This window comes from Gouania willdenowi, unplaced genomic scaffold (assembly GCF_900634775.1).
Source record: "Gouania willdenowi unplaced genomic scaffold, fGouWil2.1 scaffold_332_arrow_ctg1, whole genome shotgun sequence".
Taxonomy (NCBI): Eukaryota; Metazoa; Chordata; class Actinopteri; order Blenniiformes; family Gobiesocidae; genus Gouania; species Gouania willdenowi.
The window spans coordinates 249,151-321,239 of record NW_021145094.1 but is presented as its reverse complement, the minus strand read 5'-3'; the positions used below and the strand labels follow the sequence as shown (position 1 = coordinate 321,239).

The 72,089-nt window shown below is 42.0% G+C and overlaps 1 long non-coding RNA gene across 1 annotated transcript; it reads left to right on the top strand.

Moving 5' to 3' along the window:
* The first annotated feature begins 34,195 nt into the window (after window positions 1–34,195).
* Window positions 34,196–41,452, top strand: LOC114459650 (uncharacterized). Its single transcript, XR_003673440.1, has 3 exons — window positions 34,196–34,266; window positions 36,945–36,951; window positions 41,441–41,452. It is a non-coding gene; the product is annotated as an uncharacterized LOC114459650 (long non-coding RNA).
* The last annotated feature ends 30,637 nt before the right edge of the window (window positions 41,453–72,089 follow it).

The window sequence follows — 72,089 nt, the reverse complement described above, 5'->3', positions numbered from 1 at the left end:
TTGGTGCTACAGAGGTGAGTGAGTGGAGGAGGGGGAGGGGTTTGGTCAGCATGTGTGTGTGTTGAGTTTCACTCAGGGACAAAGCGGGAGAGAGGGGGTGGGGTTTAGATAGACAGGAGAAAAAGGCAAACTGGCTCTACAGAAGAACCTTTTAGTGTTACGTGAATTATATCAATATTACGATATAGTCCTACGCTATATCTCAAAGAAATATATTGATATTTATTAAAACTCAATATATCGCCCAGCCCTAATGTGGTGCTCTTTTCTGAAGACATGGGGGGGTGTACAGCATAGACATACATGCTGATGACTTAACTGGCCTATGGTAGTTTTGTATGAAGTAAAGATTGACAGTGACTCCAGATATATTTGTTAAATGTTTTAGTGACTTTATCCACAGTTATATGATGTTTTTTTTTAATTCAAAATGACTTATTCTGAATGAAATCATTCAGAGTTAGTGTTCTGCTTCTGCTACACATGCAGCTCTGTACATGTGTGTAACCATGGGGACCGTTGTCTGGTCTGCGTAGGTGTGAACTGCACCACGGGGGGTAACGGCCTGATGGTCCTGCTGGAAGTGGTGGTCCAAACAATAAATCACTGATATTTGGTCTGTTTTAATCTCTTTCTCACTCACTTGGTTCTCTCTATGTTCCTCGTGTTGATTTCGTCAAAACAAAGCAGCATCTTTAATGTTTCCCTTACGTGTGAGTAAAATTACCACAATTTACTGACACTGGCTGTAAAGAGCAACTTCTTATCTTTCATAAACTGATGGTATTTCTCTGATAGAACAAATATGAGCAGAGTTATGGTTATTTAAATTATTGTGTTGTGTTCAGGGGCCCTGGGAAACCCAGTCCGTTCATATAATCCAGCCGTGAAAAGAGCACGTGTCTGGGTAAATGTGGACGTATAGTTACACTAGCAACAGAAGATATGAAATTAACAGCATGTACTGTCAACAACAAACCCAGAGTTTCTTAATGATGACGTAATGTCATACGTGTGTCATAAATGAACGTGATGACGTGTTTGTCTGTGGGAACCGAGTTGAGCTGGTGATCACGTCTGTTCTACCGTACCAGAAAAGGGACGGGGAGGGGGGAGGGGGGATTCCTGCTGTGAGCTTGGAACGACCTGAGCTGGCAGTATGAGTACACCCTTAGAGTATCCTCCATGAGAGGAGGTTGTGGATCTGACCTGGTCAAGTGTCTTTGATTTGCACACATTAAGAGTTATTTCTGCTCAAAGACCTTTAGTACCATTTGTTCTGCTAACAATGTTTCCTCTGAACTCCTCTAGGTCTGTTAGGTCAGCATTAAATGAGAATCCTCACATGAGCAGAGTAATAGAAGTCATGAACACCATTTTGACTAGTCAGTGTAATTACAGATATCTGTAAACAGTTTGGACTAGTCAAGTGGATAGATGAATATTTCTAGATCCTTCACGTTCATTCTGTCTCTTCCATCCTTCAGGTGGAGCTGATTCCATGCTGATGGTGAATGGAGGTGTCTGAAGGAGGATTGTGGAACCACTCAGCCGTGACAGCAAACATGGACTCCTCAGAAAAGGTGAGAAATGAGTGGATTAAAGTCTTTCAGCAAACGTGGAACAAAACCAGTGAATGTGGAACCAGTGAAGGACACCTTTAAAGCTGAACATCAGCTGGACTTCTGGTGGAACATGTGACCTCCAACTGCTCAATGACACAGACAGGAAGTACAACAACAGATCAGCCATAACATGATGAGCCCTGATAAGAAATGTCATCTTTTACACATATTCTTTAAGGGTCAATGACTTTGTTCCTTTCTCACTCATTTATCCTCCCTTACATCAATAATAATAGTGCTGGGAGATTTTAACATCAATCATCCTTTTACCAGAGATTTTAGATAGTTTTGGTCTTCAGCAACATACAGTATCAACCCTCCCACCCACTCAAAGGTCATATTGTTGATTTCCTCTGCTGCTATGGTGTCACCCCTCTACTGTAAAACTGATGAACTCCCCATAACTGATCACTTTCTCCTCTCATTCAGTGCTGCTCTCACCATTACTACCACTAAGCTCCCATTCCGTAACATTAAAAATATACATTTGAACACCTTCACCTCCAGTATTGACCACCACCTGGACATAAACACATGTTCCACCACTGATGAACTGGTTATACATTACAACACTACAGGCTCTGTTAAAATCCATGTCTGTTTCATTCTCCACTCCTGCCTCCTGGTTCACACACCATCTCCAGCTCATGAAAGCCAGAGGTCACCAATTAGAGCGCCTCCATAAAACCACCTCACTATTCACAAAGACACTCATTACTAAAAGTAAATCTGAATATGACTCCAGTTTAATCAGTTCAAATAAAGATAACTCCATGTTTTCTCTCCTTAATAAACTCACCTGCCCTCCTGACTCACTGCCACCTCATTTCTACTCCATCCTGTGAAACTTTAATGTCATGTCTCTCCTTAAAAATCCAGAACATTCATCACCACCTCAGTCAGAACTCTCCTCTCCCTATCCCACCAGAATCCTTCCCATTTACTCATTCCTTTTCCACTTTCCAACTCAATCTGTGCATCATTCCTTCATCATTATGTAACAAAAACATGAAAAACAAAAAAACACTCATTATTTGATTTTTGTTTCCAAAACCAAAATGAAAAAATGGAAAAACGTCTTGTTTTTCTAATTCAAGCTCTTTTGCTTCGGTACAGAAAACGAAAAACGAACACCTTCATTCATTTTCTCCATTAGCGATTTGACAAAGTACGTGACCCGGAAGTGTACTCCCATCCGACGCTAACGGCTATGCTAACGGCAGTGTAACATGACATGATCACTGCTTCCAACTGTGCATCAGAAACGTGTCCTTCTGGCTTTAGCTGGTGTTGAACACAGAACCTCCTCACAGACATTTAGGAGGATTTAGAGACTCATAAGTGTTGCAGAGCTAAAGATATCTCAGAATGTGAAACGCTTCACTTAGCGTAGGATGAGAGGACACTTCTAGGTCACTTACTTTGGCAAATCGCTAATGGAGAAAACAAATAATAATAATCGTTTTTCGTTTTCTGTACCGAAGCAAAAGAGCTTGAGTTTGAAAAACAAGGCGTTTTCCGTTTTTTCATTTTTGCTTTTGGAAACAAATATCAAATAATGAGTGTTTTTTGTCTTTGTTTTTCATGTTTTTGTTACATAATGAAAAACGAATGATACACGGATTCAACTCCCCCCTCCCTCTGAAATCTCAGACCTCCTCCATCAGTCCAAACCATCCTACTGTCAGTTGGACCCTCTCCCCACATTCCTGGTCAAAGCCTCCCTCCCCTCTCTGATTCCCATCATATCTACCATCATCATCACTGGAACTGTTCCCTCATCCTCCGCTGCAATAACTCCCATCCTCAAAAAACCCAGTGCTGATCCTTCTAATCTCTATAACTTCTGTCACATCTCAAATCTCCCTTTCATCAGTAAAAATCTCAAAACAACTTCACTCTCACCTATCCCATAATAACCTCTATGAACAGTTCCAGTTTGGTCCCCCCCCCCTCCATAGCACTGAAACAGCACTCACTATAAATGTATATTTGTATTTATTTTAATCTCCATTAGCTGTAACAAGTGGAGTCCATCCAGCATGCTGCTCACAAAACAATATTTACACCAGTTTTCACCACCAAGTGATACAGTTAAACCCCTCCCACTCCACATTAGGAAGGTTAGTTATCATTATAATTCTGGGTAAATCCATTAAAGAAGCTGTATGTCTGTCTTCCACATTGAGCCATGACAGTATATTATACATCTAGTTTACAGTAGTTCTCAGTGAGCACTGAAGTGCACAACGAGCTGCTCTGTTTGGAAGTGTTTGTAGAACTTTTAGATTTGTTACAGCAGCACATGACCACATGTCTGAGCAGTAGTGTGTGACAATACAAGTGTTTTTATAACATCTGCAGTCATACTGGAAGATTACATATGACATCATCTTTTAACCATTGAGAGGCCCCTCCCCTTTCTACTGGCCACCATACTAATATGTTTAGACCAAGATAATTCATTGTCAATTTTAATACCAAGAAGTCTGGTCTGTCGCAACTTGTAGTGGGTTCGATACAAAAAATGATAAGGCTTAGTCAGACTCGTGTTTGGGTGAAGTTATTGTGCAGGTCCACCCAAAAAGTGCAAAAAAGATGACTTTGCCAACACCAAATCCAAGTGCAATTCTTTGTACAATATTTACAATATTTACAGCCTGCTTCATCTTTTCCCAGGAGTTGGTACCTTCCATGTACTCAGCTCCCCTTCAAGCACACACACTCCTCCTGTAGTGCTGAAGGCCTCTTATATAACCTGAGGCCCCGCCCCCAACACAATGAAAAGAAAGAAAACCAACAGTCTCTCTACACACAGAAACCAAATCACAAGATACGTAATTTAAAAAAATTACAAAAAGAACAACAACAATATATTTACTAAAGACTCAAAATTCCCCAAAAGAGAAAATAAAATAATTCTGTACTGAAACCATGACGTCACTCATGCGTGCCCTGCATATCACGCAATATAATGCGGAAGACGTACTGTATTCACTCAGGTTGGCTGGGTGAGTGTATGAATGAGTGGTGTATACCGAAGAAATGTTTGCAACTCGGAGAAAACTATGGATGGAAAAGGATTTGAGCAGCGGCCAAGTGTGCACCCATTGCGGCTGCGGTGGCTGATGAAAAGACACCCGAAGACCGTGGTAAACGGATGGAGCGGTAAGGAAAAGCTGGTCTGAGTGAGTGTGCATGTATATGTGTGTGTTAGCGTCATGCCCCCCCCCCCCCCCGCACTAGCTGACGGGGCTACTCCGTCACACCTTCCTCCCTCTCCCCAAGGTTGCCAAGGTTGGGCAACCTGGAAAGGTAGTCCGCCACAACGTTGGTTATGCCCTTGCGATGGCGGACCTCGAACTTGAAAGGCTGTAAGGACAGATACCATCTTGTCAGCCTACTGTTGTGGTCCTTCATGCTGTGAATCCAGGTGAATGCGCGGTGATCCGTTTCAAGGACAAACTCTCGCCCAAGGAGATAGTAGCGGAGACTCTCGAGTGCCCATTTGATGGACAGACCCTCTTTTTCTACCACCGAGTACTTGCCCTCTAGAGGCAAAAGCTTCCTGCTCAGGTAGAGAATGGGCCGCTCCTCTCCTGGATCACCTTGAGCCAGAACCGCACCAAGGCCAACTGCAGAAGCGTCAACCTGCACTAAGAAACCCTTGGTGAAATCTGGACTTTGGAGGACTGGAGACGAACACAAGCACTCCTTCAAAGTCCGAAAAGCTGTTTCGCATTGTTCTGTCCAGACCATCGGATTCCTTTGTTCTTTAGCAGTTAGTGTGGTGAGTGGAGAAGCAATGGTGGCGAACTGTGGAACGAAGCGTCTGTACCACCCAGCAAGACCCAAGAAAGCCCTCACCTCCTTCTTTGTTCTCGGTCTGGGACAGTTTTGCAGTGCCTCCACCTTGTCGACTTGGGGTCGCACCTGACCTTGACCCAGTTGATAACCCAGGTAGCGCACCTCTTCTCGGGCCCACTCACATTTCTTCAGATTGAGCTTAAGCCCTGCAGCCTGGATCTTCCCCAAGACTTTCGTCAGAGAGACCAAATGCTCATCCCATGTCCGACTGTAGATCACAACGTCATCCAAGTACGCCGCACTACACTCTTTGCACCCTTGCAGCACCTTGTCCATGAGCCGTTGGAAAGTGGCGGGTGCTCCATGTAGACCAAACGGCATGACGGTAAACTGGAAGAGCCCTACTGGAGTACGAAAGGCAGTATAAGGTCGGCTGGCCAAATCCAAAGGCACCTGCCAATACCCTTTGCACCGGTTGAGAGTAGTGATGAAGGTCGCTGACCCAATTCGTTCCAACAGCTCGTCAATCCTGGGCATGGGGTAGGCATCGAACTGATTCGTAGTGTACCATCCTTCTTATACACTATCACGACTGGACTGCACCATTCAGAGTTGGATGGCTCGATGACTCCGAGCTGCAGCATCGTCTCTATCTCAACCTTCAGCTGCTCCACCAACTTCTGAGGGATGCGATAGGGCCGATGGCGACATGGATGAGAGTCCTTCAGTCGGATAGTGTGCTCAATCAACAAAGTCCTTCCTGGCTTGGCAGAGAACAGAGAGGGTAAATCATAAAACAGCTGCCGGAGCTGGGTACCCAGGTCAGCAGTGAAAACTTGTGAAAACATCTTATTAAAGGCTTCTACTGCATCATCTAGATTATTAGTCATCAATACATCATCCCAACAAACAGACATCCTCAATAAAACTACCTTCAGTAAAGTGTTTGTATGACCTTTTAACAATTATTTTATGTCCACCTTTTGGAACTCTGGTTTTCCTCACCACAGCTATGAGGTTATGATCACTACAGCCTACTGGAACAGATATAACTGTGGTGCAAAGATCACCAGTTAGTGAAGATATGGTCAATCAAAGTAGATGTTTTAGTTCCATCAGTTCTACAACATATCTGAGTTGGTTTGGTCACAAGCTGTGTTACACCACATGCATCAGTAATGGATTAAAGTCTATTCTTATTACTGCAGTGAATTGAAGTCTATATTAAAGTCTCCTACAATATAGACTTCATTTTGACAATCACATACATTGTCTATCATGGTACATAAATCATCCAAGTAAGCAGAATTTACATTGGGTGGACGGTAACAACAACAAACCAGTAACAGCTTTAAATATGGAATGTGGACTTGAAGCCAAAAAGCTTCAATACCAGGTAACGTTATATCATTCTTATTTTTACTGGTATTTGCTCCTGTATATAGAGAGAAACTCCACCACCCCTTGCATTTCTGTCTTTCCTATATATGCTGTACCCTTGTATATATAATGAGGAGTCTTCAAAGGTAGAATCCAGTCTCAGAGATCCCTAGTATATGTAAATTACCTTCTGATAGAATATTTGAAATATCAATTACTTTATTTCTCAGATTACAAATATTTAAATGTGTCAGTTTAAGTCCCTTCTTAGGTAGCTTCGTAAAAATCACCATTCTCAATTATTGTTGATAATGCTATTTATTATTTGAACCACTATGATGCTGTAATCTCTACCTTTACATTCATGGTAACTTGGTCCCAACTCATAAAACATTACATATGATAAACTCATACACATGCACTCACACCCCCAGAGTCTGTAACCATTGTGAAACTAGTGCAATAACGTTCTCCTTATAGTCCTGCTGAACACAAATATTCCTTAGGCCATCATTATAATAGACTTCAATACGTTCACTCTTGTTCATTTCATAATACAAACATCCATCATTCACTGTCCTCTGTCATGCGGTCACGTGACACACTCACCCAATCACAGCGTTCCTCAGTTCGTCACGTGACCGGCAGTGTGGAGCCAAAACATTAGTTCTCTTGTAATCACCAGTGTCTTACTTTGGAGGATTATTATCAATTATTGGGACACAATGAATGAAAATGGGAACGATAGGATCGCTGACAATGTGACTATGTTACAATGTTCTCATCATCGATCTGAACAACTTGAGCCTGCATCGTATTTCTAAAGGATTCTTCATTCTCCTGACGCTCGAGGAACTCCTCCAACTTCACAGCATCCTGAAATAACTCGTGCTCATGGCTTTGGGACACTTTTATAGTGGCCGGATAAAGCAGGAAAGCCTGGTAACCCACTTGCTGAGTCTTTTCTATGACAGGATAGCAGGATTTGCAACGGGCCCGGGTTACAATGCTGTAGTCAGACGTGCTGACGTGGTGACGTATCGTGGTGACGTATCGATCATTTCCTGTTTACACTCTACCGCTGTTTGCAGCGCTCTACTACTGTGTTCTGCTAACTCTAATCAAACTTGTTGTCATTGATATTTTAGCCTTGAAAACACTTGTTTTAATTTTTTACCGTACAGTTAAACGTACGAAGGTTAAGTAAAAAGCAATCTCGCCTCTTATAGGCAGTACAATCTCCTTTAAACTTCCTTTTGTCCTTAGCTTAGCTTAGCTTAGCTTAAATTTAGCACCTATGGCTTCTCTCTCCTCCCCTCCGCTCTCCTGCCCGGTGTGTCAGATGTTTAGTTACTCCTCGTCCTCCTTTAGGGACAATGGTAGTTGCATAAAGTGTAGCGTACTGTTAGATATGGAGGCGAGGATCAACAATCTGGAGAAGCGGTTCCGCACCCCTGATACCAAAACCGAAGCTAGCAAGCAGGACCTAGCCGGTGCGGACCGTGCTAGCTCTAGCTTAGCCTCCCCCCCGGCCAGCAATGAGTGGGTTACTGTCCGTGGTAAGCATAGTCGAAGGTCAAAAAGCCGCTCGGGACACCACCATGTTCACGTCTCAAACAGGTTCTCCCCCCTCTGTGAGGACAACACACTCACCGGGGAACAAACTCTGATAATTGGCGACTCCATAGTGAGAAACGTGAAGCTAGCGAAGTCAGCGGGCATTGTGAGGTGCATCCCAGGGGCCAGAGCGGGCGACATAGAATCAAATCTAAAGTTGCTGGCAAAGAGTAACCGTAAGTTTGATAGGATAGTCCTCCATGTCCGCACTAATGACTCCCGACGTCGCCAGTCGGAAGCAACCAAAGTGAACATTGAATCAGTTTGTGCTTATGCTAAAACAATGTCGGACTCCGTAATTTTCTCTGGTCCCTTACCAAATCTGACCAGTGATGACATGTATAGCCTATAGCATGTCATCATTTAACCGCTGGCTATCGAGGTGGTGTCCAGAAAACGAGGTGGGCTTCATTGATAATTGGAGATCCTTCTGGGGAAAACCGAACCTGATAGGAAGAGATGGAATCCATCCTACTTTGGAGGGAGCATCTCTACTATCAGAAAACATGGCACATTTATGACATCTCATGAATGAGACCATGTTACAGAGGGGGAGTCCTCCACGCCCCTCTGCGTTTCCCTCCCATTGCTATCAGGATAGCTGTGTTCATCGCCATGACAACTGTTGTGATGGTGATGAATATTATTTTATGGAGACGGTGTCTGTCCCCCGACCCATATTTCACAATGATTTTAACATAAAATCAAATAAAAGAGCTATCAATTATAAAAATCTGAAAAAAATTAAAATCTCAAATCTAGAAACACCAAAACATAAAAGCATTAGATGTGCTCTATTAAATATTAGATCACTGAGATCCAAATCTCTACTAGTAAATGACCTTATCTCAGAAAATAACTTTGATTTATTCTGTTTAACTGAAACATGGCTGTATCAAGATGAATATGTTAGTTTAAATGAAGCCACTCCTCCCAGTCATTTAAATACTCATATGCCACGAGACATAGGCCGTGGAGGTGGTGTAGCAGCTATTTATCATTCCTCTCTCCTAATCTATCCTAAACCAAAGGCCAACTACACTTCCTTTGAAAGCCTGGTTCTAAATTTATCTCATACCAAATCAAAAACCTGCCAGCCAGTCTTATTTGTGATAATTTACCGTCCTCAAGGCCCTTATTCTGAATTTCTATCAGAATTCTCTGAGTTTATATCAAACTTAGTCCTCAGTTCTGATAAAATACTGATAGTAGGAGATTTTAATATCCATGTGGACAAAGATAGTGATAGCCTGAGCTCAGCCTTTATGTCCCTAATAGACTCAGTTGGCTTTTTTCAAACTATTAATGAAGCTACTCATCGTTTAAATCATACTCTTGATCTTGTTCTAACATATGGCCTTGATATTAATGAACTAAAAGTCTACCCTGAAAATCCTCTGCTATCAGATCACTTTTTAATATCTTTTAACATTATCCTAGAGGATCTCGCACTGTGCAATAAAATAGTTAGGAGTAGAAATCTGTCCAATAGTGCTGTGGCTAAATTTAAAGAGGCCATTCCTGCTGCCTTAAACTCAGTGCACCATCCAATAAATAACTATGATATTAATTATAACCCCTCTCAACTGGATCTGCTTGTCGATAGCTCTGCTAGTCTACTAAAATCCACCTTGGACTCAATTGCCCCATTGAGGGAAAAAACTATTAAACGTCAGAGGAAAGCTCCGTGGTTTAGCTCTGAAACTCACACACTCAAACAGACAACCCGTAAATTAGAGAGAATGTGGCGCTCCAATAAAACAGAGGAGTCACGAATACTCTGGCAAGAAAGCCATAGTAAATACATGACAGCCTTACGACATAGTCGATCTACATACTACTCCTCACTAATTGAAGAAAATAAAAATAATCCGAGGTACCTTTTCAGCACTGTAGCCAGGCTAACACAAAGTCAGAGCTCTATTGAGCCCATGATTCCTCTAGCCCTCAGCTGTGAGGACTTTATGACATTTTTTAACCATAAAATTCATAAGATTAGAGATAAAATTAGCCACTCCCTGCCTTCACCTGGGCCTGCTGTACCATTAAATGTAAATAGGCCTAACCTAAACTGTTTCACACATATAGGACTTCAGGAACTTAACTCTATTATTTCATCCTCCAAACCATCGACCTGCCTTTCAGATCCGATCCCAACTAAGCTGTTTAAAGAAGTTATTCCCCTGGTCTGCCCATCTTTGTTGGAGACAATAAATATATCCCTATCAATAGGCTACGTGCCACAGTCCTTTAAAGTAGCTGTAATCAAACCCCTTCTCAAAAAACCTACTCTTGATTCCAGCACTTTAGCAAACTACAGGCCTATATCTAATCTTCCTTTTATTTCAAAGATTCTTGAGAAAGTTGTGGCGGCTCAGCTCTGTGAATTTCTTCAAAACAACAGCCTGTTCGAGGACTTCCAGTCAGGCTTTAGAGCTCAACACAGCACAGAGACTGCTTTAGTTAAAGTAACTAATGATCTACTCTGGGCTTCAGATGAAGGACGACTCTCAGTGCTGGTTTTATTAGATCTTAGTGCAGCTTTTGACACTATAGATCACTATATTCTACTAGAGAGATTAGAGAAATTACTTGGAATCACAGGGACTGCCCTAAACTGGTTTAAGTCCTACCTATCTGATAGGTACCAGTTTGTACACGTGAATAATAAGTCTTCTGTGTACACTAAAGTAAGCTACGGGGTTCCTCAGGGCTCTGTGCTAGGTCCAATCCTCTTCTGTATCTATATGATCCCCCTTGTCAATGTTATGAGAAAATACTCTGTTAACTTTCACTGCTATGCTGATGATACCCAACTGTATGTATCAATGAAGTCAGGTGAGACAAATCAGCTATCTAAACTTGAGGCCTGTCTAAAGGACATTAGGGCCTGGATGGACCAAAATTTTCTACTTCTCAACTCAGACAAGACTGAGGTCATTGTACTGGGCCCGCGACACCTTAGAGAAACCTATGCTAGCCTAACTGCCCTAGATGGCATTACTCTGGCACAAAGCACAACTGTTAGAAACCTTGGGGTTCTATTTGATCAGGACTTATCCTTCAACTCTCACATAAAACAAACTTCAAGAACTGCCTTCTTTCATCTCCGTAACATTGCTAAAATCAGATCTATCCTGTCTCAGGGCGACGCCGAAAAACTAGTCCATGCTTTTGTTACCTCTAGACTGGATTATTGTAACTCTCTTTTAGCAGGCTGCCCGAGCAAGTCGCTTAAGACACTTCAGCTGGTTCAAAATGCTGCAGCACGTGTACTGACTAAAACTAGGAGAAGAGATCACATTACTCCTGTATTAGCCTCTCTGCATTGGCTTCCCATAAAATATAGAATAGAATTCAAGATTCTTCTTCTCACTTATAAAGCCCTAAATGGACAGGCACCAGTCTATCTCAAGGAGCTTGTAGTGCCATACAATCCCCCCAGAACACTACGCTCTCAAAATGCTGGACTACTCGTTGTTCTATTCATCTCTAAAAGTAGTATAGGAGGAAGAGCTTTCAGTTATCAGGCCCCACTTCTCTGGAACCATCTACCAACCACGGTTCGGGGGGCAGACACCCTCTCTACCTTTAAGGTTAGGCTCAAAACATTCCTCTTTGATAAAGCTTTTAGTTAGGAACCAGCTCATAGCTCATAATTAAGATGCAATAGGCATAGACTGCCGGGGGGGGGGGGGGGGGGGGGGGGGGTCTGGCATGCTCGGTTGGAGAGAGGTTGGAGAGGGCGTTAAGAGAGAGGTCATTTAGGTTAGAGAGGGACCGGAGAGGGTCCCATTCCTCTTTCAAACACTCCCTCTATGTCTGCTTACTCCCTTGTGTGTTTGCTCCTGTACTCCTTCTGGCTTTTGTCTTGCAGGTCCGTGGGATCCTCAGTGTGGAGTTACAGAGACTCAGCGGCTCTGTCTCCACCCTTTTCTCTGCACACACCCAACACAGCATAACGTGGATGGCTGTTCATCATAGGAATGGGATCCACACAAGGTTCCTGCTGCTTAACAGAAGGTTTTCCTTGCCGCCATGATGAATTCATGTTGGGTGTGGGATACATATGTATGTGTATATACGTATATATGCATATGTGTGTATCCATAAAATGAAGAGTCCGTCCTTAAGACTGCTCTACTGTAAAGTGCCTTGAGATACCATTGGTTATGATTTGGCGCTATACAAATAAAGATTGATTGATTGATTGAAGTGGACCTCCTTTCCTTCCATCACCAGCGGTGAGTCCCTCACAGCTTTCAAAATCCTTCTCTTAGGAACATGAAATCATGACCCTTGGTTTTGTGGCCCTGCTCCGGAGAGCTCCAATATGGTGCGCTCTCATGATCTCCGGTAGCGCATCTTTCAGCGTGGTGAACCGCGGGAGCTGGACAGTGATATATTGTAAAGCATTAGAGTCTCCATTGTTATCACAGTTTTGGACAAGGCTTTAGACGTCTGCTCTACTCATGCCGTGCGCGCCAACAGGTTAGCATTAGCTTCCCTGAGCGCCTTCGTTTCTTCTTTGAGCGATGAGAAATCAACATGAAGTGAATCCAAGCGTTGCTCCAAACGAGCAAATGCTTCTTCTGATTTTGCCTTAGCGAAATGTTTCTCAAGTGCCGTTTCAATAAGCAGAGTCAAGCTTTCTGAAGACGCCATGGTCTCTGCTTTGGTCTCCAGTGGTGGATTTCCTCTAGTTCCATGCAGCATATATAATGTCCAATGATCCACCATAAGCAGTCAAATGAAATACATTTTACTGCAGGTTGAAGTCAGCTCATCCACTAAGAGTAAATACATGGACTACTTGTGTGTTAGGCTTATGCAGGAGGAGAGATCAACGCAGCTACCCCCGAGCATCCATCTTACTCCACTGCTCCAAATCACCAACAACCTCCTCATGGCAGCTGATTCTGGACTCCTCACCATCCTCATCATCCTTGACCTTTTAAATCAAACCCTCCCCCGTCACTACAGGTGTGCCCCAGGGCTCAGTTCTGGGGCCCCTTCTCTTCATTAATTACCTCCTCCCCCTTGGCAATATCATCCATAAATTTGGCACTCATTTTCACTGATACCCGGATGACACCCAGCTCTACCTCACCAGTAAACCATCTTCTATCCCCCCTTCCCCCCCTTCCCTTACTGACTGTATCACAGAAGTTAAATCATGGTTAAATCATAATTTACTAAAACTCAACAGTGATAAAACAGAGGTTCTCCTCATTGGTACAAAATCAATACTCTCCAAATCCAATAGTTTCTGCATCCAAACCAACAATTCCTCCGTCCCCCCCCCCCACAGGTTAAGAGTCTGGGTGTCATCCTCCACAGCACTCTATCTTACAAATCCCACATTAATAATATCAGCATATTTCCACCTCCGTAACACCAATGGCCTCCACCCCTCCCCCACTCCTCACACTGCTGCTATCCTTGTCCCAGTAAATCTCTCCATAAACTCCCGTTAGTCCAGAACTCAGCTCCCCACATCATCACCAAACCCCCTCTATCTCCACATCACTGCTGTTCTCCATCAGCTCCACTGGCTTCACTTTCAGTTCCTCATTCACTTCAAGATCCTTGTGCTAACTTTTAAAACCATCCACCACACTTATTATTATTATTATTATTATTATTATTATTATTTTAACTGAGCTTATCTCATACAGAACACTAGTCTGACTCTTATTGTGAAAAGACTTATTTCTGAGCTCATAGTGCAGAGTTTATTTAGACATCAAAGAAACAGCTACAGTTACAAGTATCATCTAGCAACACAATCAGAAGGCGCTCATCAGTTAGACAGGTTACCATTTAAAGCACAACTTATCTGTTTGATCCTTTTCAACAAACCAATCTGAGCTTCTTCTCATATTTTCTCCTCATTATTTAATAAGATGTAAATAATCTTCATTTGATCAGAGACAAGTGCTAATGTCCATCCTGCCACTGAGCTGTGGAGGCAGTGATGCTTTGGTCAATGTTCTGCTGGTAAACTTTGGTTCCTGACGTCCATGTGGATGTTCTATTGAAGTTGATCTCCTACTGAAGCCTAATGCTATGTCTGATCCATCTTTAACAGCCACTGTTCTTTCTAGGAACACATTTAGAAACAAATGTTTGTTTGGTTCCTTCTCTGTGTTTAATCTCTAACTGTTCTACAGGACTCTGGAAGCCAGAACAAAGTGACACCTCAACGTTCTCAGGACCACAAAGCTCAGCCACAACAAAGAAACAAATCTAAGAGAAAAACTTCAGAGCAAAGAGTTCAACAGCAGAGCCAAGCTGGAGTTAAAGCTAAACATACATGTGACCAGTGTGGGAAGGCCTTTAGCTTTAAATCAAAGCTCACTGAACATCAAAGAATCCATTCTGGAGAAAAACCGTTTAGCTGTGATCAGTGTGGAAAAGCTTTTGCTCAGAAAGAGAACCTGAAGACCCATCAGCTTGTTCACAGTGGAGAGAAACCACACACGTGTGATGAATGTGGAAAAACTTTTAGTCAATCTGGACACCTCAGACAACATGTCCTCATTCATCGTGGAATCAAAGCTCACAGATGTGAACAGTGTGGAAAGACTTTTACACTAAGATCATATTTAACGAGGCACATGCAGACTCACTCCAGATCAGAGTTGTATCACTGTGACCACTGTGGGAAAATATATAAACACAAACGTTTCCTCATCATCCACCTGAGATCTCACACTGGACATGAAGTGTGTCCCTGTGACCAGTGTGACAAAGTTTTTACAACATATCAAAAGTTAAAACTTCACCAAACCAGCCACTCATCAGAAAGACCTCATAAATGTGACACATGTGGAAAATCTTACAAGAGGAAAATTAACCTTAATCTCCACCAACGAGTTCATGAGAAGAATGATTTCAGATGTGATGAGTGTGGGAAGACCTTCAGCACTTCATCTGTTCTCCACTCACATCTCTGTGTGGATGGAGACATGGAGCAGGAATCATCTTCAGATCCCAGCGACACACGGATGGTGACGACACCTTCTGGTTCCAGTGTTGGACTGAAGAACCCAGAGATCAGGCTGCACAGGATTCCAACATAAACCTGCTGTCAGCTGGAAAATGGACACCAACAGTTCAGGAAGTTGTTGATCTTTGAAGGTGTGGTCTGAAAGAAAAGATCAATACAATGATCAGTTGGAAAGGAAGCAGGAAGAAGTTTCCCTTTGTTCACTTTCTATACAGGATATACATTCTATAGCTTCTGTATTCATACATGATGTATATGAAGAATGATTCACATTATTATTATTATTATTATTATTATTATTATACACTAATGACAGATTCTATATCAGGGCTGTCAAACTAGTTTTAGTTGATGGTTCAAATACAGACCAGTTTGGGGTCCAAAGGGCTGCAGTTTATAGAAAAACCAGCCTTAGTTTATGAGTGACTTTGCTTTAATTTTCCAAAATGTTGTGGATTAATTTAGGAAAAATTGCATAAGTCGAGTTGACTAAAATATAAAGCAAGTAATCAGCTCACTTCCTATTGGATCACTTAATAGCTTTTCCCGCCTTCCACAGAACAAAAGTCGTTATTTTTTTTCTTGTGACCTTCACCAGCCCTCCCTAAGGAAGGGTAAGAAACACTTTATTTCAGGGAGGATATAAAAAGGGAGAGCAGTGTTACACCTGGGTGAGAGGGAAGGGAGCAGGGAGGAGAGATTCAAGGTAGGAAATGTAAAGTGTGGGAAGAGTTGATTATTGTAAAGTGAGAGTGAGATGTGTAGTTGTAGTTGTGTACATTTTGTTTATTATGTTGTGTAATCAAACCAGTCTGGTGACCAGTGTGAAGCTTAGGTATAATGGTGGTGTCTGTGGACAGAGATGTAGGGAACCAAACCACATCAAGCCTAAAGACCCTCTTCCTAGCAGGAATTAACCAAGGAGCCTGTTTCTTTATCACAAACTGTTTACACAATAACTGCCCCCGCAACTTTGAGGTGCATAGCTAACCCCACTATGCAGCCTTTGAACCCAATACCGTAGCCGAAAAGACTCACCCAACTCTTTGAAATATTCAGTACGAACTCTTTTTACGACTCCACACGGGGGAAGAACATCCGTCTTCTCCCTCCTTTACAAACAGATACTTTTGGGATGCTGTAAGATCACAGAACTGTCCCACTGACCCCTGACCCCCTGTGGTGAGATGTCACAGAAGGACACTTTCCAGGCTCCTTCTCTGAGATGTGTCCCAGTGAAGAAGGGAGAACAAAGAAATTGTATTATGTATGAAAAGTTACAAACTAAAACATTATTGTAATGGTTTCTGCAGAAATTGAAATTGCAAATATTGTCTGTCCTATTCCACTCTTTTCAGATAGATTTATACCCACAGAATGCTATTTTAAATGTTCCATCATTTAAAAAGTGCTTAAAATACCAGAAAACATCACAAAAGTTAGTTTGAGGTATCTACTGTAAATAGTATATATATAGTAAAGAAGAGGCATAACATGATTTTTGACATTTATGTTTATGAGTAATTACAAGTAAAATTCATTAACCGGTTCCTAAAGTGATCCTAGGCTATTTTCCAGTCGTGTTTGGTATCAAACTCTTTCGTAATACATATTTCGAGATATGATGTTGAAAAGATTATTTGAATATGCTGAACTCATTATTATGGTTTATGTGTAAATCTAGGAATCATCCCTCCTGTTTGTCTTTGTCTCACATAAACACACACACCAGACACACCCACAGACATCCAGCTGAGATGCTGGCAACTTTAAACCAATCAACAAAGTTTCCTTCTTGGGAGGCAAGTCCCAAAGATAAGCTTTTAAAAGGAAGAAAGCTGCTCCTAACTACAGTTTTGGGACGCTGGCGTTTCATGCTCAACGCGTTTCCCTTCCCCATCTTTTCATTTATTTCATTTTATTTTTAGTTGAAACAGTTAGATTTTTGGAATCTAACCCAGCTGTGAAGGCCAGAACCGCCTGGATCGGCTGAAGGGGCTGTACTCTGTTGAAACGCAACAGAACTCAACGGTGGCACAACCTACTGCATTTCTTCAAACAGCACCTCCAGGTCCAACCCTGACATCATCTTCAAGGTACCTGAATGAACTTTCATCAGCAAACTTCATCCACAATAGATCACATGCATACTTCCATAACTACACACTAACACACACTCACAACATGGTCCACACACAGTTCATCTCATTCATGTTTGTTCGTCTCCCCTTTGTCTGTCCTCCTCTCTTTGTTTTATTAGCTCTCTTTATGATTTTATTCTTTGATTTTATGATCTTATTATTTGAATATGTATCCTGCATTTTTATTCAATATTTAGTAGACTAGCTTTCTCCTAGAATAGTGATTTCACTTTATTACATATAATCCTCACTTTTATTAGCCTAGAAATGCATTTTATCATGATTTAATTATCCCATTTCAATTGATATTTTGACTGTGTTAATTGTTGACTTTTGAATAAAAGGTTAAACATAATCTTTGATTCCTCTGATTCATTAAAGCTGTGATGATGGTGTAGATTTGCTGGTAGAATTCACTTTTCGCTGGTTTCACATTGATGAGTTTAGTCTAAAAACTTAGACATATTTCTCCTGTTAAAATTTGAAGTAATATGAATAATCATAATTAATATTCTTAGTTATATAACCCATTAATGATAACTCATCCTCCTACAGAGAGAAGGAGTGAGTGGTAAAACCTAAAACAGGTATTTAGGATCAACTTGTCTAAAGTTAAGCCCAGTACCAGTTTTATCTAGTCTAAGACATGTCTGTGTATCATAGACCAGTGTATGTGTAAGAACCACTACTGTAAACCTAAGCTAATGATAAACACTAGAGCAGACATATGCTCATCTATAAACAGTCACATTTACAGACCTTAGAGTCACTGTTAGCTTAACCAATAAACACCTTTATAATAAGTGCTGACTAGGCACTGGGAGTGAGGCCCAAGGCCAACACAGGCTGACTGGATAATAATGTATCATGTTTTTCTGCAGTCAGTGTCTTCTCCTCGTCCTTCTCTCTCTGCTCTGTCTCAGGTGTTGTGGGGGGGGGGGGGGTGGTATGAGTCGCCGTCTGCAGAAACTTCCTGGTGATAAGAGATGAGGCAACCTTGGCTGTAGCCTTGGCTAGCTGGGTAGCCGATAGGGAGATAATCAATGTGTTTTATATATAGACTGTCCATTATAAAATAAAATAAAAAAAAGAGGAAAGATTCTAAAGACGTGGACAAGAAACTGCAGGATTTATATCACACCACTGGGAGAAGAGAACGGAAAACCAATCTTCATCAAAACGATGGAAGACCTGGGAACATATGAAGGATCCACCTAAACAACAACATTACTGATGGTAATCACGGACATGGACCCAGATCTATATAAACACTGGAAACAAAACTCAGACTGTGATTATTTTACTGACACTGAATTCAATGTGAAAACCAAGAGTTAAAAAGGTCTGTCATTTATTCATTTCAATTGCTAGGTGGTGGGGTGATTAAGGATTACATTACTGCCTTGCTTATGAACTAAGACATGGTGGTGTGTTTATACAAGAAAGGGTTAAATATAGCAGTGGAAAACACAACACTGCCAAGGGAGCTGACAACAGCTGGAATGGCCTTGATGTGGAGACAAAACAAGATGAACTTTTTCTTGAACTGGAGGCTGATACGAGCAGCAATGGAGAGGAGGAGGAATAAAAAAAAAAAAAAAAAGAAGGCACTGACTACAGATGAGAATAAATCCTACACAAAAAAAGGACTGTTCAGAACAACTTAAGAATGTTTGACCAGAGAGACATGTAAACCCATGTAAATTTTCGATGTACAAAACAGGGGACGGGACCTGAATAAGCAAACTGCTTCTCTCATCTCCTTTTTCGGCATGTACAAAAAAAAAAAAAATGAATGTAACCAAGTGAATGTAACCATGTCGGAAATAAACTGAATAAATAAATAAATAAATAAATTATCCAGTAGCCTTCTGTCCTGGGTCTCGCTGTAATCTGTGGCCTAACTAAGTCCAGTGTCCAACTTCTCCAAGTTATCAATAGCACGTAGACGATCTGATATCGTTCAACACGTGAGTGTTCAGAGCTCTGCTAGTTGAACTAATAGTTATGAGAATTTTCATTCTGATCTGAGAAAAACTGTAACAGTGCGAATTTATAATAACGGTTTCACAGTTTACCCTGGGAAATATTAAAGTAACCCTGGAAAGTTAAAGTAATGAAATTAATAAAACTTTACCAAAATAAAAATGATGGACTATGAATCTTCTATTGAGAGAATTTGTTAAGTTATAAACCACCTTTCTGGCAGAATTGTGTGTGCGTGCAGTTTACCCTCCTTTGAACAGGCGTGATGACGACATCTCCTTCTGTGTAACCAGCAGTGTGTGGGAAAAAGCTTTTCTGAGGATGTTTTCCACTCATTCACTGTACAGGCCTGTGGGATACTGTCGGCCTGGATGGCTTCTGGTTCTTCTTCTCACACGGCACCACTCCTGGACGTCCATGGGTAGTTTAACCAACAAGTTCTCAAATCAAAGATGCTAGAGGTCGTTAAAGGTTACTCATGGGAAGCTATAAAAAATGACTGGCTCTAAAAATGGGGAAAATAAGCTGCTTGGCTCATTTAAAAAATGGAGATAAAACTTAAAGTTAGTCACTGACTGTTAGTCTGTGACTTCCACACAAGTTCAAATCATTTCTCAAAAATTCTGCATCACTAAACTGAAAAACTTCTGACTGTTGAAGTCAGAAGAGAGTGTTGAGAGAGCGTAAGAGAGCTTGAGAAAGAGCAAGTGATAAGAGGGAGCGAGGCCTTTTATAAACATGGTTATCTGATTGGTTAAAACACATGTGCAGTGCAGAAGTGAGTGAAACCTGATTGGTTGGTAGAAAGAACCTTTCCTGTAAAGAAGACAAGATGGTGGGGCTATGTCCACATGTGCTTCTTAAACAAAGAGTCATAAAACTAGATAGGGTGTTACCATGTTAGGTCTAAAATGGAGGATGGGTGTGTGTCAACTGCATGAACCCTTGAAAAATGACTTTCAATTGATTATCCCTTAAATGACTGATTTGAATTATTTCTAGCTTTAATCATAACAAAAGAGGACAAAACACTTTGATCAACGATCATGGAATATGAAGTTATAAACATTTACCTTGAAAGTTGATTACATTAGTGATTAAACATGTCAGATGGAGGCACACGATGAGTCTCTTTCCTGTAGAAAAATGGTTAAAATCAGGGTCACATGTGTGGAATTAGTTTAAATCACAGTTCTGACTTTAAAGCATCAGATGGTGTTTTAAGTTGTATTGTTTATTTTTATTTCTTCCATTTCCAACTTATGTTGGAAAGATGTCTCTGATGTAGGGTGTCAGGTTACATCCCTGTTATCTCTGTGGAATACGTCTGTTCTTTGGGGAGGATGATGGGAGTGTCAGCGAGGGGTCTGCAGGAAGAAGGGCTGGGATTTAAACACATTTTCTTTGGCTTCTTTTTTCATCGTCTGTTTTTGAGTCAGAAAAGTTTGAACAAATTCCAAATGTGTGACAGTGTTTTTACCACCTTTTGCACATCAACAAGGGTCTCCTACAATACTGTATATAGATCATTTAATGAAATAAAATCTGATGTTTCTACTTTTTAATTTGACTATACTGTGCAGTAATAATACATTTTATGTACAAAAATCTGTGTACCCTTAATTCTTTAGTTGTTCTGTTTTAAAACCAAAATAACAAATAAACAATGTGGTTATTTAGTTTTACTGACTTAAAACCAGAACAGAATTCAATGTTCTGTTTAAAATGAAATCTTGTGTGATATTTAGATCATTCAGAGAAACTACAGCACAATGTGATAAACCAGAGGTGGTGTAATGAAACTACTGGTGGACTGTGTGTTGATGGATTTTATCAGCTAAAAAATATCCACAGACTGCATGAAAACAGGAGCAGAAAACTGCTGAAATACATCCTAAAGTGTGTAAGGACCGCATAGGTCCCTTCATGAGTGTCACCCAGCAGGGGTGAGCCAAACCCTTTAAAATGTCATTTATTGTGCAGAACCTGGTCACAGAGGATATAAAATCATTTAATTATGGTCATATTTTTTCCTAGTACTGTTGTATTATTGGAGCTGTATGAAAGTAATTGTGAATGAGAGATGCCACCCCATATGAGGTGAACAGGTCGTGTGCGTGGACGCACATAGTGTTGTGACGTCACACGCCGACTTAACACTGCCCAGAGCTGCGTTACCGTGGAGCTAACCTCTTTGTGGATTGTACCCTTGGTGGTTCCTCGATCATCCACTGACAGGTGGAAAACGCTTCACGGAGCTGCTGGGATCGTCTGGTCCAACTTCGGATGCACGGGAGGGCAGCCGCTTGGTGTTTGTGAGTAACCGGGCTGCCTATGGCCACGTAGCCAGCTACCTGTTGCTACAAGTGTGTTTATTTTACCCCTTAGGACCGAGCCTACGGTGGGAACAAGGCTTCGGGGTTTGGACTTCAGGGTGCATGGACTTTTTATGGACTGATAAACTATAGTTTTCCTCGCGCCATAGGGCATAGTTTTGTGTTTGTTTGTTTGTTTGATTGTTTGTACGTGGGTTTACGCTCAAGCGTTTGAGTAGGATGTGCTTTAAACTGCCTGAAATACAAGGCTAATACCTAAAGCCAAAGCTATTTTTATGTGTTGGTGTGTGTGTTGGCATTCATCTCTGCTGGTAGACCGATCCGTCCGTTACCTGAAAGTGCGTTGTAGCCTTATTGCCTTGGAAAAAACAGGTGAATCGGTACAGAGTGGTGGCCCGCAACACCATAAACAGTTGGATACAGTTCAAGAAGTCCTTTCTCGAAGCTTTCCTGCCCTCGGACTATCAGTCAGAAATCGAGGAACAGCTCCGAGCAAATGTCCAGGCCCCAAACCAATGTCTGAGAGATTTTGCATGCGACCATTGGGCCCTCTGCTTGAAGTGGAGACCGGACATGTCGGAGGGAGATATTGTGAATCGTATTCTCAGTGCATGCGCTCCAAGGCTGGCTAGCGGGCTATGAGGGACAGTGACCACGGTGGAGCAGCTGATCAAGGTGGGCTCGCTCATTGAAAAGGACTGGAGCAACACCAGAGACTACTGGAGCCGTGTTCAACAGACCTACCCCCCTAAAAAGACTGGGAAGAAATCAGACCATGGCCCGGGTCAGAATGCTGGGGCGGACCTCGCCACGGCTATGGGCGAGCAGTCCCTATTGGTAGTGCCAATCAGTATCCGTGGGTCAGGATGCACCTACTCTCTGATGAGCCACACCTTATGGAAGGCTGTGAGAAAGGAAGGAGAGATTCTATCCCCGAGTGAAATCCCAAGGTTCGTTATGGCTGATGGACAGGAGAACAAACCTAGTGGAAAGGCTACCCTGCTCCTCACCCTGAACAAATTCCACGGTACGCTCGCAGCCCATGTGCTAGCTGATGGCCACCTGTGTATGCCTTTGCTGCTCGGTCTCGACTTCATGACCATGTCTCAGATCACCCTGAGACCCCACCTCAGGAGGTACACCATGCAAGGAGGGAGGGAATACACATTCCTCCCTAAGTCAAGAATGAATCTTCAGTGGAATCACAAAGCCCCTTCAGTGCACTTCTATGCGGCTGTGACAACTCTCAAGGTCGACCAACCTGTCATTCCCCTCCTAGATTCCCAGCCTGAGGCAGTGCGGCCACTGCTGCAGAAGTGGCCAACTGTTTGGACTGAGACCACTGGGGCCACCAAGGTGATAAAGCACAAAATAGTAGCAGCAGATGAGATGCCAGTGCGACGGAGGGCTTATAGGGGTCCCGAGAGAAACAAAATGTCATTGAGGAGCAGATTCAGAAGATGCTCGAGAACAATGTAATTGAACCATCTACCTCCCCCTGGGCTTCTCCTGTGGTCATCACACCGAGGAAGGATGGTACCCCACGGTTCTGTGTGGACTATAGAGCCCTAAATGCCAAGACACAGCATGATGCCTATCCTATGCCCCTAATACACGAGATCTTGGAATCCCTGCAAGGCGCCCAGCATTTCAGCTCTTTAGATCTCCAGAGCGGATACTGGCAGGTGGCTATGGATGAAGAGAGTAAACTAAAGACTGCAATGACCACTCACCTCGGCCTGTTCCAGTTCAAGGTCATGCCCTTCGGTCTACGCAATGCCGGGGCCACGTTCAAGCGTCTGATGGAGATCGTTTTGGGTGACCTCAGGGGAAAGATCTGTTTCGTATACATCGACGACATAATTGTGTTCTCAAAGACCCAAGAACAACATCTGCACGACCTCGAAGCTGTGTTTACCAAGCTTCACCAAGCAAACCTGACGCTGAATGTAAAAAAGTGTCACCTGCTCCAAAGCCAGCTCACTTTCCTGGGACATCTTGTGTCGGGCAAAGGAGTAGAGGTCGATCCAGCGAAGATCTCAGCCATAACAGATTATCCCCCTCCAACCGACCTGAAAAGCCTCCAGAGGTTCCTTGGGATGGTCGGCTGGTATCACAAGTTTATCCCCAAACCGGCGGACATCACCGCTCCCCTGAACCATCTAAAAAAGAAAGATATACCTTGGAAGTGGTCCTCGGCCTGCCATGCTGCCTTCAACCATCTCAAATTCCTATTGCAATCACCTCCAGTCCTCGCACAGCCACGACTTCACCACGGTTTCCAGGTTCACTGCGACGCAAGCGATGAGGGGCTGGGAGCTGTGCTAATGCAAAGTATTGATGGGGAGGAGCGACCCATAGCTTATGCCTCCAGAGCTCTCCAAGGTGCTGAAGTGCGCTATTCCACAGCTGAAAAGGAATGCCTAGCTATGGTGTGGGCTGTAGAAAAGTGGAAACATTTCCTCGAAGGGACCACTTTCGACGTGTACACCGACCACAGCGCCCTGGCTTGAGCGTTCAACTGCCCTAAAACATTGTCGCGATTGACACGATGGACCCTGCGCCTCCAGGCATTTTCCTTTCGGGTGCACTACAAAAAGGGTTGCTGTATTATCGTGCCTGACGCCTTGTCACGCGCTCCCCAAGGTTCTGAAGGGCAAGTCCTCTTAGCCGTTCCCAAGACTTACTGGGCTGACCTACCAAGATCACTCCAAGAAATAGCTGATGCTCAAAAGTTGGACCCAACCTGTCAAGAGCTCGGTCCCTCCACTGACCAACGCAGTCCGGGCCATATTCATTGTCAACTCCAGCAGGATGTGTGGTACAGGGGGGTACCATCCAAACATGGGGGTTACAACTACCAGCTAGTGGTGCCTGCTGCGCTGGCGCCACAATTCCTGGCGTATTACCATGACAGTCCCTTCGGAGGACATCTTGGTAGGATGAAAACGCTGTTGAAGGTTCTTCAGGTGGCTTGGTGGCCCACGGTCCAAAGGGATGTCTGGAATTACGTCCGCATCTGCAGTACATGCCAGCAGTACAAAAGTCCCAATGAGAAACCAGCTGGACTCCTCCAATCATCGGAGGTGAAAGTCCCAGGAGAAATGATCGGGGTGGACTTCATGGGACCATTCCCCCTCAGCAAAGATCGAAACTCCATACTGATGGTAGTGGTGGACTACTACAGCAGATGGGTTAAAGCGTTTGCCATGAAAGATGCAAAGACACCCAAGGTCTGCAAGATCCTCAAGAATGAGATTTTCACATGCTGGGGAATTCCCAAGTTCATGGTGTCTGTAAGGACCGCATAGGTCCCTTCATGAGTGTCACCCAGCAGGGGTGAGCCAAACCCTTTAAAATGTCATTTATTGTGCAGAACCTGGTCACAGAGGATATAAAATCATTTAATTATGGTCATATTTTTTCTTAGTACTGTTGTATTATTGGAGCTGTATGAAAGTAATTGTGAATGAGAGATGCCACCCCATATGAGGTGAACAGGTCGTGTGCGCGGACGCACATAGTGTTGTGACGTCACACGCCGACTTGACACTGCCCAGAGCTGCGTTAGCGTGGAGCTAACCTCTTTGTGGATTGTATCGTTGGTGATTCCTTCTTCTCGTTGTCTCCAACCTTCTCCGTATGTTTCCTTTATTCTTGCTGTGCTAAGAAGTAAAAACATCAGTGTGGTATCCTCCATTGTCTGTCTCTGCCAGCTTGTGGGCGTGGCTCTCGTCACATGGAAAATGACGTCATGGCAGTGTCACGAGTCTGCTCCTCGCTCAATGGAAACGTTCTGCAACAACAGTATCGGGACCTGAATGCGAGTAGAGCCGATACCGCCAGTGGAAACACGCCATTAGCTCTTTGAGGCCAAGCGCTAACTTAAAGCTAGGGTAGGTAATTTTCTCCAGAAACACTTTTTAAGTTTTTGGTTGAAAATGTCTTTATGTCCTGACAGAAATCTTATGTTCTCTGAAAAAGGAACAAATAAAATCCATCATGTGTGGCAGCCTCCCCGTGAACTGCCACCTTAACGTGGTGGGGTTGTTTGAGTGCCCGAATGATCCAAGGAGCTATGTTGCCTGGGGCATTATGCCCCTGGTAGGATCTCCCAAGTCAAACAGGTCCTTGGTGACGGGTCAGACTAAGCGCAGTTCAGAAGACCCTTATGGACATTATAAAAACAAGGATCGTGACGACGCCCGGTATGGCGCAGCCAGAGCCCCACCCTGGAGCCAGGCCTGGGGCTTGAATGCGAGTGCCTGGTGTCGGGCCTTTGCCCACGGGGCCCGGCCTGGCCTAGCCTGAAAGGACAACGTGGGCCCACCCTCCTATGGACCCACCACCCGCAGAGGGATCCGTAGGGGTCGGGTGCAGAGAGGACTGGGTGGCGGTCAATAGGGGGTGTCTCGGCGGCCCGGTCCGCGTCCACAGCTTCTGGCTGTCGGGACATGGAACGTCACCTCGCTGGGGGGGAAGGAGCCTGAGCTTGTGCGAGAGGTTGAGAGGTACCGGCTAGATATAGTCGGGCTCACCTCCATGCACAGCTTGGGTTCTGGATCCCAACTCCTGGAGAGAGGCTGGACGCTCCACTTCTCTGGCGTTGCCCGCGGGAAGAGGCCGTGGGCTGGGACGTTGCTTATTGCCCCCCAGCTCAGCCACCACGTGTTGGAGTTTACCCCAGTGATCGAGAGGGTGGCGTCCCTACGCCTTCAGATTGGGGACAGGTTTCTCATCGTTGTCTCGGCCTACGGGCCCAACATCGGCGCAGAGTACCCGGCCTTCTTGGAGTCCCTGGGAAGGGTACTAGATGGTGTCCCGACTGGGGACTCCATTGTTCTACTGGGGAACTTCAACACTCACGTGGGCTGCGACAGTGAGACCTGGACAGGGGTGATTGGGAAGAACGGCCTCCCCGATCTGAACCCGAGTGGTGTTTTGTTATTGGACTTCTGTGCTAGTTACAGTTTGTCCATAACAAACACCATGTTCGAGCGCGAGAGTGTCCATCAGTGCATGTGGCACCAGGACACTCTAGGCCGGTGGTCGATGATCGACATTGTAGTTTCATCCGATCTCCGGCCGCGTGTCTCGGACACTCGGATGAAGAGAGGGGCTGAGCTGTCAACCGATCACCACCTGGTGGTGAGCTGTGGGAGCAGCTCTATACCCTTCATTGGGTGCTGCAGCCCGCGCGGTTGCTGAGGCAAAAACTCGGGTCTAGGAGGAGTTCGGAGAAGCCATGGAAGAGGACTATCAGTCGGCCTCGAAGAGATTCTGGCAAACCTTTCGGCGCCTCAGGAGGGGGAAGCAGTGCTTCACCAATACTGTTTACAGTGCAGGGGGGGAGCTGCTGACCTCAACTGGGGATGTTGTTGGGCGGTGGAAGGAGTACTTCGAGGGTCTCCTCAATCCCATTGCCATGTTTTCCGATGAGAAAGCAGAGGCTAGGGACTCAGAGGTGGACTCGCCCATCACCCGGGCTGAAGTCACCGAGGTGGTTGGAAAGCTCCTCGGGGGCAGGGCTCCGGGGGTGGATGAGATTCGTCCTGAGTACCTTAAGTCTCTGGATGTTGTAGGACTGTCTTGGTTGACGCGTCTCTGCAACATCACGTGGCATTTGGGGACAGTGCCTCTGGATTGGCAGACCGGGGTGGTGGTCCCTCTCTTTAAGAAGGGGGATCCGAGGGTGTGCTCCAACTACAGAGGGATCACACTCCTCAGCCTCCCCGGTAAGGTCTACTCCAGGGTGCTGGAGAGGAGGATCCGGCTGATAGTTGAACCTCGGATTCAGGAGGAACAATGCGGTTTTCGTCCCGGTCGCGGCACACTGGACCAGCTCTATACCCTTCATTGGGTGCTCGAGGGTTCGTGGGAGTTCGCCCAACCAGTCCACATGTGCTTTGTGGATCTGGAGAAGGCGTTCGACCGTGTACCTCGTGGTGCCCTGTGGGGGGTGCTCCGGGAGTATGGGGTCAGGGGCCCTTTGCTAAGGGCTGTCCGTTCCCTGTATGACCACAGCAGGAGCCTGGTTCACATTGCCGGCAGTAAGTCAGACCTGTTCCCAGTGCATGTTGGTCTCCACCAGGGCTTCCCTTAGTCATCGGTTCTGTTCATTATTTTTATGTACAGAATTTCTAGGTGCAGCCAGGGATGGGAGGTAGCCCAATTTGGGAACCTCAGGATTTCATCTCTTCTGTTTGCAGATGATGTTGTTCTGTTGGTTTCATCAAATCGGGACGTTCAGCGTGCACGGGGGCGGTTTGCGGATGAGGATCAGCACCTCCAAATCTGAGGCCATGGTTCTCCACCGGAAAAAGCTGGTTTCCTCTCTCTGGATTGGTGGAGAGTTCTTGCCTCAAGAGGAAGAGTTCAAGTATCTCGAGGTCTTGTTCAGGAGTGAGGGTCAGATGGAGCGTGAGATCGATAGACGGACCGGTGCGGCGTCAGCAGTTCTACGTTCCTACCCTCACCTATGGTCATGAGATTTGGGTAATGACTAAAAGGACAAGATCGCGGATACAGGCGGACGAAATGAGATTCCTTCGCAGGGTGGCTGGGCGAACCCTTCGAGATAGGGTGAGAAGCTCAGTCACAAGGGAGGATCTCGGAGTAGAGTCGCTGCTCCTTCACGTTGAAAGGAGCCAGCTGAGGTGGCTCGGGCATTTGTTTCGGATGCCACCTGGTCACCTCCCTCGGGAGGCGTTTCAGGCATCTCCTATTGGGAAGAGGCCTCGTGGTAGGCCCAGGACACGCTGGAGGGACTATGTCTCTGAGCTGGCCTGGTGTCACCTCGGGGTCCCCCCAGAACGGCTGGAGGATGTGTGCGTGGATCGGGAGGTCTGGGCATCTCTGCTGAGACTGCTGCCTCCGCGACCCGGCCCCGGATAAAGAGGAAGAAAATGGATGGATGGATGGGTGTGTAGCAACTGTAAATCTGTAATAACTTCAACCAATGGAAAAATATGAACCATTTTTTTTAAACCAATCACGTCTCCCTCGTTCTCAACACCTCACATGCACGAGCTCACCCTGAAAGCTCGTCACTGCTGATGGAGTTAAAACAGTTTTTATTCATGTTTTTTAACATATATAATGATAATGTTTATTGTTTACTTACTGCTAAATGAGACAATAATGTTTCTACACAATACACACAATGAGCTTAGATGTGCAGCAGCCCTGCTCGTACACATGAGTGAAGGACGGAGCACAGAGAGGAGAGGGGAGGAGGATGAAGGCGGAGCCAGTCGGAAAGCTACATTCAAAATCATGCTAGCTTTGAAAAATCCCCTACCCTGCCTTTAAAGCCTTTTGACCTTTGGTAGGAAAGTCAAATGTCATTGTGGACTATCTTTAGGGGGGGGATTATGTGATGGTGCAAGCCTGTCCCTAAATATACGGTACCGGGAAAGCATGGTGAGTGGCAGGCAGCCGTCTCTCTTTAACCACACACACACACACACCATAGTTACTTACCTGTTTATTCGCTCTGTTTTCCGCCCGGTTTCTCCATCCATTACACACTATGCCGCCGTGTAAATCATCCATAGCCATAGTTTAGTAGTCCATAACGTTTAGACAACCTCCCATCTACCAATCCATTAAAACCGATTACCGCACACACTTCTGGGTTTATCCGTCACATCAGCATTTGACATTGGTGATGTCAGCGCAAATTGTATTTTTCCAAGACATAACGAATTGAATTAATTATCCAGTGTGTAATGTTGGCAGAGACAACTGTGATGGGTTAATAATAAATGTCCTGATTTATTACATCTGTGTTATGGTGGGAATTAATGGGTTTTTAGGTAGAAAACCCTGATTATGTTTTTAATGGACATGGGGGAGGGGCCAAGGGCTATAAAAGGGAGCCAGTCTCTGCTCTCCCTGTCAGTGTATGTCCTGCCTTGGTACAACAAAGGTAAGACAGAAGGCCTCTGTTATTTTGATATGTGCATTTGTATCGATTGTAAATATTTATTCTCTTTTTCTGTTTATTTGTATGGCCCTCCTCTTCTGCTTGGAGTTTCCTTTTGTTCACTTCGCACAATAAAAGCATATACAGGTACACATATCTCGGCTACACCATCAATTATTTAATCAGAACCACATCACACAAACTTTATGTCAGAAGGAAGATTTAAGAAGAACTTTAGGATTTCTCATGGTTACATAGAACATTGTAAGTTCTAAAGAAAGGCTGGACAGGCTAAAGAACAGATGAAAGAACATTTCAGAGTTAGAATAAATCTATGAGCTGTAATCACAGAGTTGATAGAAATGTAAATATGGTGATAAAATGGGAGTGTTTGGACACTTTGGGCTCCCCTTCCCCTGATATTCATTCAGCACACTGCATGATCCATTCACAGGCTTTAGGCAGGGTTTCCCTGTCAGGAACCATTTCATCACATTCACTTCAACTGTAGAAAAACATACTTTATATAAAACACATCACATCTAAAATCAAGAAAATACTATTATGTGATGTATTAGATACTCATTTAAAACTCATTACAAATATGAATCCTTTATAAACACAGAGAAAAGAAACAGATTCAAAGGTACATGATGAAGATGGTCTGTATTAACACAGCATGTATATTCATCTAGAAGTTAGGATCTGATTATTACATCTATTAGTATGTCTACAGTTTTATAGACTAATGATTATTATGTACAGTATATAAACACATGATGGACATCATAGACTGTCTTTATATAGAATGTGTGTCAAACTCAAGGTCATGATATCACATGATGGGAATCATTTTAAACTCCAATTGTTGCTAAATTCCCTAAATTATTCCACAACATTTTCCAAAATTAAAGTAAAGTTTCTCACTAAGATCCTACAGGAAGTGATATCTGTCACTTATTGTATTGTTGGTTCCATAAATACTTTACATTTCATTCATAGGTAGAAGTATCTACTCATGCTGGTTTTTCTATAATCTGCAGCCCTTTGAACCCTAAACTGGTCCGTATTTGAACCATCAACTAAAATGAGTTTGACAGCCCTGATATAAAATCTGTCATTAGTGTATAATAATAATACATCATGTATGAATACAGAAACTATAGAATGTATATCCTGTATAGAAAGTGACCCTTTCCAACTGATCATTGTATTGATCTTTTCTTTCAGACCACACCCTCATTTATAAACGCTGCTTACATAAAAAAGAAAGCGTACGCCACTTATAAGCAACGTTTGGGATTTATAAAAAAAAACCTGGTGAGATAATGTTTCCACCTCCACGACAGCTCTGACCCTGATGTACGCACAAAATCATGAGAAACGGGAAACTCCGCCCCCAACAGGAGAAGGATGAAATTAAAGACAGCTGTGTGAAATTAATACATTTGTGTGAAATAATCGAACATTTCACAACACACATCATATATGAAGGATATCTTTGCCAAAAACGAAGGAGGAAAAAATGATACTGACCCCCCAGAGTACAAATGTAGTTTTATATTATAATAATAACAATAATAGTAAATAAAATCACATGATCATTGCTCTAAACTGCTGATCAATTGGCTGCAACACCTGTAGCTGTTATAAAACGGAACGCACTCAATGCCTAAAGATGCACAATGATTTATCAGGCACTGCTGGAGGACGAGGTACTGCGGAGCCCCCGGTTTCACTCACCAGTTAACACCCCGGGACTGAAGAAAAATATGGTTTTACTTGTATATACTACCTGTTCATTTTTTATATCTCAAACAAGGAAATACAATTTAATTCCATGTTTCTGGTTCATATAGTTCATCTGTGTCAAATTCAAGCTCTTTTGCTTCGGTACAGAAAACGAAAAACGGAAAACAAACACCATTTCTTTTCTCCATCACCTTTTTTTTTTTTTTTTGCCCTGAAGGGAGCAGCAGCACACCTTTTGATGTGCGATTAGCCACTGATGCTACCATTAGCTAAGAAGGAAGAAGCAGGAACCAGGGAGATTATGGCGCTATGAAGTGCAATCTTTTGAAGAAAGCAATGCATTTTTTGTTATTGCAATTAAATAAATTGCATTATTTTATTGCATAATTGTGACCAGGGAGGAGCGATTCAAGGTAGGAAAATGAAAGGGTGGGGAAGAGTTGATTACTGTAAAGTGAGATGTGAAGTTGTAGGCGTGAGGCTTAACTATAATGGTGGTGATTGTGGGCAGAGGGAAGGTGTGAGTGGTAATACCTGAAACAGTTATTTAGGATCAACGTGTCTAAAGTTAAGTCCACTACAAGTTTTATCCCACAGTCCAAGACATGCTAGTGCATCATAGACCGATGTATGTGCAAGAAACCGCCACTGCAAACCCAAGCACTGCCCCGGACTCGAGGAAGCAGCCAGAATAGCAGAAAGAGCGGGGGCCAGGGAGCCCAGGCAACCCCCACCCCCGGCCGAGCAGCCATGCACGCAGACAGGCACACAGCACAGCGGACCTCAGGGACGCGTCGAGCAGAACGGCCAGAGACCCACCCCGCGGCACCCCCCAGACCACGCCGGCCCTACGGGGCACGGCGGCTCCCCGACCCCCCAGACGCGGCCAGGCACCAGCCACACCCCCCAGCAGTCCAGGGGGCGACCCCCGCCACACGCAAGCCCGAAGCGCCCCCCCCCGCCGCAACAGGGAGCGGCCGGGCAGGAGAGAAGCATGCGCCCGAATCAGAGCCAGCACAGGCCCACAGGGCACCACGATACAATGGCCTCTACAGGGAGGCGGCCCCGGCCCCCCTGACAAGAGAGGAAGCCTTCAGCCGCCCAAGCAGGGTCATCCCGCCACCCACCAACCGATCAGCGGGCGAACCCAAGCGCCCCCAGCCAGGTCCCACCACCCCACACCAAATGCCTCCAGCAGAGCCCCCCCTCCCCACGGAGGCCACCCCCGGCCACACACGTGCCAACACGAGACTCCGGCGACGGCGCTCTCCATCACCGATTTGCCAAAGTGCGTGACCCGGAAGTGAAGCGTTTCACATTCTGAGATATCTTTAGCTCTGCAACACTTATGAGTCTCTAAATCCTCCTAAATGTCTGTGAGGAGGTTCTGTGTTCAACACCAGCTAAAGCGAAAAGGACACTTTTCAAATGCACAGTTGGAAGCAGTGATTTTGTCATGCTGCACTGCCGTTAGCATAGCCGTTAGCATAGCCGTTAGCATAGCCGTTAGCATAGCCGTTAGCCTCGGATGGGAGTACACTCCCGGGTCAAGTACTTTGGCAAATCGGTAATAGAGACAACAAATAAAGGTGTTAGTTTTCCGTTTTCTGTACCGAAGCAAAAGAGCTTGAATCTGAAAAACAAGGCGTTTTCCGTTTTTTCATTTTGGTTTTGGAAACAAATATCAAATAATTAGTGTTTTTTTCCGTTTTTCATGTTTTTGTTTCATAATGAAAAACAAATGAACGAATGATACACGGATTGGAATCAAGCGTGGGACGAGTGTGCACACCCGTTAATAAGTCTTAGAGTTAGTTTGCATATGCACATCCTGGTTTTTAAAGTATGCCAGCTGAGGTGTGCTTACCTACACTTTTATATATGAGGCCCCACACCTTCAAAGATCAACAACTTCCTGAACTGTTGGTGTCCATTTTCCAGCTGACAGCAGGTTTATGTTGGAATCCTGTGCAGCCTGATCTCTGGGTTCTTCAGTCCAAAACATGGAACCAGAAGGTGTCGTCACCATCCATGTGTCGCTGGGATCCGAAGATGATTCCTGCTCCATGTCTCCATCCACACAGAGATGTGAGTGGAGAACAGATGAAGTGCTGAAGGTCTTCCCACACTCATCACATCTGAAAACATTCTTCTCATGAACTCGTTGGTGGAGATTAAGGTCAGATTTCCACTTGTAAGATTTTCCACATGTGTCACATTTATGAGGTCTTTCTGATGAGTGGCTGGTTTGGTGACGTTTTAACCGTTGATATGTTGTAAAAACTTTGTCACACTGGTCACAGGGACACACTTCATGTCCAGTGTGAGATCTCAGGTGGAGTGTGAGATTTAGTTTCTGTTTATATATCTTCCCACAGTGGTCACAGCGATACAACTCTGCTCTGGAGTGAATCTTCATGTGCAGCATTAAATTTGGTCTTTGTGTAAAAGTCTTTCCACACTCTTCACATCTGTGAGCTTTGATTCCACGGTGAATGAGGACATGTAGACTGAGGGTTCCAGATTGACTAAAACTCTTTCCACATTCCTCACATGTGTACGGTTTAGATTCTAGGTGAATACGTTTATGTCGTAATAAGTTACTCTTATCAGTAAAGGCCTTCCCACATTCATCACATGTGTGCGCTTTCTCTCCACTGTGAATAAGCTGATGGGTTTTCAGGTTATGCTTAAAAGCAAAAGCTTTTCCACACTCATCACATTTAAACTGTTTATCTCCAGTATGAACCACTTTGTGACTTATTAAGTGAGCCTTCTGGTTAAAACGCTTTCCACACTCATCACATTTAAACTTTTTAACTCCGGTATGAATGGCTTTGTGTTTTATTAAGTTCACATTCTGGTTAAAAGCTTTTCCACACTGGTCACAGCTGAACGGTTTTTCTCCAGAATGGATTCGTTGATGTTCAGTGAGGTGTGATTTCCCCGTAAAGGCCTTTCCACACTGGTCACATGTATGTTTAGCTCCAGCTTGGCTCTGCTGTTGAACTCTTTGCTCTGAAGTTTTTCTCTTAGATTTGTTTCTTTGTTGTGGCTGAGCTTTGTGGTCCTGAGAACGTTGAGGTGTCACTTTGTTCTGGCTTCCAGAGTCCTGTAGAACAGTTAGAGATTAAACACAGAGAAGGAACCAAACAAACATTTGTTTCTAAATGTGTTCCTAGAAAGAACAGTGACTGTTAAAGATGGATCAGACATAGCATTAGGCTTCAGTAGGAGATCAACTTCAATAGAACATCCACATGGACGTCAGGAACCAAGGTTTACCAGCAGAACATTGACCAAAGCATCACTGCCTCCACAGCTCAGTGGCAGGATGGACATTAGCACTTGTCTCTGATCAAATGAAGGGATTTGGTTAAAAATTAAGTGGCTTTGAAGATTATTTACATTAACTCACTCAGTACCATTGACGAGAAAACTCGTCATTTGCGTTTTTTCACGGAGATTACTAGAAAACACCCTGGCGGAGGTCCCTCATCAATATCTAAGCTGTGATGTAATGTAGTAACCAACTGTGCCCTGAAGGGAGCAGCAGCACACCTTTAGATGTGTGATTAGCCACTGATGCTACCATTAGCTAAGAAAAAAGAAGCAGGGACCAGGGAGATTATGACGCTATGAAGTGCAATCTTTTTAAGACAGCAATGCATGTTTTGTTATTGCAATTAAATAAATGAATTTGATTTATTGCATAATTGTGACCATCACCCGCCCTCCCTAGGGAAGGGTAAGAAACATTTTTATTATAGGGAGAATCTAAAAGTGGAGGTGGAGGGGGTGGAGGGGGAAGGGAACAGGGAGGAGAGATTCAAGGTAGAAAATGGAAGAGTTGATTATTGTAAAGTGAGAGTGAGATGTGAAGATATAGTTGTGTATATTGTGCTTATTGTGTTGTGTAATCAAACCAGGCTGGTGACCAGTGTGAAGCTTGGGTATAATGGTGGTGGCTGTGGACAGAGGGAAGGAGTGAGTGGTAAAACCTAAAACAGGTATTTAGGATCAACGTGTGTAAAGTTAAGCCCAGTACCAGTTTTATCCCACAGTCCAAGGTGTGCCAGTGCATCGTAGACCAATGTATGTGCAAGAACCGCCACTGCGCCCAAACACTGCCCCAGACCCGAAGATGCAGCCAGGCTAGCAGAAAGAGTGGGGGACAGGGAGCCCGGGCAACCCCCCACGGCTGAGCCCCCCAGACACCCCTAAGACCACAAGCCGAGAGGCAGCCACCGCCCTGCACACACACACCCGAAAAAGCACCAAGGAGCCAAGGACCCAGCGCACCCCGCCACCGACCATAACCCCAAGGCCCCCCCACCAAGATCCACCTTACCATCCCCATCCCTGCACCCAACCCCCCAAAGGGAGGGCCCAGAAAGCTCCCGGCCCGAGATCCCAGCAGAGGGGCAAAGGCCCACACCTAGCAGACAGCCAGAGTCGCGCCGAATGGGCAGCCTGCGGGCCCGGAGCCAGTGTAACACTTTTGTTACTATATAGGCAAGAATTTAAACCAAATGTAATTTAAAATGATATATTATTCTTAACTTTGGACCAGAAGGTTTGGCTACTTACAGGAGCAGTAAGATAAATGAGACTCAGACAAAGGGTTTAAAAGTTTTAAATGCCGGCTCGTATTAAAATTAAAGTAATCTTGTTAAATGAAAATAATCATTTTCTTGGTACCAAAAGTTCAAAGAAACAGCTGTTTCACAATCACAGTAATCTCAAATTCTTACCTGGGTGCACCCATCTAATTCACATTCACAGTGTCTTTCAAAAATAAAACTGGTTGAATCACAAAAATCAATTTTCATCACAATTTTACACAACAAAACCCTTAGTTGGTTGAATTGCTCCACCCCACTCCAAGTTCACTTCCTGCTCATGAAGATGTGTTTGTAGTCGCAAAGTCCTTATAAGTTCCGTTCAGTCCAATGTAAAAGTTCCAGGGGAAATGTGTGTGTGGGGGAAATGGGCAGCAAGTGACAAGGGCGTGTAAGGGGTTTTTGTTGCAGGGGGCCTACCACACTGCACCGTGTAGCAGAGGATCCAATCAACCAGTTTGTCCCAAAGGGTGGCTCGCCATCAAATAACAGGTCCTCCCAACTAAAAAAAACCTGACCAATCTGCCGATAGGAAAAGACAAGAGGCAGAAAATGGCGTCGCCTCAATGCCTTCACTGTCTTTTTCTTAGTTTTTAAAGTCCGTTTTTGACAGTGCCTTCTGTGCTCGTGTCGCAGGAGCTAAGAGATAGACAACAGCGCTATTGGGGAAAAAAAAAAGGCGGGGCAATGCGCCGTTTTACAGCAGCTCATTGGTCAAGAGCTGTGTCAATCATGTTAGGGAAAATGTTAACCCTTTAGTTGCTGATAGTTTTTTTTATATTTACAATGGGGGAATATGGCAGCATAGTATCACTATTTAAATAGCATTTTGGGGCTCATGAATGTTTATTAAAGCCATAGTTAATTATGGGTTACACCAGCAAGGACCAGACGCCAGGCCAGAGAACCAGGAATAGAAGCAGCACCGGGAGCAGCCCGTCCAGGGACAACGACCACATCCCCGGCCGCCCAGGGCCACAAGGAGACATTGCATACCGCACCGACCGAGTCCCCCAGAGGGCCCCAGGTCACTTTTTTTTTACGCCGCCAGCAAAGCCCCCCGGGTAACGTCCCCCACCCCAACCCACAAATCGGTTACAGCAGGACCACACAGCCCCAGACGGCGAAAGGAAAGCCCCCCCTTCCCGACGAGAAAGAATGCCATCAGCCGCCCAAGCATGGCCACCCCGCCACCCACCAACCAATAAGCTGGTGAACTCAAGCACCCCCAGCCAGGCACTACCACCCCACACCAAGTGCTGCCAGCACTTGGCGTGGGGTGGCAGCCGTGCGGGTGACCCCCCCACGGAGGTCACCCGCAAGCGCCGACACGAGACACCCCCCGACGCCAGCACAGCCCGGAGGACGGCGGGCCCCAGGCCACCAGTCCCCACCCTGCCAAAGGCAGCGCGGCGCCACACTGAACAGCAGCCACCCAAAGACCCGCCCCGGCATAGCGCCCACGGGGCCCGGCGCACCCAGTCAGCAGACCAACCACTCCCGACACGGATCCACCAGGGCAAGAACCACAGGCCGCACCCCCACACACCCACCCAGCACAACTCCAGGGGAGGCCCCCGCATGGGAAAGGCCCCTCCCCGGCACACGCCACACCCCAGTCCTTGCGGTCCCCCAAGTGAGCCAAGGGGGGGTTGTCTCTCATAGTTGAGGTTTACCTATGATGAAAATTACAGGCCTCTCTCATCTTTTTAAGTGGGAGAACTTGTACAATTGGTGGCTGAATAAATGATTTTTTTGCCCCACTGTAGATGGTAGCAGCGCACCTTTGGATGCAGAGCTTAGAGGGAGAAAAAAAAAAAGAGTTTACAAGAAAGAAAATGGCACTATGAGAGTTGATGCATAAGTTCCCACCAGTGCACAGCAGCTCACACCCGACCAAAGCATAAAAAATAAAAAAACGGGGCAAGCGGTGACACTTGTCATGTCCGGGAGGAGAAAGTTGTGTGTATGCAGACTGACGGGGGGAGAAACTTGGAGGAACGCCAAAATACAGTAAGAAATCCTTTCAACTTTGACCTAGATAGCATAATAATAATCATAATGTTGCCATCAAAAGCCCGGTCTCAGTTTTTTTTTAAATTGTTTTATATAAGTAAACAATGTTCAGATATTACAGTTGTCACTAAAGCAAAATATCTTTAAAGTCACTGACAGGGTTTTATCTTTAGGAAAATGCTGTTTTCTCAGCTTTTTGCTCTGAAACTGAAGATTTGTGTAAAACTTGCTCTACTTAACGGCTGATTACAGTAGAATGAAACAATGTTATCTGGTGTAAAATTTCAGATAGTCATAGTACAAAACATTCTGTGGGTCTTTAGAAATCAGTCACAATGCTCTAAAACGGGGGTAGAAATTCTGAAAATGGCTGGTACTGAATGGGTTAAAGAGGACCAGGGTGCTAAGCTGTCCTCGTGTATAATCTGTCTCATTAAAATAAAAGAACATTTGAGTCGCTTACATTATGTTACACTTTGTTACTTTTGTCCCTCATAGTCAGGACTAAAGTAACACCATGTAATACAAGTATACAAGTTAAAAAAAAAAGAAAAGAAAACATCTTTTTTAGGAAAACAACAAAAAACAATGTTCTGGCTAATAAGCCGTGCACTCTCTAAATACAAAAAAATATTACATTTTTCATTGCTTTATTAAAAAAAAATCAATTAAGTATAAACTTTGATTGTTTTCATCATTGGGTTTCATTAGTTAATTTTTTATTCGTTATTTCAACATGCATTTTACTGTAGCTCTGATGAGATGTTAGAATGTAACATTCTAATAACGATGCTCCAACGGACTTTTATTTTGTAAACCAGAAGTTCCCACTGAAATGGTTGTACTTGAGGTAGCTAGCTGACTGTGAATGTGTAACTACAGACACTGACAAAAAGCTGGAATAAAAAGAACTGAAGAAGTTATTCTTAGTGAACCAGACATAACAGTTCGAACACTGAGCAGGTGAAGATGATTAAAGCTGATCACATTCTCACGTAGCACCGCTGCACTACACAAAAAATGGGCTGAGCTTTACAGGCACAGCAAAGTTAAACGGGCACTGATAGCTCTGTATTTAGGAGTCAGTGATGATTTGTGTTGTTGTAGACGGTGTTTTGGCCACATTTATAAGGGAGCTTTAATTCCTCTTTAAAGAAGAATAAAAGTTAATTCCTCTTTAAACTGACTATGTAAACACTAAATTCCTAATGCTAATTTAATTCCAAATTAAACTTAAATCCGAATTAAGTGGCTGGTTTATTCCAAAATAGATCATTCCTCTTTCTTGTAAACACTTAACTTGTGTAATTCCGCTTTAAGTTAATTTGGGTCGTTCTGTGCTTGCGCGACTTGCGGCGATAACGCTCTGGTGACAACATAGTCCAAGATGGCGGCGGCCTGGACTAAATGTGTCCCCGTACTGCATTCACAGGCTGTAATATCACCAGTTTATCATTTTACCAGTTGTTAGAGCTACTATCTTTACCAGGGAGATATTTATTTATTACTGGTGATTGTTTTCCAGAGCTTTACTGGGCTTTTTACCAGTGATTAGTTCCTATTTCCCGTGGACCAAAGTGTGTTATTGTTGAAAACTACAATCAAAATAAAGGTAAAATCAGTTCTCATGTGTGGTGTTCTGTGATACAGCCGACAATAAAAGGTTTGTTTGTTTGTTTTTCCTGATAGACGTGATACGTCCTCCTGTCCAATCAGAGTCTTCCCAACCCCCAGACCTAAAGCGGAATTAAATAAAGCCGAATACACCTTTTTTCCATGTAAACCTCAATTCGGGAATTACTATTACCATGTAAACACAAAACACAACACTTTAATTTCGAATGATTTAATTCAGAATAACTAATTCCACATTTTAATTTAACATCATGTAACCGTGGCCAATGAAAATGATTTTAAAAGTGGACACAGATCTTTGATACAATGTTGAAATGTATTTTTTCTAAACTGTAACTAACTATTAGTCACAGGAAAATGAGATTACCGATAGTAAAGTTGTCTTAATGAATATCTCTCATTAACGCTGCAAAAGGTATGTCATGTCTAGTGTCAAACTGAGCAGAAAAATAGGGTCTCTGCTCTCATCTTGCTTTGAAGGTTATAATTTAACTGCCTTCTGAGTTATTTTCACATTTCTTTCCCTAAAACGTTTTTCATTCAAACTCACAAGAACACACCCACAAGTTCACAAAGGCAATCTGATTGGCTGCCGCAAAGACTGACCAATAGGAATGCTTCAACCCAGATACAGTACGTCATCACCACAAAATTCAAATCTTTAGATTTTAAGATAAGTCCACTCAAAAACAGTTTTCCATCAGTGGTGAAGAAATCAGCCAGAACCAGTCGTAAAACCCAGTGAAAACCCAGTGAAAACCCAGTGAAAGGCTGACCACGCCCCGAGAAACTAACACTTTGGACACACTCAGTGGTCCAGAACCGTACTTCACAACAACCCGTCTTCCACAGAAACAAACCACGGACTCATCAGAACCTAAGGTACCCTCTGGAACCTCAAATTGGGCCTAAAGTACTTGCAGTCTCATAGTTTGATCTCCACACTGATCTCATGCTAGTTCTCTCATTGACACACACACACACACTGAAATCATGCTCTGCTTTCTATCTCTTTACCAAGTTTTTATTTTAAAGTGAACACACTAACATTTATCCTTAGCTTAGTGAGCGTAGCGCTCTTTTAGTGTTTGTGTAAATAGGTTTACCTTGTTTGACTAATAAATGTTTATACTTTTACTATTTGTTTGTGGTTCATGTATTTATGCAAAATAATATGATTCATTATGGTGAGTAGACAGTTTGATAAGGTTTAAGACACTTTAAACTATCTTAAGTGGCACTCCTATGACAAGTTATGAAATAATAATAATAATGAATATTATTCTTATCACTCCTTGTCTTGTCTCCCTACATAATGGCATGTCCAGATAAGGGACAAACTTGCATTTTCATTACAGACTTTATTGTAAAGTAATCCCAACAAAAGTAAGTTAATCATTAAGTCAAACCTGTGTTCCTTTGTCCCTCTGCCACGAGGCAAAGAAGCGTATGCACGTCAACACGTGGCTGCCAGTGCATAAAGCAGGAACCACGCGTCGTGAGACGCCATTTTGTTTGTAGGTCTACAAATCTAGTCGCCATTTTAAGAAGTGACATTGTGAAGTATCCAGCAGCTCAGAGCAGCTCAGACTAAAACAGGCCATGTACGGACCTGAGTGGATTATTGAGAATGTGGCAAACATGAGATAAAACCATCTACAAACCGAGCCAAACGAATCCAATCAGCGTGTAGCAGAGGAAGAAGTAGTTACGTCTGTTATTGTTATTGTATAGTGTTTTGGTTTTTTTAGAAGGAAACCAATGTTGAGGTGTTACAGTTGTCGATAAAACAAAAAAAAAAAAAAAATTAGCTTCAAAGTAACTATCTTTTCAGAAAAAAGGCTTTTTTTTCTCAGCTTTTTGTCACAAACTGGCAATTTGTGTGAAACTTACCTCTATTCAACAGCTGATAACGTAAGAATGAAACAAAAAAAAAAAATTATTCTGATGAAAGTAGAGACTTTAATCTTTATTAATAATGTCATTATTAGCAATAAATGATTCAAAGGTCACTCTATTACCCTGAAAACACAAACAACCTTTATCAGGTCTGTCTCTAATTACAATAAATTCTAGGGATAGGAGGAGGAAAAAAAATCAATATCGTGATAATAATCATCCTACTAGTACAAGTTAAAAATCTTTACAAATGATCTTTTTATGAACGTAGAAAGTGAGATGTTTCCTTTACATCTTTTATCAATTCATCATTTTTAATCTATTTTTAACTGTATTTAATTCACTCGTGCTTGATAGTTTAGTTGATAGTTTACAATGGTGCTGCTTATCTCAATGTCATTGTTGTTCTTTGCTAAGTGTTCTCTCTCTATCTTAAACTGATAAGGCCTTTGACTTTGAAAAATAAAGGATCTGTTTATTTAAAATCAGGGTTTAATATGACAGGGAAAAGCCAAGTATGTATGTTTTGGAACAATATCACACATTTACACTATTTTTCACCAGAATAAAAGTGACTGAACGTCTAGAAAGTTTGATAAACATATTAATGTGTCCACTCACTTCATAATGTGTTGTTCACATTATTATGACTGTATTTAAATGTGAAAAGGCTCTGGTACAGAGGCTCCTCGTCATATCCATATAAGTGCGGATCACACGAACTGGACATAACACATTCGGCCGCTGCTCACCCTGTGAGACAGAAAAAGCCAAAAGGTCAATGGGAGAACATAAGCCCACAACCTTCGGCACAAAGGCCAGGTTGAGTCTCAAGATGATCCTCGCATCACCTGGGAAAAGCTGAGCGCGCGGCGGATGAAACGAGAGCACATGGATGTCACCGACCCTCTTGGCCGAAGCCAGAGCCAGTAACAAGACAGCCTTAAGAGAGGCGAACTTCGGGCCCGCCCCCTCCAGTAGTTCGGAAGGAGGACGCTTAAGTCTCTCCAAAACCACCGCCAGATCCCACGGTGGCACCAGTGGTCTGGACACAGGGCGGAGCCTACGAGCTCCCTTGATAAACCAGCAGATCAGCTGGTGCTGACTGGCTGACTTATCCCCAAAGCCAACACGAAAGGCGGTGATTGCTACCAAATACATTTTCACGGTGGAAAAGGCTTTGTTTTTGTCAATCAGGTCCTGCAGAAATGACAAAATCACTCCCATTGGGCACTGAAAAAGGATGTGGTTCCCCTGGAGGCACCACCCCTCAGACCTAGTGGAGGGGCTCGAGCACCCTGCATGGTGAAAATCACACCCTGTGATAATCCCATGGCTGACAGTTTGAGACACTCGGGCCAAGTCCACGGTGCCAGATGGTCTGGACGTGGGTTGAATACTGTGCCCCTGCCACGGACGTGCACACAACAGCTGGTAAATCTCCGCCAGCCAATGCATGGCTGGCCACAGTAGAGCCACCAAGATCAGTGTGTCCCCGCATTCCCTCAGAGAATCAGAGCCAACAGTGGGAATGCCTAAAGAAGCACACGCGGCCAACCGTGTGCTAGCCTCTATGCTGCGCAGGGAGAAGAACATCGCGCACTGCGCGTTTTCTTCCCCTGCAAACAGGTCCACCTCGGCTCATTTGTAACAGGCCCACAGCTGCCGCACAACCACTGGGTGCAGCATCCTTTCCCCGTAAAGCGGCGCGCCCCTGGAAAACAGGACGGCGCCCAAAGTCATGATCCCCAGGACGTGCGTTGCTCTCAGCAAGAGGAGATGCACAACACTCCACAGGATCAGTCTGCACCCTGACGGTTGATGTATGCCACCGCCGTGGTGTTGTTCGTCCTCACCAGGACATGATGACCCCTGAGAGGCGAGAGGAACACCGCTGATAGCTCCAAGTAATTAATGTGAGCACGCTGGAGGATCGTATTCCAGCGACCCCTCACAGCCCCGTCCTCATGGGTCCTACCCCAGCCTGTCAGGCTGGCGTCCGTGGTGATTACCTTCCTGGATGTAACGATGCCCATAGGCATTCCGTCTGTCAGGAAGCCCGGGGCACGCCAGTGGCACAGAGCCGCGCCGCACTCCGAGGCAGATCACAAGGACGGCCCAAGCCATCAAGCTGAGTAAACAAAGAGTCTGAACTGAACAGATGTGCCCGTCCGAAACAACTTGAGACACGCCTCGAACATCTTCACCCACTGAATGGCACTGAGCGCAGGGATAGACCCAAGAAAAATATTTCCTGTGTAGGGGACGACACGCTCTTTTCCGCAGTCATCACAAATCCCAGATTTGACAGGTGATCCAGCAGAATGTGCCCTGGCTTCCACCTCTGATTGTGCCAAAAGCAGCCAATCGTCCAGGTACGTAGCCAGGTGAATGCGCCGCCTTCTCAGCAGAGCAATCGCGGCATCTGAGCAGCGCACAAACATCCTCGGGCTCAAAGAGAGGCTGAACGGGAAAACGCAGTACTCGTAACACACCGCCCGGAAAGCAAACTCTATGTACTTCCTGTGAGGGGGATATATTGGTACGTAGAAATACTGTACGCGTCCTTGAGGTCGACAGACGTGAACCAATCACCCTGTCGCACCAGACGCAGTAGAGAGGAATGCGTGAGCATCATGAAGGTGTATTTCCTGAGGCACTTGTTCAGGGCCCGTAGGTCCAGGATGGGACAGATCCCAGACCTCCCTCATTCTTGGACCAGAAAGTACCTGGAGTAGAACCCCTCTGGAGACCAAGCGGGAGGGACGACAGAGATCGCTCCTCTGCGCAGCAGGGATGTGATCTACTCTTATAATACAGGAGCTGATTCTCCGTCAGCCCAAGAGTGATTTATGCCGGTGAAACTGGGAAGGACAGACGCAAACTACAGCCTGTAACCCTTTGATATCGTCCGTAAAACCCAAGGCGGGTACACTCTAGTGTACCCACTGAGAAAGGAGCCATACATGGAGTAATGTTGCCCTCTCTCGAAGGCAGAGCCCAAAAGTGGCGTGACGGCGCCCCCTGTCTGAGGCCCCGGCGCAGCCCGAGGCGGTCTAACCGTACAACGGTGGAGCCCTCTTGTGGCCAGAGGACCCCTTCGCAACGTGGCGGAGCCCCCTGCCAGTGGCCGCCTGACCAACACAGAGGAACCTCCTGCACAGCGGAGGAGCCTCCTGCCGGTGGAACAGGGCAACACTCCCCGTAGCGAGCACACACCGCTCGTTCCAGGGGACAGGGTAACGACAGGGAAACAGTTATTCCCGACCAGGAGGGGGTTAGGGTTAACCCTAACACCCCACCCTTTACCCCACTATGGTCCCATCTTATCTCCTCTAAAGAACCAATCAGCACCACCCATCCCTCCTCAGTGATACCAGGCCCAGGATCACTCTTCTCCTCAGGCCAGATGTGTTCATCTTAGAGCGACACAGGTCTGATGTGTGCTGGGTCTAGACTGCAATAGCTCTATTTTTAGGAACAACCAGAAAAAGTCAGGGCCTTATGGAGTTAATGCAGCTTCTTTAATTCCTGTGGTGACAGGTAACACAGGTAAAATTGTTAAATTAAAGAAAAACAAAAAGCTTTATAGAGATAAAAATGTGACTCCTATAACATGTCATCCAAAAAGTCCACCAGTGTCTCCAGTAAAGTCTTTAAAATTAGCTCTTCTTAATGTTAGATCTCTTGTTAACAAGTGACTACTAATTATTGATATTATTTTAACACATCACTTGGACTTTTTATTTCTTAATGAAACATGGTTGAATGATGGTATCAGTAATACTATTCTCAATGAAAGTTCACCACAAGACTTTATTTATTTAAATAAGTGTCGTACTTACAGGAAAGGTGGTGGAGTTGCTGCCATTTTTAAATCAATATTGCAGTGCAAAGAAATAACATTTGGTGATTTTATCTCCTTTGAATATATGTCATTATTACTGAAGGGTGATTCAAGAGTTCTGTTTTTAGTCGTTTATAGACCCCCAAAATATTCTGGAGAATTCATGGATGAGTTTGCTGAACTGCTGTCAGTTGTATGCACTGAATACAACTTTTTAATTATAACAGGTGACTTAAATATTCATGTAGACAATAACATGGACAATACTGCCAAAGAACTGTATGCTTTAATGGATACTTTTGGTCTTACACAACATGTGACTGGTCCGACACACACTCAAGGTCACACTTTGGATCTGGTTATCTCTAAAGGTGTTGATATCTCTGCTGTTGATGTAAGAGACTTAGCTCTATCTGATCATTTCTGTGTCTTTTTTGACCTAGAGACTGTAACATCTGTTCCCCCTAGTTATGTGTGTTTAAAGAAAAGGTACATAAATGACAACACATGCACAGTTTATGGAAGCCATAGCAATGACACCAACATTGAGTGCTGAGACAGTTGATCTTCTGGATGAGTATAATAGAAACGTCTGTAATGTCATAGATGTGGTGGCTCCAATCAAAACTAAGAGAAAACCAAACACACAGAAAACACCCTGGAGGAGGACTGAGATAATGCAGAATTTGAAATCTGACTGTAGAAGAGCTGAGCATAAATGGAGATCAACAAAACTCCAAATTCATCTAGAACTGTACAAAATAAGTCTGTGTAAATTCAATGATGGCTTGTTCAAAGCAAGGCAGCAATACTTTTCTGAAATTATTGCCAAAAATGTCAACAACTCTTGCACGTTGTTTTCTGTAATTGAAAAGACTCATGAGAAACTGGTCCATGCTTTTATCTCCAGCAGACTGGACTATTGTAATGGTCTTCATCAAACATCTACAGCTGGTTCAGAACACTGCAGCTCAGGTCTGAACCAGAACAAAGAGGTCAGAACACATTAGTCCAGTCTTAAAGTCTTTACACTGGCTCCCAGTCAGCCTCAGAGGAGACTGTAAAGTTTTGCTGCTGGTTATAAATGTGTGAATGGGTTTGGTCCAGAATACATCAGTGAGATGTTAGTCAGGTATGAACCCAGCAGGTCTCTGAGATCTATGGACACAGGTCAGATAGTGGAGACCAGAGCTCACAGATCTATGGACACAGGTCAGATAGTGGAGCCCAGAGCTCACAAATCTATGGACACAGGTCAGATAGTGGAGCCCAGAGCTCACAGATCTAAGGACACAGGTCAGATAGTGGAGCCCAGAGCTCACAGATCTATGGACACAGGTCAGATAGTGGAGCCCAGAGCTCACAGATCTATGGACACAGGTCAGATAGTTCACAGTAACCATGGTGATGCTGTGTTTAGTTGTTATGCTGCAAAGAAGTGGAACAAACTGCAGCAGAGCTGAAGTCAGCATCACATGTGAACATTTTTAAATCAAAGTTAAAGGAACTTTTTTTCTCTACTGCGTATGATTGAGAGAGAGATTTATGGTCATGTTGATGATGTCATGTGTTTGTTGATGATTTGAATTGATTTTACTGATGATTTTGAATGTTCTTATTGATTTTAAGCTGTTGAATGTTTTGTCATGTAAAGCACATTGAGTTGCCTTGTGTATGAAATGCGCTATACAAATACATTTTCCTTGCCTTGCCTTCATTATCAGAGGAGAAGAGAGTGGTCAGACAGTCTTTTTCTTCCTCCACGACTGCGTGTGCTGAGTAAGTTGTGCCGGTACAGCAGCAACTGTCAGAGCCGCAGGGTTCCTGGGCCAGGTAGGCGGGCCCCGACGAGGCTGTGGCGGAGCCAGCCGGGGGACGAAATGTCTCGCCGCTTTAAACCGTGGACCCTGGGGAGCAGCCTGAGGGAAAGCCCTTCGTCGCACACCGACGGAGACGTGAGAGGGGGTTTCCTGGGAAGGCAGAGAGCCTCATCGTCTTTCTTTTTCTCCTTGCAGCCCCGCTGCATCGAAGACAAAGCGGAGCCGAAAATCCCTTGTGGAACAATGGGGGCATCCAGGATGACACTTTTGTCCCCGTCGGACAGTTTGGCCAGGTTGAGCCAGCGGGCCCGCTCATGGATAACCATGTTATCCATCACCTTCCTCATGGCCTGCACAGAGCAGTGCTGGGTGCGGAGGCACACATCTGCAATTGTGGATATCTCCTCCATCGTCACCGGGTCCTGAGACAGGGCAAAATCCTCACAGAGTTCGGCCTAATAAGCAGTGAGGAGAAAGAGGACATTCAGCACCCTGACAGACAGCAGCGGCCGCATATGTCCTACCAGACAGGTCCGCTCTGGAAGGACCTGTCTGGGAGCGCTGTACAAAAAGGGACGCTTCTTCCCTTCGTAGGGGAACCTGGCAGTTTCAGTCACTACGGTGAGCCATGGAATGGCTAGCAGGGCCGCAGCACGCTTACACATGTCCACCGTGTCCAGGCTGGGAAGATAGGAGATGGGCGTAGAGCCCTCCGCCTCCTCCTGAGAGGCAAAAGAGGCAGCAGGAAGCCCACTCCGAGCTGGGGTGATGAAAGGCTTGTTCTACTCGTCCACATCCGAGCCGAGAGGATCAGAGGAGTGCTTTTCAAACTCTCCACTGTCAATCACATGGACATCCTTGTGAAGCAGGGAGGGGGGTTGCCAGGTCGAGCTGGGAACCCCAGCTGGAAACCTGAGCAGCTTTTGCTTTCATCCGAAGCTTGGATACCGTAGTATCTGGAGCTGGAACCGGGCTACACACTTTTGTGAGAGCCCAGAGGGAGCACTGACGTGTGCACGGGCTCGTAGACGCCAAGGGTAGTGGGACCAAGACTCCAGCCTTGCGGCAAGGAGCGTGCAGCGGGGCTAACACCGAAGTGAAAGAGCCGCTGGGGACCAACGTGTGCCAGAGCAACAGCGTTGGAAGGAGCTGTCAGCCGGGGCTGAGGCTCACTACCTTTCACCAAGCAAAGCGAGGTAAGAGCTGTATTTTACCTACTTCTCGACCAGTTGTGGTCCAGAGCAGGCGCTAGTTCAGCCAGCATCCGGCGTCTGGAATAAAGAGAATCTCCCTGTTGACAGTTAAGCAGGCAAAAAAACGGGAGATAGCTGAGAGGAGAAGAGGTGTTTGAATGGTGCACGTCTATCTGAGTCCTCCTTTTATAGGAGGTGGGTCTCCCCCTAGCGGACGGACGTGCTTCACCGGCCAATCAGAATTGACAGATTGAAATAAATGCTCCTGAGGAATGCAGACTGAGGTTGTATCCCATGAAATATTATGAAATAGAACTTCAGTTAATGATAAAACTGTTGAGACAAACCATGAAAGTGATCTAATTCAACGATAACTCATAAGAGCTGACTGCCAAACGCCGACCACCATGATCAAGCTGCTAAGTATGTGAGTCACTGTTAGCGTTAGTATCAGCTGGTTCTATAGTGATCACTTGTTTATGCCAACCTAAGGCTGAGCGATTTTCATTTTTTTTTTTTTTAATAAAGTTAAAAATGTCTGCAGACGTCAGATATATTGTCAAAAGTGCAACTTTATTGCTGTCATTGTCTGCAAGAGTTAAAAGGCTCTGTCATTCAACAATTTCAAGCTTTAACCCAGGTTTAGCAAAAGTGCAACAGCACCTTCACAGTAGCTTCAATTTTCTGATAAAGAATTCAGATAACTACATATTTTATAACATATGTAAACAAAGAGGGGGCGGGCTCACATTGTAACACAAAAAAAACTGTGGTGGAAAGAAAGAAAAACATCTTTTTTTAAACTTGAATTTGCATAATAAAAATCTTTTTTATCTACAAAATCGATTAAATCAATTTTTTTGCCGAGCCCTAAGCCAACCTTCTCATTTTCCTTTCAATCATGTTGTCAGTGGAATTTAATCAATAATTATATTAGTAGTCATGTTCAATGTGGATCACACTTATCATTAAGTTATGCTGTGGTGTGTTTTTAGCAAAACATTGTGCTTAATGGTTCCAATGCAAGCTGCTATTTTGATATTTATATTGAATAAACGCTAATATTTAAGTATTTAGACGATTACATTATATAGGTAATCGTATTGAAAATAATTTAATAATCTGAGAATCATGAAATGAAATATAATGTACAATATTTGACTAATATATAGAATATAATTTATTTATAATACAACCTGTATTCTTTAAAGAATTGTGTACACAGATAAATATTAATATTACATGGTCCTGTTCTCTGAACAGACCAGGTTATTGATGGTGAGCTATGGAAAGACATTAAGTCACTGTACCCAGGAAAAGACACAGACACACACAGACAGACACAGACACAGACAGACACACACACACACACAGACACACACACAGACACACACACACACACACAGACAGACACAGACAGACACAGACAGACACAGACAGACACACACACAGACACACAGACACACAGACACACACACAGACACAGACAGATACAGACAGATACAGACAGACACACAGACAGACACACACAGACACAGACAGACACAGACACAGACACACAGACACAGACACAGACACACCTCTAAATCCCTGCCTGGGTCAATGAATTGTTAATTTGTGTGTGAATGAAATGAACAATTGAACATTAGAATCTACGAATCCAATGAATTATTATTAGATTTTCTTTATTAATATTGTACAATCTTGAATATATCGTTTTTTAAGTGTTCTATATTTTGATTTAAGAACAGGGTTCTCAGGAACTTTATATTCTTTATAGTTATCATATTTGACACTGTACATATGCACTGAATGGCTATTCAAATACTGTGTAGGGAACAAAAGCACCTCAAGCGTAAATCTTCCCCCTTTTGCTAGCAGGAATGAACCAAGGAGCCTGTCTTTGTGTTATCATCGAACTGTTTACACACAACTGCCCCCGTAACTCTGGGATGCAGGACTAACCCCACTATGTGGTCTTTGAACTCAATACCGGATCCGCTAAGACTGAACCAGCTATGTGAAGTACTCAGTATGAACCCGTCTTTTACGACTCCCCTTCCGGCCAAACAAAAGGACCAGAGAATCCAAGGACAGTTTTCCCTTATATTACCTCCCTGCGACATTTATGATCAAAAGAAGAACATCCCTCTTCTCCCCCTTTTTAAAACAGATACTGTGGGATGCTGTAAGTTCAAAGAACGGTCCCAATGCCCTTTGACCCCCTGTGGTGAGATGTCACAGGAGAACACTATCCAGGCACCTAGCTGAGAGATCTCCACGGGAAGAAAGGAGAACAAAGAAATTGTATTATGTTTGAAAGTTACAAATGAAAACATTTTTGGAATGATTTCTACAGAAATTGAAATTGCAAATATTGTCTGTTCGATCACACTCGTTTCATGTAATGCAATAACCAACAGAATGCTATTTTAAAGTGTTTATCATTTAAAAGTGCTTAAAAATACCAGAAAACATCACAAAAGTTAGTTTGAGGTATCTACGGCAACCATTTAGTTAAGAGGAGGCATAACATGATTTTTGATATTTATGTCTATGAGTAATTACAGGTAAAATGCATTAATTAATTCCTAAAGTGATTCTAGGATATTTTCCAGTCATGTTTGGTATCAAACCCTTTCGTAATACATGATATTTCAGGATATGATGTTGAAAAGATGTTTTGAAATATGTGGAATTAATTATTAGGCATTCTTTTATGTTTAGAATCATCCCTGGTCATCTGTCTCTGTCTTACACTTACACACACCCAAGAAACACCCACAAGCTGAAAGCAGAGACATTGACCAATCACCGACATGATCACAGAAGGATCCACCCAGACGCCTCCTCCAAAAGGCGTCGCCAAACGTCCTTTAAAAAAGGACGCGCGACCAGTAACTATAGTTTTTGGACGCGGGCGTTCATGCTCACCCGTGTTCCCTCATGTTCCAGCTTTTCATTTATTTCATAGTTGAAACAGTTAGATTTTTGAGACAACAGCTGCTTGGTTCGGACGAATCCGGCACCGAGTGACGTGCGTAACAGCCGAAAGGAAGCCCGGCCCGCGACCCGTTGTGGTTAGCCAAGAGCCATTATCGAAGCCAGCTGCGAAGGCCTAACCGCCCGGATCGGCTGAAGGGGCTAAATTCTGTGGAACCGAAACAGAACCAACGGTGGCACGTCCTGCTACATTGCTTCAACAGCACCTCCAGGTCCAGCCTGACCTCACCTCCAAGGTACAAGAATGAACTTTCATCAGCAACTTCATTGACAATAGATCACATACATACTTCCATAACTACAAACTTACACGCATTAACAACATGCTACACACACAGTACATCTCATTCATGTTTGTTCGTCTCCCCCTTGTCCGTCCTCCTCTCTTTGTTATGAGCTCTCTTTATTTTATTCTTTGATTTTATGATATTATTATTCGAATATGTATCCTGCATTTTTATTCAATATTTAGTAGACTAGCATCCTTCTAGATTAGTGATTTTACTTTATTACGTATAATCCTCACTTTTATTAGCCTAGAAATGCATTTTATCATGATTTAATTATCCCATTTCAATTGATATTTGACTGTGTTAATTGTTGACTTTTGAATAAAAGGTTGAACATAATATTTGATTCCTCTGATTCATTAAAGCTGTGATGATGGTGTAGATGTCTGGTAGAATTTACTTTTCCCTGGTTTCACATTGATGAGTTTAGTCTAAAAACTTAGACATATTTCTCCTGTTAAAAGGAGTGGCACCCCGCAAAATTTGAAGTAATATTAATAATCATAATTAATATTCTTAGCTATATAACCCATTAATAATAACTCATCTCATCCTCCTACAACTGTTTGATGTATTTCAATTAGGGATGTAACGATTAATCGTAAGGCAGTTAAAAATCGATTCATAGGTACCACGGTTCACATCGATGCTCTGAAAATTGAATCACAGTACTTTTTTTAACCAGCAGAAGGCGCTATATATTTATCTTTCCAGAAGCGGACGTGACGGGGGGAATCTGCTACTATTTTCTTTCTGGCCGCCATTTACTGTTAAACATGCTCATAAATGATTCTTTACTCCTTTAGCATCGAAAGAATATCTGTAAATTACGTGAATATCTGTAAAAGTCACGTTTTTCTATTAGCTCTGTCTGCTAGCATAGCTTCTCTTCTTCACTGGTGGAATAACTGCATGCCAACCGACCACTGGGTTACCAGCGCCCTCTGCTGGTCTAAACAAATATCTGACGTAAATACAGTAAAATGACTGGTTTTTTTTTAAGTCCAATTGTTAAGGCACAAAATACATTTTCAGCTGCACTTTTAAAAAGAAAAAGAACTATTATGCAGTTTTGAATTGTTTATTATAGAACCAGAATTTAAATTAATAGGTTTCTTCTTCATTTGTATTATTCCTTTATTTATTTCATTCAAGATTTATTTTTAGTTAAATTGCATCATTTTGAATAGTTTATCAAGGGATTCTTTGACAATGAAAAATAAAAGGAAAATAGTACAGTATTTTCCCCAAAAAAATAAAGGAATATTTTTCAGTCATTTGTCTACAGTCCCATTTTGTAAAATAAATCGTGAGAAAATCGTATCGCGAACCCAGTATCGTGAATCTAATCGTATCGGGAGTTGAGTGAATCGTTACATCCCTAATTTAAATGTGTTTCATCTGTTTCACATAATAAATGGTAGTCTAAAAATATACTTAATATTTCACTATTACTTTACTTAATAATCTAAGTATCATATGTGTTACATAATCCTACATTTCCCATCAACACCATAATGTGACGTGTCATACAATAAATGGCTACGTGCTAACGTTAGCGTGATTGTTATGGTTTGTTATCAGAGAAGAGAAACAGAACGGTGGAAAACAAACAATAGGAGCTAAAATCAAGTTATATGAGTTATTAGGGTTTTTATCAGGCGTTATTAGGGTTTATCAGGCGTTATTAGGGTTTATCAGGCGTTATTAGGGTTTATCAGGCGTTATTAGGGTTTCATCAGGCGTTATTAGGGTTTATCAGGTGTTCTTAGGGTTTATATCAGGCGTTATTAGGGTTTATCAGGCGTTATTAGGGTTTTTATCAGGCGTTATTAGGGTTTATCAGGCGTTCTTAGGGTTTATCAGGCGTTCTTAGGGTTTATCAGGCGTTCTTAGGGTTTATCAGGCGTTCTTAGGGTTTATCAGGCGTTAATAGGGTTTTATCAGGCGTTATTAGGGTTTCATCAGGCGTTCTTAGGGTTTCATCAGGCGTTCTTAGGGTTTCATCAGGCGTTCTTAGGGTTTCATCAGGCGTTCTTAGGGTTTTTATCAGGCGTTCTTAGGGTTTTTATCAGGCGTTCTTAGGGTTTTTATCAGGCGTTATTAGGGTTTTTATCAGGCGTTATTAGGGTTTCAATCAGGCGTTATTAGGGTTTCTATCAGGCGTTATTAGGGTTTCTATCAGGCGTTCTTAGGGTTTCTATCAGGCGTTCTTAGGGTTTCTATCAGGCGTTCTTAGGGTTTTTATCAGGCGTTATTAGGGTTTTTATCAGGCGTTATTAGGGTTTTTATCAGGCGTTATTAGGGTTTCATCAGGCGTTATTAGGGTTTCATCAGGCATTATTAGGGTTTCATCATGCGTTATTAGGGTTTATCAGGTGTTATTAGAGTTTCATCAGGTGTTATTAGGGTTTCATCAGGCGTTATTAGGGTTTCATCAGGCGTTATTAGGGTTTCATCAGGCGTTCTTAGGGTTTCATCAGGCGTTATTAGGGTTTTTATCAGGCGTTATTAGGGTTTTTATCAGGCGTTATTAGGGTTTATCAGGCGTTCTTAGGGTTTATCAGGCGTTCTTAGGGTTTTATCAGGCGTTCTTAGGGTTTATCAGGCGTTCTTAGGGTTTATCAGGCGTTCTTAGGGTTTATCAGGCGTTCTTAGGGTTCATCAGGCGTTCTTAGGGTTTCATCAGGCGTTCTTAGGGTTTCATCAGGCGTTATTAGGGTTTCATCAGGCGTTATTAGGGTTTATCAGGCGTTATTAGGGTTTATCAGGCGTTATTAGGGTTTATCAGGCGTTATTAGGGTTTATCAGGCGTTATTAGGGTTTATCAGGCGTTATTAGGGTTTATCAGGCGTTATTAGGGTTTCATCAGGCGTTATTAGGGTTTCATCAGGCGTTATTAGGGTTTCATCAGGCGTTACTAGGGTTTCATCAGGCGTTACTAGGGTTTCATCAGGCGTTATTAGGGTTTTCATCAGGCGTTATTAGGGTTTATCAGGCGTTCTTAGGGTTTATCAGGCGTTATTAGGGTTTATCAGGCGTTATTAGGGTTTATCAGGCGTTATTAGGGTTTATCAGGCGTTATTAGGGTTTATCAGGCGTTCTTAGGGTTTTATCAGGCGTTCTTAGGGTTTATCAGGCGTTCTTAGGGTTTATCAGGCGTTCTTAGGGTTTATCAGGCGTTCTTAGGGTTTTTATCAGGCGTTCTTAGGGTTTATCAGGCGTTCTTAGGGTTCTATCAGGCGTTATTAGGGTTTATCAGGCGTTCTTAGGGTTTATCAGGCGTTATTAGGGTTTTATCAGGCGTTCTTAGGGTTTCATCAGGCGTTCTTAGGGTTTCATCAGGCGTTCTTAGGGTTTTTATCAGGCGTTCTTAGGGTTTTTATCAGGCGTTCTTAGGGTTTTTATCAGGCGTTATTAGGGTTTCTATCAGGCGTTATTAGGGTTTCAATCAGGCGTTATTAGGGTTTCTATCAGGCGTTATTAGGGTTTCTATCAGGCGTTATTAGGGTTTCTATCAGGCGTTCTTAGGGTTTTTATCAGGCGTTATTAGGGTTTTTATCAGGCGTTATTAGGGTTTTTATCAGGCGTTATTAGGGTTTTAATCAGGCGTTATTAGGGTTTTAATCAGGCGTTATTAGGGTTTCATCAGGCGTTATTAGGGTTTCATCAGGCGTTATTAGGGTTTCATCAGGCGTTATTAGGGTTTCATCATGTGTTATTAGGGTTTATCAGGTGTTATTAGAGTTTCATCAGGCGTTATTAGGGTTTCATCAGGCGTTCTTAGGGTTTCATCAGGCGTTATTAGGGTTTCATCAGGCGTTATTAGGGTTTATCAGGCGTTCTTAGGGTTTATCAGGCGTTCTTAGGGTTTATCAGGCGTTCTTAGGGTTTATCAGGCGTTCTTAGGGTTTATCAGGCGTTCTTAGGGTTTATCAGGCGTTCTTAGGGTTTATCAGGCGTTCTTAGGGTTTATCAGGCGTTCTTAGGGTTTATCAGGCGTTCTTAGGGTTTTATCAGGCGTTATCAGGGTATATCAGGCGTTATCAGGGTATATCAGGCGTTATCAGGGTTTATCAGGCGTTATTAGGGTTTTATCAGGCGTTATTAGGGTTTATCAGGCGTTATTAGGGTTTTATCAGGCGTTCTTAGGGTTTATCAGGCGTTCTTAGGGTTTATCAGGCGTTCTTAGGGTTTATCAGGCGTTCTTAGGGTTTATCAGGCGTTCTTAGGGTTCATCAGGCGTTCTTAGGGTTCATCAGGCGTTCTTAGGGTTCATCAGGCGTTCTTAGAGTTTCATCAGGCGTTATTAGGGTTTCATCAGGCGTTATTAGGGTTTCATCAGGCGTTATTAGGGTTTCATCAGGCGTTATTAGGGTTTCATCAGGCGTTATTAGGGTTTATCAGGCGTTATTAGGGTTTATCAGGCGTTATTAGAGTTTCATCAGGCGTTATTAGGGTTTCATCAGGCGTTATTAGGGTTTCATCAGGCGTTATTAGGGTTTCATCAGGCGTTACTAGGGTTTCATCAGGCGTTATTAGCGTTTATCAGGCGTTATTAGGGTTTCATCAGGCGTTATTAGGGTTTCTATCAGGCGTTATTAGGGTTTCTATCAGGCGTTATTAGGGTTTTTATCAGGCGTTATTAGGGTTTCTATCAGGCGTTATTAGGGTTTATCAGGCATTCTTAGGGTTTATCAGGCGTTCTTAGGGTTTATCAGGCGTTCTTAGGTTTCATCAGGCGTTCTTAGGGTTCATCAGGCGTTCTTAGGGTTCATCAGGCGTTATTAGGGTTTCATCAGGCGTTATTAGGGTTTCATCAGGCGTTATTAGGGTTTCATCAGGCGTTCTTAGGGTTTATCAGGCGTTCTTAGGGTTTATCAGGCGTTCTTAGGGTTTATCAGGCGTTCTTAGGGTTTTATCAGGCGTTCTTAGGGTTTTATCAGGCGTTCTTAGGGTTTATCAGGCGTTCTTAGGGTTCTATCAGGCGTTATTAGGGTTTTATCAGGCGTTCTTAGGGTTTATCAGGCGTTATTAGGGTTTTATCAGGCGTTATTAGGGTTTTCATCAGGCGTTATTAGGGTTTATCAGGCGTTATTAGGGTTTCATCAGGCAATATTAGGGTTTCATCAGGCGTTCTTAGGGTTCATCAGGCGTTCTTAGGGTTCATCAGGCGTTCTTAGGGTTCATCAGGCGTTCTTAGGGTTCATCAGGCGTTCTTAGGGTTCATCAGGCGTTATTAGAGTTTCATCAGGCGTTATTAGGGTTTCATCAGGCGTTATTAGGGTTTCATCAGGCGTTATTAGGGTTTCATCAGGCGTTATTAGGGTTTCATCAGGCGTTATTAGGTTTTATCAGGCGTTATTAGGGTTTATCAGGCGTTATTAGGGTTTCATCAGGCGTTATTAGGGTTTCATCAGGCGTTATTAGGGTTTCATCAGGCGTTATTAGGGTTTTATCAGGCGTTATTAGGGTTTCATCAGGCGTTATTAGGGTTTCATCAGGCGTTACTAGGGTTTCATCAGGCGTTATTAGGGTTTCATCAGGCGTTATTAGGGTTTCATCAGGCGTTATTAGGGTTTCATCAGGCGTTATTAGGGTTTCATCAGGCGTTATTAGGGTTTCATCAGGCGTTATTAGGGTTTCATCAGGCGTTATTAGGGTTTCATCAGGCGTTATTAGGGTTTCATCAGGTGTTATTAGGGTTTCATCAGGCGTTACTAGGGTTTCATCAGGCGTTATTAGGGTTTCATCAGGCGTTATTAGGGTTTCATCAGGCGTTATTAGGGTTTCATCAGGCGTTATTAGGGTTTTTATCAGGCGTTATTAGGGTTTTATCAGGCGTTATTAGGGTTTTATCAGGCGTTATTAGGGTTTTATCAGGTGTTATTAGGGTTTCATCAGGCGTTATTAGGGTTTCATCAGGTGTTATTAGGGTTTCATCAGGCGTTATTAGGGTTTCATTAGGCGTTATTAGGGTTTCATCAGGCGTTATTAGGGTTTCATCAGGTGTTATTAGGGTTTCATCAGGCGTTATTAGGGTTTCATTAGGCGTTATTAGGGTTTCATCAGGCGTTATTAGGGTTTCATCAGGTGTTCTAGGGATCTGTTTATTAAGTTATGAGAATATATCCATATTACACCTTTTAGGCATTATTACAACATTGTTTTTAAATTAAACTAGTACAGTACCCGTCAGAAGTATACATTCATGTGGGAGCATAAGGGGTATAATTGCGGGTCCAATTTTCCTGGTTTAATTCTATGGGACATGTGCATGACTTCATCATCACTTTTATATTTTTTTGTTTGGTGTATTTTCCTGTAACATATGTTTTTGGAAGTCATGTGTATTTATGTATCTTTCTGTTGTCTTTTTGTGCATGTTTAAATTTTTTTTATATAATTTATGTTTTTTGGGGTCATGTGTATTTTTGTATCTTTCTGTTGTGTTTTTGTGCATTTGTACAATTATTGTTTTGTTGCCATTGTAGTGTGATTCAGAAGTCATTTTGTGTATTTTTTGTGTAAATATTTAGTTTTATGTATTTTTAGTATAAATATTTAGTTTTATGTATTTTTAGTATAAATATTTAGTTTTGTGTATTTTGAGCCATTTTCATTTTTTGTTGTATTTTTCTGTAATGTATGTTTTTTAAGTCATCGTTATGTCTATTTTTTTTTATCTTTCTGTTGTCTTTTTGTGAAATTTTTGTATAATGATTGTTTTTTGTTGCAATTGTAGTGATTCTGGAGTCATTTTGTGTATTTTAGCTTGTTTTTTTTTGTTGTAGGTTTGTGCATTTCTGTTGTCATTTTAGTGTATTTTTGTATTAGTATTTAATTTAGTGTATTTTGAGTCATTTTCATATTTTTGTTTGGTGTATTTTTCTGTAATATATGTTTTTTCTCTCTCACACACGAGCTGCAGAGAAATTTGTAGCTTTCAACACAGCAGCCATTGCCGTCAATCACTTCCTGGTGAGGTCCGTCTGGTCTAAATAGCGTACGGTCAAACTAACGTTTTGAAATGACATCATCACCAAATAAGGAACAGTAAAAATATATTTTTCATCAAAAGAGAAGTCCACAGGAGTGAGATCAGGGCCACACTCAGCTGGAACGCACCGTAAGAGAGCTGTGCAGTGCCCGTCAGAAGTATGTATTCATATAGTGGGAGGAGCTTCAGTAGAGTTAATTATGTCCAAATGAGTATGTGTTTGAAGGTTGTATGTACATAGAGGTGTACATACTCTGTACTCTGTAGTGTTATTAGGGGTTTATGTGTGGGTGTAAAATAAAACAGCGTGTGTGATTTAATAATAACTATTTAAAGAAACATGAACACTTGAATCTATTCTGTGGATCATAATGTAGTTTATTTTAGCTGAAACATGTGGTTGGTTGGTAACTTTAATAATCTACTAGTCATGCTGGTGCTGATCTAAAAAGTTCATTTAAAGCCATGAATGTGACCTAATAAAGACTCAGTTATTTTTACAGAAGTCCTTTCTGATTAGTGACAGTATCTACGGTTATTTACTAAATAAAATCCTCAAAAAGTCAGAAAATAGTTTTTTTTATTAATATCTTTGCTGTAGTGAATAGAGGGAGACATAATAAAGACTGTCAGTTGTTTTCAGGCTATTACAGTAACTCTATTATTCTCTTTTTAATGATTATTTACAAATAAAAATGATAGAAAACTGTATTTTCTCACCATCTCATCTGTAGCAGTTACAGAGGGACTTAATAATGATGGTCTGCTGTTTTCACTGTAGTACAATGATATGTGAATAAGTTCATGATAAATAGTAATGTCAAAAATGACACTGAAGAAGGTTTTTGGTTTAAATATGTTTGGTGTATCCTGGGTTCTAGCCCTGGGGTGGACACCTGGTCCTTTCTGTGTGGAGTTTGCATGTTCTCCCCGTGCTGCGTGGGTTTCCTCCGGGTACTCCGGCTTCCTCCCACAATCCAAAAACATGACTGTCAGGTTGATGGAGTCTCTAAATGGCCCATAGGAGTGAATGAGAGTGAGTGGTTGTCTGTCTGTGTCGCCCTGTGATGGACTGGTGCCCTGTCCAGGGTGTACCCCCGCCCAGCGCCCAATGAGAGCCGGCACCGGCAGACCCCCGTGACCCTGATAAACGGGAATTAGCGGGTTTGAATATAGATGGATGGATGTTTGGTGCAGTAGATGGAGACCTACTACAGACTGTCAGTTGTTTACAGGATACGAGAAGATGTTTTCACTAAGTTGTTATTTAATGCAATGCCATCTTTTGTTTTAATCATTAAAAATGAATAAACAGTATTTTTTATGACTATCTCTTCTGTTGTACTTAGAGGTGAAAATATTAACGATTGCCTGTGGTTTTCAGAGTTCTAGTGATTTATGAAGACGTTATTGCTACGTATAGAAATTAGCCTTTGGCTACTGTCTGGCGTGTTTACATTAATATACATTCCATGTTTGTTCTTTAACATGCACTGTCATAATAAAATACATTTCATGACAGTATTAAAGGTAATTAATGAATGTTTATCTAAATGTAGAAAGTCACGTTAAATATATATATATATATATATATATATATATATATTAAAGAGGGCAGACCCAACAAAGACTGTCAGTTGTTTAAAGGTTATTACAGTTGTTTAAGAAGAAGTTATACAACTTTTCGCAGTGACATCATCATCCGGAACATTTGCCTTAGCAACACCTTCCGCCATTTTAAGAGGGGTTTACATTTGCCTGACAACCGCTATTTACACTATTTACCACGAACAACATGAAGGTTTTACTCAATGTTGTACGAATATTTCAGCAGATTAGAGTCAGATTAGAGTCAGATTAGAGCCAGATTAGAGTCAGATTAGAGTCAGATTAGAGTCAGATTAGAGTCAGATTAGAGCCAGATTAGAGTCAGATTAGAGCCAAAGGCCAAGCACTGATATGAAGGGAAGTTACATCTGTTTGGTTTAGAATCATGTCCATACCAAACACCTCAAGATTCATGACAAAACGACGAGACATGGCCAGATGTCCTGCTTTATGAGTAGCTCATTAACAGCCCAGAGGTTTATTCCATAAAGTAGGTTATGTTCAAACTCTGAGTATCTCATTCATAAACATGAGGTATGTTCTTCTCTGAGTATGTTACCATGGCAACATTGTCCATGAACTAAACCTTGTGTCAAGGGCTATGTATATACTGTAGGTGTTCCTAGGGGGACCGATTTGAGTGTGACACGGACCGGAGCTAGAGCCGGCTGCAGTAATATGTATGCTGAGAGGCACGAGGATAAATAAAGAGCAACTGAGAAATAACAACGTCCATTCTGTATGTTTTAAGACGGAGTAAAGGGAACAGAATGAAACAAACCTGGTCACATCTGCCATTGCTGTGGCAACAAGCCACGCTACCGGAAGTCGGTCGCCAGTTAAAATGGTCGCCACTTAAACTATAACACCGCCCTGAGGTTTATTCCATAAAGTAGGTTATGTTCTTCTCTGAGTATGTTACCATGGCAACATTGTCCATGAACTAAACCTGGTTTTATCAAAGAAACCCTGGGTTTCTACCTGGCTCCGCCCACCTGAACACTTTAATGAACCTTAACACTTTTCTCTGAAACACATTAGTGACATCACACACCACAGACGTGTTCACATCATTACTAATGTTGTGTTGATTTATGTTATTTTTAATCAAACAGTAGTTTTCTTTCTAACATTGTAGATGTAGATCATTTAGTGAAACACACTGAGAGGTTGATCTACATTAAAACATCTACTGACGTCTGTAGTAAAGTTCACTGAATACAAACCTGTAGATAATATAAAGGAGGAGATGATCATTTAAATTAATACACTTTTATTGTTTTATATTGTTATACTGTTAAATCTATAGATCATACATCTATGAAGTTATGATGTCACAGTGAATTGTGACGTTGGTTTTGGAAGTGATAGGTCACAGGTTCACGTCCCACTTCAGTGTTTTTTTATGACATATTTTATGACGTAGAGATGAATCTGGTGATAATAATACATTAAAATCAATATAAATGATTAGATATGAAGTCACTGTGTTTATATCCAGTGTAACAGGAGGACTCTCTATGCAGACATCCTATGATGCTGACACGTCTCCTCAGACACATTTATTATTATTATTCACCACTCGTCACGTCACTGAAGAGATAAAGTGATGAAGTGATCATAAAGTGTTATTAATTACAGGTGATTTAATCACTATAATCACTGAAGACTGAACACATCTTTAGAACAGGATCATATTCATCAAACACAGGATTATTTCACCCATTACGGTGAATAAATCACTATTTTCCAGGTGGTTGCCATGGCAGCTCAAGTCATCTTTGATCCATTGATGATGGCTTTTTAATCGCGCGTGCACGTCAGTAACCCAAGGTTTACATACTCAGGGTTTATTGATCCACTTCATACCAGCTGTAATGAATCAGATACACAGAGTTTACCATGGAGGGTATGTTGACCTAGAGTTTATGGATAGACTCAGAGTTTGTTAAACCTCCTTTATGGAACACACCTCAGATGTCTACACAATGGAGAAGATGAGGACTTACAAAAGCTTGGATGTATATATTTTCTTTAAGGTCGACTCATGTATGTGTTTTTGTGTCTATATAGGCCTGTGTCATCTAGGAATGTGTGATATTTTATTATTTATGATTTATCATCAAAAACATTCTCACCAGTAACAACATGTCATCCCACGATATAAATGATAAATTCATACGTCTGAAATGACTGAGAACCATTTGTTCCTCAGTTTAACCAAGAACGTCCATAAAAACATCTTCCAGGAACCAAAACTGTTCCTGTTTGTTGTCAACTTATTATTCTCTGGAGCAGAACGTTGTTTACAGAAGCTCTGAGGTGAACCACCACCACCACCGTCTGTGTGTGTGTGTGAGGTGGTTGTCATGGCTACCAGAAGCTACTATGCTGTGATACATCATGAACCACTACTGGGTTAAAACCACATAAACATCAACAAAGTCAACCAATCCTAGTTCCTCCATCAGATCCACCTAAAGTTCTACAAACACAGGGACAGAGATGAACCTGTAGCAACCATTATGAACTGGAAACTCTACTAAAGCTAACTATGCTAAGCTAACACACAGAGCTAATGCTAACCACTCCATATAAGGAATAATAGACCAAATAAAAAGAACACGTCTAACTGTCATAAAACCACAGAGAACCATAGATTAGTTTATGTCAGATTTAACACTTTATGGAAGAATAAAAACTAAACATGTCACATGTTGTGTGAAATAAATATTAATGTCACTATTCACTATTTTTAATGATATTTATAATGATAATGATATGTTCACAGACAAAGCTGGTCCCATTAGACTAATGTAACTATTGATATTATTACACATAAATATACTGAATGATTACATCATCAGATTGATCTGGTTTAATTATAGGAAATCATAGTTATTTATTAATCATAACTTTATGTAACTCATAAGATAAATGAAACATGATTAATCAGCAGTAGGGATGTAACGATTAATCGTAAGGCAGTTAAAAATCGATTCATAGGTATCACGGTTGATATCGATTTTCTGAAAATTGAATCGCAGTACTTTTTTTAATCCACAAGTGTAGGCGGTGGGCGGAGTCTGCTAATACTTTCTTTCTGGCTGCCTTCTACTCTTAAATATGTTAATAAATGATTCATTACCCCTTTAGCACCGAAAGAATATCTGTAATATTACTTGAATATCTGTAAAAGTCACGTTTTTCTATTAGCTCTGTCTGCTAGCATAGCTTCTCTTCTTCACTGCAATATATCTGCATGCCAACCGACCACTGTGTTACCAGCGCCCTCTGCTGGTCCAAACAAATATGACGTAAATCAGTGTAATCACGGTTTTTTTTTTTTTAAGTCCAATTGTTAAGACACAAAATACATTTTCAGTTGCACTTTTAAAAAGAAAAAGAACTATTATGCAATTTTGCATTGTTTATTATAGAACTAGAATTTAAATTAATAGGCTTCATTTTCATTTCTATTATTCCTTTATTTATTTCATTCAAGATTTATTTGTAGTTAAATTGCATTGTTTTGAATAGTTTATCAAGGGATTCTTTTGACAATGAAAAATAAAAGGAAAATAATACAGTATTTTCTAGTTTTTTTCCCAAAAAAAAAAAATTGTCTACAGTCCCATTTTGTAAAATAAATCGTGAGAGAATCGTATCGGGAGTTGAGTGAATCGTTACATCCCTAATCAGCAGTAAAAACATTAATGGAGTTATTTTTGCTTTTCATGTGTTTTTTTTTAGAAAATAATTGTTAAGTGATGAAATAAATGAATTACATACAATAACACTAATAAAGTGATCCATATGCATAAATATATTCTATAAAATATCAGCTCATGAACTATGAGTCAGCAGATATTGTAGACTTTTTTAATGTGTCTAATGTTGATGTATTCACATTTATTTGTGTTTGTAAAGAAACTGTTATACTTTAAGTTATTTATTTATAGTTTTTATTTATCGTGATTTTTATCGTTATCGTGACAAATACCAGAATTTATCAGGATAATTTTGTTTTGTCAATATCGCCCATCCCTAATGTCATCATGACATTAGGGATCTGCTTCTCTCGTCTCCTTTTTCAGCATGAACAAAAAAAAAACAAAAAAAATAGAATAACAAAACTTCTATGAATGCAACCATGTCTGAAATAAACTGAATAAATAAATAAAATAAAAGAAATAATTGGCTTGTTGTGCGATGTGGCTATGCTAAGCTAGCGTCGCTAATAATATAATAATAATAATATAATAATAATAATAATAATACAGCCTAATTTAAACAAATGTGTATATGAAGCACATTTGTTTATTTAATATACTTACAGTTCATATACTAGTCAACACATTGCATATTTACTGTTAATTTCACGTTGCTTGTCTTCAAGTTAGACATACTAGCCATAAACATTTCAGTCATTACTGAATAAATTACACTTTAAATGTAGGATAATTCATAATGTCATAAAATCAGTCAGGCAGAAATTAGATCCCCTAAATACACAAGCTACCGTTAACGTAATGTCTACTGTAAACATTCGACCACTTTGATGTTAAGCTCCATGTAGTTATATCTACGTTTGTTCACCTCAGTGATTGGATCCATCATTTCTGTTTCTGCTCTTTTTCTGTCGTTATTCTGTAAAAGTTTATCTTTACCTTCAGCCAGGCGTGGTTATGACAGTTAAATACTACGCAGGATTTGGTCATTATACGATAAAAATCAGCATGACTGCAAAATCTCCACCGTGATATCAGCGGTAAATAGCGGTTGTCAGGCAAATATTTACCCCTCTTAAAATGGCAGCGCTTTGCTAAGTGTTGACGCTTCCTTTGGGGGTGTGACTTTGTAGAATAGGGATGTAACGATTAATCGTAAGGCAGTTAAAAATCGATTCATAGGTATCACGGTTCATATCGATACCCTGAAAATTGAATCGCAAAACTTTTTTTAAACAGCAGAGGGCGCTATATATTTATCCTTCTCTTGTCCAGAAGCGTAGGTGGCGGGCGGAATCGCCTTCTACTCTTAAACATGTTCATAAATGATTCTTTAGCCCTGAAAAAATATCTGTAATATTACGTGAATATCTATAAAAGTCAGGTTTTTCTATTAGCTCTGTCTGCTAGCATAGCATCTCTTCTTCACTGCAATAATATCTGCATGGCAACCAACCACTGTGTTACCAGCGCCCTCTGCTGGTCCAAACAAATATCTGATGTAAATACAGTACAATGACTGTTTTGTTTTTAAAGTTCAATTGTTAAGGCACAAAATACATTTTCAGTTGCACTTTTTAAAAGAAAAAGAACTATTAATATTATGTAGTTTTGCATTGTTTACTATAGAACCAGAATTTAAATTAATAGGCTTCTTCTTCATTTGTTTTATTCCTTTATTTATTTCATTCAAGATTTATTTTTAGTTAAATTGCATTGTTTTGAATAGTTTATCAAGGGATTCTTTTGACAATGAAAAATAAAAGGAAAATAGTACAATATTCTAAAAAAGGAATATTTTTCAGTCATAATTTGTCTACAGTCCCATTTTGCAAAATAAATCCTGAGAGAATCGTATCGTGAACCCAGAATCGTATCGGTAGTTGAGTGAATGGTTCCATCGCTAGTGTAGATTGTAGACGGTCCCTGCCCACTCCTTAGCTCATTAACATAAAGTGTGTTTTTCTGTAGTTTGTTCTCTGTGTTCCACTGAGTACACACAGGTTGTTCCACCTTTACATCGTCACATATTGATAGGTGAGTGTGAATGAAGTGGGTCACCAGTTAAACTAGTCTCCAGTGTGTGTGTAACAGCGGATGAATGTGGTGAGTGAGTGAGTGAATGAATGGAAACACACGGAGTGTTCTAACCTCTTCCTTCACAGAGCACACATCTGAAAACTCCTCCGTTTCTTCTTCTCCGCTTTTCTCCATCTTTGGAGCAAACATTCCGTCCCACACATGGTCGGGATGACGAAGCTCCTCCAGCACAGCTTTCCTCCTGCAGCCTTCATCATCATCATCATCATCACTGTCCGTCTTACTCATACTCAGCTTCACTTCCCTCCATAATATTTGTTCCTTTTCCTCTTCTTCTTCTAGTTTAACGGTAGTCATCATCCAGCTCTGTCCGTCCTCCATTTCACTGCTTTGTTCCTGACTCTAGCTGGTTGCCAGATAAAACCGACGATTCCCCGCATGAAATACGTTGAATATCCACAGAAACGCCCCTAAAACCATCCGTTCATCATCCAAATAAAACATAAATATCACATTTAACCAACGTTAAACTGTTAAACGTTAAACTCACTAAAAGTTAGTTATTTTATAATCTCACAATCAGCGGGAAAATACTCAACCTGGCAACCACTCAACTGTTGCGCTGACGTCACAATCAACTTTTACAAACTTTATTGACAAACCAGTCATAATAAATGTGTTTAATGGTGATTTAAGAGTGAATAAAGTAGTTACAGTCTGAATGATTTGGTCTGTGGATGATTTAATGGATTTAAGAGGAAATTTGTTGATTATAAATTAATTTATGATTAAATTATTGTTTTCTGAAACTACACATAAAAATGTAATGAATAAATATTTAATGAGCAGTGAGAGTAAAGTCACTGTAGATTATATTAAATCTACTGTTCATTTTACCTTATTTAAAAAATGTTGATTTATTTTTAAAGGAAAGTTCATTATTTAAGCAGACATTGAACCATATGTTTGTTTGTCTTCCTTTGAAAATAAATCATATTTAATAAGATATTAACTGTGATTTTAGTAAAAATATTCTGATGATATATTTGTGTTTGCTGAAGGCTAAATAAAGTTATTTTAAACTGTTAAATAATATCTATACATGTAATGATTTCTGACATTGTTAGACTTTTAAAAGCTTTTAATCCTTATGGATCCCTTTATTCTATCATACCTGTGTCTAACTTAGTGATTTACAACTGACTCATGTTAAAGTGTATCTAACATATTAAAGCACTGTTATATCATGTAGAACATAATAAATAATAACACTGCTTTAGAAAAGAGAAAAATAATATCAACAGTCCTATAATAAACAAAGAACAAAGATCAGAGTCAAGGAGATCTGGAGTTTCTATACACAGCCTCTTATTGTGAAAGAGATGCTGAGTCATTGTTCAGTGAGATCAAGGCTCTGATTCCTGTAATAAATAAAGACTTTAGAAATATTTGTGAGGAGGATCTCAAAATGGAAAAATGTAACTGTATCATTAAAAACATTGCTTCAGTCCAGGATCTGATGGGTTAACTGTGAATTTCTACTAAATGTTATTATTTGAGACAATAAAAGCATTATTATTCAAAAGGAATGAATGACTACAATGAAACGTTATTAAACTATGATCCAAACAAAGAAAAGACAAACTAATATTAAACATTTTACGCTCCTGAATACAGATTATAGATGCTCACCTGTGTACTGGCAGAAAGGTTCAAGTAGTTACAGAAGTTATTGTTATAGTTTTACTCAAAGGAAGGTTTATCATAATAATTATATTTGCTTGGTTCTTCACCTTATTGATTACAATCATTTAATTGATGATAATAACTTTATTCTGTTTTTAGACTTCTGTAAAGCCTTTGATTGTTACGCTAAGACATTTTGAATTTAATATTATTATATATTAATAGTTGTGTTTCCCTCACAGAGGGCACTAGCCCATGGTTTGAGGTTGTAGCATTTCTCCATTATTAGTTATTATAGCAACAGAATTATTAGCAATATGGATAAAACATTCTAATATCAAAGTTATAGATATTAATGAACACCAGCTTATCATAAGTCAGCTTGCTGAGCTGATGAGACAAACTATAGATCTATTCTTTGGATCTACGTTTAAACCTAATGAGCATCCAGGACTGTTCTTACTCATCACGGTTTAATATTCCTGTCAAATATCTCTAAACTTACATCTCTAAATGTCCAAACATAAGTGAAAAAAATGATACATTGTTGACAAATGTCAGAACGTTTTTAATAAATGTTGCAAAGAGACAGTTTTTGGTAGAACACTGCTCACAAAAATGGAAGTTATATGTTGACTTATCTATGCTGCCAGTTCCTTAGTGATATACAAAAAGATTATTAAGGATATTAACAAAAAATCATTTGAATTTACTTTGGAAAAACAAACATTGTTACATTAAGAAAGGAAACGTGGTCAAAAAATATGAAGATGGTGGAATAAAAGCAATAGATTTAGACATTATGAATCATGTATTCAATCTAAAATGGCTTCAATGTTTTCTGAAGAACAATGAACAGATCTGCTTCTCCATATCTTCACTTGTTTTTAAAAAAAGTGGAGGTATTGATTTGTTATTAAAGTGTGATTTTGTCATATCTAAATGAGCTGTTTTTCATCAACAGGTTTAATCATAACTGTAAAATAATAAACATAACTTCAGCCCCACAATAAACCTTTTTGTAATAATAACATACCATTAACACCCTAATCAATAAAGTACAGTGTAAACAGTCACAGCATGCACACCCTTCAGCACCACTAGAGGGCAGCAGAGGACCACTTTCACTCTGAGATGACCCTGGATCAATTTCATCACTTGATTCATAATAAACAGTGAATCAAGGTGTAATGAATGATTTTAATGGATAAAACGTATCTAGTCTGATGTCAACAACACCCCCTGAGTTCATAGAGTCTGCAGGGACACACTACGTCACTGCATCACGTGCACGTCAGACCAACCCTGGTCCAATCAGCACACGTTGTTTTCTTATATTTACTGTTACAGTTCATCACAATGAGCTGCTGGTAGAGAAACATTTAAGATGATTTCACCAAACTTTGACTTTAAATAAAACACTTTTTTTCACAAGTAGTTCATGATTCATATTTTGATTAACTTAGTACTTCATAGAATACTTGCATGAATAATAATAAGTACTTTTACTGTGTACTTTATGAGTAATAATCCTCTGTCATAATCATGTACAGATCACAAATGTAACTTTGATGTGGAATAAAAAGATAATTTTCATAAGTAGTCCTAAAAGTGTGTAATTAATAACACTTTATGATCACTTCATCACTTTATCTCTTCAGTGACGTGACGAGTGGTGAATAATAATAATAAAATGTGTCTGAGGAGACGTGTCAGCATCATAGGATGTCTGCATAGAGAGTCCTCCTGTTACACTGGATATAAACACAGTGACTTCATATCTAATCATTTATATTGATTTTAATGTCATATTATCACCAGATTCATCTATACGTCATAAAATATGTCATAAAAAAACACTGAAGCGGGACGAGAACCCGCGACCCATCGCTTCCATGCGCAGCGTCACAATTCACTGTGACATCATATCTACATAGACATGTGATCTACAGATTTAACTGTATAACAATATAAAACAATAAAAGTGTATTAATTTAAATGATCATCTCCTCCTTTATATTATCTACAGGTTTGTATTCAGTGAACTTTACTACAGACGTCAGTAGTGTTTCATTCTGTTCCCTTTACTCATTCTTAAAACATACAGAATGGACGTTGTTATTTCTCAGTTGCTCTTTATTTAGCCTCGTGACTCTCAGCATACATGTTACAGCAGCCGGCCCTAGCTCCGGTCCGTGTCACACTCAAAACGGTCCCCCTAGGAACACCTATATACATAGCCCTTGACACATCCTTCCTCTTTTTTTTTTTTAAATAAACATTCTGTTTTCAGTGCATTTTCTCATTGCATGGTTCTGACAACATTCCAGTATTCTTGAACTCAACCTTATACTACTTTCTCTAGTCACACATTAAAGGCATTCCCTTTCTTTTTTTCTTTTTTTTTTTTTTTTTAAATAAACATTCTTCTGAATGTATCCGTATATAAACAAGAACACTTCAATGCAACCGCAGTATATAACCAAACAGTAAACAACGCATCACCGTCACCTACAGTAATCTTTCAGATATGCTGGTGTTTTCACCTGACGACCAGACCTAGTAGTAACAGTATCAGCATCAGCTCTCTCAGTAGTTACCACCGTCTGGGCCTCGGTCAAAGTCTCTGTATGTGTTGACGGAGCAGGTGGGCTGTGGCTGTGCCTGAGATGACGACGATTTCTCCTCAGGACACCCCCAGACTCCAGTTTAACTTCGTTCGATCTTGGCCCCACCGGTCTGAGCACTTTTGCAGGCCTCCAGGTTCTGCAAGGATCAAATGGTTGGACTCGCACACTGTCCCCTGCTTCAAGACAGTCCAAGTCTCTTGCTGTTCGGTTGTAGTATTTCTCCTGTCGTCGTTTATTGTTGATAAGTCCTTGTTTGTTGTTTGTCACTTCAGGTTCCATCAGAGACTCTTTTGTTGGGAGAAGGGTACGGGTTCTCCTACTCAGAAGTCTCTGGGCCGGACTAGTGTCAAGACCTTGGCTAGGAGTATTTCGATGATCCAGTATAGCCAAGTATGGGTCTTGTCCTGCAGCAGCTGCTTTTTGCATCAGTTTCTTTGCCGATTTGACCGCAGACTCCGCTTTTCCGTTGCTTTGTGGGTATCCCGGTGAAGACGTTCGGTGAATAAATTCCCACTTTCGACTGAATGTCTTAAACTCCTGTGACGAATATTGCGGCCCATTGTCTGATACTAGCACATCTGGTATTCCCTGACGAGCAAAATGTGCTTTCAGCTTGTGGATTACTGTGGTGCTCTTGGTATCTGGTAGAAAATCGACTTCCCAGAAGTTTGAATAATAGTCCACAGTTATCAGGTAGTCCTTGTTGTGCCATGAAAACAGATCACTTCCTACTTTGGACCAGGGTCTGTAGGAGATCTCATGAGGCTGCAAAGTCTCTTTTTGTTGTTTGGGGTCAACTGACCTACAAATGTCACATTTTGATATAAAAGTCTTTATCTCTTCATTCATGCCCTGCCAGTACACACACTCACGTACCCGTCTGAGGCAACCTTCGACTCCTATGTGTGATGAGTGTATACAGCGGATGAGGTCGTTTCTGAGCACGTCAGGGATAACTGCTCTCTCTCCCCTGAACACAATGCCGTCCTGGAAACTCAGTTCATCCTGAAATGCAAAATAGTGTTGAATGTCTCGTGCAATGTCTCTCTTGTCTTTAGGCCACCCTTTTACGATCAGCCTTCTCACTCTTTGTAACTTTGCATCTTCTATTGTAGCATCTCGGATAGCAGACAGTCTCTCATCTGAGATGTGCAGGTAGGTTAACATGTTAACAGTCTCTAGTTCTGACTCAGTGTCACTCTGATTACTGTCCGGCAAATACGCTCTGCTCAGTGTGTCCGCTAACAACATTTCTCTACCTGGCACATAAGTCACTTCAATGTCATATTTCTGTAGTCTGAGTAACATCCTCTGCAGTCTCTTTGGTGCACTAAGTAGTGGTTTTCTCACTATATTTTCAAGTGGTTTATGGTCACTCTGCACTGTCACCTTCCTACCATAAGTATACTGGTGGAACTTTTCCATCCCAAATACAATGGCTAAACATTCTTTTTCTATTTGGGCGTAGCCCCTTTCCGTGGGAGTC